We start from the raw sequence: 72,089 nt of genomic DNA on the forward strand, positions 1-72,089 counted from the left end.
AGTCCCACACGATAATGTACTGTAGTCCTTGTTGACAAAAGTGCCAACGGCAAAGCGTCAGGCCATGTAAGGCCAGTGCTTGCTTGCACTTTCGCTAGCTTTAGCTTCAGAGTGCCATTATAGCACTCAACCAGGCCTGCTGACTGGGGATGATTCGCAGCATGAAGGTTCTGTTTGATACCCAATCCCGCACACACTTTCTGCATAATCTGACCCACAAATTCACTTCCGTTGTCACTCCATACAATTCTCGGCATTCCATACCTAGGGAAGAATTCTTTGAGCAAAACCTTGGCTGTAGACAAGGCATTCGGGGGTTACTACTCTATCCATCTGGAAAAGGCACAAACAACCACAAGGACATACTTCAAGTTATTGCATCTTTCCATGTGAATGTAGTCTATTTGTAACACCTCGGACGAATACGTTGGAGGAGCAAAATGACCTGCAGGAGTTGGGGGTTCCCTTTCCAGGATTATGCATCAGACAAATAATGCAATGCTTAACCAAATTCTCTGCACACTTAGGAATCCCACTATTCTGCCATACTGGAGCCAACAACTTGCATATCCCTTTCGCACTAATGTGAGCCAACCCATGAGCCATAGTAACCACCAGAAGCACATACGCATCTGGTAACAACCATCGTTGGCGTTCTGACAACTCAATCAAACATCCTGTAGAATCTAACATTCCCGTACTCTCTCTCCACATACTCAATTCTTTCTCAGTAACTTCTGCCTGAATCATCTTCACACTTTCTATTGTGTCTTCACACATACCACCTTCCGCGATCCAATTAGCAGGGCCTGCAACATACATTCGACTCGTCACATCTCTCGCTGTTTCTTTCGCAACCTTGTCTGCAAACGCATTTCCTCGACCAACATCATCCGTAACTCTCTTGTGTGCGCTACACTTCACAATCGCAACTTGTGTAGGCAAAGTAATTGACTCAAGAAGTTCATTCACCAACTGTCCATGCTGAATCTTAGTACCATGCGAAGTCAAAAATCCTCTCTCTTTCCACAAACGACCAAAACTGTGAGCCACGCCAAATGCATACTGACTATCCGTATAAACACTCACTCTCCTTCCTTTTGACAACACACACGCTCTGGTCAAGGCAATCAATTCCGCTGCTTGCGCTGAATTCTGCACGATGCGTGCTGTTTCAACCACTGTTTCAACCACTGTTCGCAAAGTCGTAACCGCTGCAGTCGTTTCACCATTCGGCAGCCTAAAGCATGATCCATACACCCACAAAGTACCATCAGGATTCACGAGTGGAGTGTCCTTCAGATCCACTCTACCCTTAGTTTCTTCCTCTGTCCGAAGAAAGCAATCATACTGTTCTTGATCATCCATATCAACTGAAATCGGCAACAACATAGCTGGATTCAATGTGTTGCACCTCTTAATGTGCACATGGCTAGCCAAAGGCGTCAATTCGTAACCTGACAAACGTGCACTAGTAAGATGCTGAGTCTTTGACCTATTCAATAAGGTATCCACTGCTTGTGGGACCATCACAATCAACGTATTATCCAATACCAAACCAGCAGACTGTCAGATAGAAACAGCCTCTGCCGCTGTAGCTCTCAGACAACTAGGCAATGCTCTACCTACTGGGTCTAAAGTAGCCGAAAAGTTCGCACATGGGCGCTGCTTGTCTCCAAATTGTTGTGTCAACACTGACAATGCACAACCTTCTCTCTCGCGCACATAAAGCGTAAAAGGCTTACTGTAGTCAGGGGTACCCAACACAGGAGCAGAACATAATGCATCACGCAATTCAATAAAACTCTTCTGACATTCGTCAGACCAAGGAAGAGGGTGTGGCGTATCCTTAAGAGTACGTGCCAACAAAGGTTTCGCCAGCAAAGAAAAATTCGGAATCCATTGTCTACAATGCGACGTAATACCCAAGAAAGCACGCACTTCTCTCTGCGTACGTGGCACGGTCATTTGAGCAATTGCTTGAATACGCTCTGGGGTCAATCGTCTTCCCTCTTTCCACAAGAGATGACCTAAGTAGGTCACTTCTTGGCGGCAATACTGCAACTTCGAAGGTGACACTTTGTGATGAAGGCCAGACAAGTGTCGTTACAAAGAAAGAGTAGCTCCTTTACAAATCTCTTCATCAACAGCAGCAACCAACAGATCATAAACATACTGGATAAGAGTGGCCCCAGAAGGCAAGGAAAAGGTATCAAGCTGAGTTTTCAACGCCTGACTATAGATGGAGGGACTCTCACAATAACCTTGAGGAGCACGTTTGAACAGGAAACTTCGGCCTCCTAAAGAGAAGCCAAAAATACCCCTACTCTCCTCAGCAATCGGAATACTGAAGAAAGCATTTTTTAGATCAGTAACAGAAAACCAGGCAGCTGAGGCAGGGATCATAGTCAATAAAGCAGTAATGTCCGGAACAACAGGAAACTGTGGCACAACAATCTTATTGACCTCTCGAAGGTCGATCACAAACCGATACATAGGTGGCTGGGAAGCGTCAGTACGCTTAGGGACAGGCAGAACAGGACTGTTACACACATTACCTCTCGTTTCTTCAATCACATTTTTCTGGACCAAATCATAGATAATCGCTAAAAGAGCTCTTTCGCCATCACTAGAGATCTTGTACTGGGGAATGCGAGGTAACTTAGCATTCGACTTGAGGGTAACAACGTAGGGTGGAATCTGCAAGAGACCAACATCATTGGGACCTGTAGCCCAAAGTGTATCAAGAAGAGAACGCAATTCAGGTGGAAGCCGATCCTTAGACAAATACATCAGAGAAATCACTTTCTTACCAACTGTAAGATGTACTCCTTCAGGAGAACAATGTAATGTCGCATGCAATCTTTTCAACAAGTCCAAACCCAACAGATTCTCACCACAACCGGTCATTAGAATAAGGGGAGCTTCCAAATCACAAGGACCAATAGAAAGGGGCAAAGGACAAGAAACCGGGTTACGAACTGGGGCACCAGAGAATCCTACCGAAACATTTGTCAAGCCAGACAAAGGTGCGCCAGGGAGTTCAGAGTGCATGATAAAACTCTTCGCTGCACCAGTATCCACAAGAAAAAGTTCTGCCACACCAAGTGTAATCATTTCAACATAAGGCCCACTCTGGTCTACTGGAACTGACACTACTCCCTCCCTTTGTCCTTGGCTGTCCTAGCTGTCATTATAACCAGCACTCTCGTTGTCAACATAATAATCATCAGCATAGTACTGAGCGGACTGAACAGTCGGAACTTTCTGTTGATCAAAATAATTCATAGAGTTCTGAAGGGCAAAGGAACGTTCATTCTGGGGAAACACACCACGTCCCCTACCTCTAGGCGCTTGCTGAAAACCACCATGACCTTTCACACCAGGCATACCATTCGCACGCTGTAACAGAACTGGGCAACTACTCTTGAAATGTCCTTCCTCTTTAATAAGCGCACTGATTAGGGCCTAGCGGGAGTCGCGGAGCAAATAGCTCAGGCTTCTGCAATCATTTCTGAAACTGTGGGGGTTGCAGAAACTGGGAAGGTTGCTGAAACTGACGCTGATTAGGGCGAGGCGGATAAGCCTGTTGAAGAAGAACTTTCGTCTTTAATTCTCTAGTCTTGTTCTCTACTTTATCCTTTTCATCCTTATCTCTATTCTCATAGTACTGTGCAGTAGTCAATATCTGGGCCAAAGAAAAAACAGCCCATGAACTCCCAGAGTCCTTCAACTTAGTAGAAAGTTCAGGAATGCAAATTAAAAACAAACCTATCTACAAACAACCTCTGTCCACCTTCTGTACTCATATCCTGACCACTATGATCAATGAAAGTTTCCTCAAACCTAGTGAAGAAATCAGACACACTCTTGTCTTTCTTTTGTTTGCATGCTGCTAACTTGTCCCAATTCACTCGCAAAGCAGGCATCATTGTCTTCATTAATGTGATTATCCTACCAGGTAATTCCGTGATCAAGGGTTCAGGTTTGGCACCTCCTACCTGTCTACCATCCGCAGCAGTAATATTAACCCACGAGTCGCCTAACTCTTGTGCATGATCCTCGTGATGGATCTTCACCCACAAAGGTTGAGGAACTACATTACCCAGTAACATATCTATGTCAGCTAAATTCATAACACATGCATCAACTGTCTGAGATAACTCCTTGTAATAACCAGCAGGATTTTTACGGGGGCGGCAAAGTCTGCTTAAGAGCCAGGACCTCAGCTCTTTTCCAAGGGACAGGTACCCACACTCGCTGAAAATGAGCCGGTGCAGCCACAATACCATGAGCAGCATCAGCCACAACTGCCTCTTTCCATACAGGGGGAACCTCTCTCATGGGATACTGCTTTACTCTTCTCCTAACAGAAGGATCAGGTCGAACAATGACTGGGAAGGAAGACCAGTCCTAAAAGTAAGGAGCGTCTCTACCGCTCCATCAACATCAGAACCCACTATTGTCCCTTTAGCAAATTCAGTCTGAATTTTAAGCAATCCCATAGGGACTGACTCCAACTCATTATCTTCCCATTCCTCACGGAGAAAGGTACACATGATGTCAAACACATACCTTTGTTTTGGTTCCTCCCACTGTAAAAAGGTATCTAGGACCACTTGTGGACTATACTTAGAGGCATTCAAAACCCATCTACGAGCGAGAAGATCCAACACTGCCCGTTCCTCAGGACCAGGAAGCTGACTACGTCTTTGTTTTCGTTCAGAAGCAGGGGTCATAATTAGCGACCCAAGTAAAGGAGCCAGGAAACTAGTGACATAATCAGCCATTCGCTGACGAGTAGAAGGAGAAGCAAACATAAGAACAGGAGAAAAAGTATTTTGGGGCGAAAGAGGCATAGAGGCAGAAACAGAAGTAGTTGAAGATACAGGGGTGTGAAGCAAAGAAGCTTGAGGCAAAGGAGTGTGAGGCAAAGCCGGTGGCCCTAGAAGGGGCGGTGCCGGAGGATCAAGAACCAACTGTGGAACAACAGGAGGCTGAACAACAACAGGAGGCTGAACAACAGCAGGGGGTTGAACAACTGGCGGTAGCAGATGCGCAGTAGCACCCTGCACATAAGGGGGAGGTAATCTCAGTAAATGAGACATCAAAGGATCCCTTTCAGGGTCTTCAGTCACATTTGAAAGGGGAGGTGGCAAAGCCGGATAACATTTGTCAATGGCCATGCAATGTTGTCTATCTGACACTTCAATCGCATGATCTTCTTCATCTTCCTTAAACTGCCTAGCAGCTTGCATTACCGACATATTCCTTTCCTTCCTATCTCTCTTAGCTTGCTTAATTTCTCGCTGTTTGGCTTCCTTACGCCAAAGGCGGAAAGAGTCAAACATCGCCGGCCGGGCTTTCTTCTTAAATAGCTTAACTTCTAAATTATCTAAAACATCTGTCTGAAAACTACCATTTTGGGGCCATCGCAAAACACCATCTTTCCTGGTGTTGCTGACTCATACTTCATTAAAGGTAATAGGACCCACACCGTGCTTTGAATAGAGCTCATAAGTCGGAGTTCCAACCGGAGGTATCAGACACGAGTCCTCCAATCGGGAATCCCTGTTACAACCAAGACAAAACAATCTTCCAAATTTGCGAAGACCAGGCATCTTAAGCTCACTAGTCTCGCTTCAAACTTCAAGGGGTTATCTCTATCGATACACTCGCAAAGATACGAGCCCCTCGGCTTCGACTATTGCAATGGCCGAATCAAAACCAAGAAACCAAACAAAGTAGTGGGAGCGACCCACTTATACTTAACCAAGATGTCTGTCACACCACCAGAAGACCGTCTAGCGTCTCGCCTTACAAATCGTCACAAAAGGGTCCAAGACAGGGCGACAGTCAGGGCAGCAGTCCTTCGTAGCCGTCAGAAGGGGGAAGCTTCGCAGAAAAGACCTTCGGTCCACGTCGACATGCAGGGGTCGATGAAGTGGCGGCCTTCCTCCAGAATTTCCTCACGAAGCTCCTCACGATCTTCGGGCTTGAACCGGTACCGCTGAAGTCGCTCACATTGGTAGCGTCAGTTGGAGAACCGGGCCTTTAAACCCAGCGGCGTCAGGGCCACGCCTGCAATCTCCGGATTCACCTGCCTTGGTATTAAGCATGGGCAAATTTTGCGAATTCGCGATGCGCGAATTTGCGGATTTGCGAATTCGCGATCTGCAAAATTCGCGAATTTGTGCGAATTTGCGGATTTTTGTTTTTTTGCGTGTTCGCGGGGTTTTTTGCGTGTTCGAGGGGTTTTTTGCGTGTTCGCGGGGCTTTTTGCGTCTTCGCGAGCCGCTTGCATAGCGAAGTTACCCATGCAGTCGTTTATGGGAGAGGGAGAGAGATAGATAGATAGATAGATAGATAGATAGATAGATAGATAGATAGATAGATAGATAGATAGATAGATAGATAGATAGAAAGAGAGAGAAAGAGAGGGAAAGAGAGAGGGAGAGAGAGAACGAGAGAAAGAAAGAGAGGCCGGATCTCTGAAGGGCCAGATTCCTGAGTTGCCCCTACAGAACATACAGCTTTTTATTTTTAGCAAAATGCATATGAAAATTGTGCTGTAAAGGTCTCTTTTAGTTTAACCCCTCCTGACAACTCAAAATGGGTGTATTTGCCATCCTCTCCCTTCTTCCTGTTTTTTATATCTGTAAGTGCTTCCTGATGAGGTTTAATTCCTTGGACTGGTGCCTCGTTGCCTACTTGTAACTATTCTCTGACCCTGCTTCAAGGGTCAGAGCAGGGTCAGAGAATAGTTGCAAGTAGGCAACGAGGTGCCAGGAAGCAATTAGCAGCAGGTGTCCAAGTTGAAGTTAATTTGTTTGCAACCCTTTTGTAAAAGGTTACAAAGAAATTAGGTTCAACTTTTGCACCTGCTGCTGTAACCCTTGCTTGGCTGAAAATTCGTCCCCGCTGATTCGCGGATTTTACCGCATTTCGCGAGATTCGCGGATCGCGAAATAGCGGAAAAATCCGCAAATTCGCCCGCGAAACGGATTTTACGCCCAACCTTACTTGGTATACAGAGACACGGAATACTTCTGGGTGGCGTGAGAGACCAAGTTTATTAGCTGCAGCTGGTTACAGTGGTCCTAGAAGTACAACATGGTGTAAGTTCTCAGGAGACTGCTCACTTTACTAAGGCAAGACGTCTCTTTTTATGCAGAAAAATCACATTATAAATGCACACCCACTGCACAAAATTCTGACCAATCAGTAACATTTTAAAACAAAGTATGACCCAGCAAAAATTCAATTTACAGTAACCCAACCCAAAAGTTAATTATTAGGAATGTCTTAAATACATTTTTCAAAAGCTGAACAAACCCATAATTGAAAGCATGACCCATGTAATTGAAGAAACATAGGAAAGTACAGTTATAGCTGATGAACAAGATAAGGCAGATTGCAAGGAAACTAAAAGTTAACGATGTCCTGAACATTGATTGGCAATTTCAAAACGAGATCGATCAGGGAAATTGGTTTTGCAAGGCCAGTTTCAGGTGAAGAGGTCAGTTTCTATAGTTCACTCCAGTGTCAGAAGGAAACCTAGTTAATGTGTACATGAACCAAGAAGGCCAGGTCACTTTGTTCGTCAGGCTGCCTTCATGAGCCTACGTGAGGGCAACACAATTTGGTGGCACAGTACAAAATGGAACCCATATTTTAAAATGGAGTTGTGCAACCTAGTGTACTTGGAAAATACAGAACCTCACATAGGTTAGGAAACGTGGTCCGAAGCTAATGCCGTCTAGGAGTCAAAAGAGGTATGTCCAGCTGAGAGAATCGACAGATTACAGTTTTATCAATTATCTGTGGTGGTGGTATATGAGCTGGTGATTTGAAATTCAATTTGTTCCTGAGTACAGTCATCCATTCGTGTGTGTGGTGATTTTCTTAACATAGAAATCGGATTTAAGTTTTACCTTCCAGAAAGTTTTTATTAATGAGGTTGGATGGGTTTGCAGTGTTAGAGGTCCACTGCTCACCAATAGTGACTGTCTTGTACCATTCAAAAGTGTAGGAGAGGGGCCCATGTTTCTGGATTCCTTTTGGGCCCATGGCCCTCTGCTACACCACTCAGTACACTGTTAAGCGACTACTTGATCAAGCAATGCATATTAATAAAACAATAAAAGTCAAGGTGTGAATAGGTGCCTTTCTTGCCCTAAAATGAGTCACTAATCTTCTAACTTTTTATTTAGTGATTGATGCTCCAGTTTTGCCATTTCATAGACATATTCATAACAGATGATACCATTCCCAAACGGAACCAATTGAACTACGTTTGTATTATGAACGTTTATGCACCCATTTCAGTAGTTTAAACATGTGACCTAATCTGAGCAGCAAATGCTTAAATCAATTAGCTATATTATTTCACACGTTTCTATGAATAACTGTTGGCAAACCACGGAAGAGCGATAGAAGCAAATTTTACACAGTCCGTTGTATTAATAGTATCTATAGAATGCTTGCCCATCCTTATTTTTGTTGTATCTATATAGATGGTTTAGGGAGGGCAAACTTTGTCACAAGACAGCGGAGTTTTGAAAATGATAGAATAAATCTGAATTATAGTTTTTTTCTGTGGAAAATAGAGATTTCATTATTCGCCTCAGATTTTAAGAAATTTTGCACGTCTCCTGTATATACTTGTGCACTTTGGAGACTCCTTCGAGATTTTGTAATTTGTCCTGAATTTCCTTGCACAGAGAAAGTGTTACCAATGGTAGCTAAAAGAATGGACTGACAACACTGCTTACTGAGTTAGGTATGCGTTTTTAGGTCTTAATTACAAACTGCTGCTAGGTGTCTGTTGCCGAAGTCCTATTGTGAACAATAGCAATATCTACAGTGGGCTTTGAGTCAGCCCATTGCTTACCATAGGTTGGCTTTTTGGTCAGTCTCATTTGTCAGCTTCTTATTTGATGGTTTTTCTTCATCTTCTTGTGTTTCTCCCTCCCTGGGACCAAAGCTTCCTTACCATCCTTTTGATTGGATGACTTGAATATTGCCACATCAAGGAAATACTTTTTTCTTTTTCGTGTAGCACTCCGTGTAACTGCACGTGTTTTTGCTCAATACCTTGGGCCTTATTTATGAAGGCCTTGTGCCGCCTGTGCGTCACTTTTTCCCATGTTAAAAGTGACGCATCTGTGGCGCAAGGCCTTCATAAATAAGGCCCCTTGTGTGCTGCTTCCTGACTGAAATCTTAGCCCCAACACTTGCCCCTGGTGCCCCCACAGCTCTTTCTTCTGCCTCCACTCCCCCCAACCCGTCCCACTGTGTGAAGCCTCTGTTTTTTTACTAAAGGACTCCTCACTTGATCACTTACCCAGTTTCTCTTGCTGCTTTTGGTTTTTCATTTGTGTAAATACCTTCTGTAGCTCCCGCCAGCTGTACTTTGCTGTCAAAGGTGCTCCTTTTAAAAAAAGAAATAGGGGCAGATTTACGTTTCCTGGCGCATCCCTGCAAATCAGCATGGATGCACCAGGAAACTTGTGACGTGCATCTTAATCCTTGCGCCACCATGGATGCGCCGCATTTACATGGCGCGAGGAAATGGAGATGCGTGTCGCTTCTGCTGCTGTAATGTTGGCGCAGTGCTGGAGTTGTGTCGCGGGCGCGACGCAACTCCAGCACTGTGCCAACCCTGCCTATTTCTAACACAGTGCGCCAAGCCTTACGCCTGTTCAAGCAGGCGCAAGGTTTTGACGCATCGGGGTCAGAAAAGTGACTGAGTGAAATCTTGTAGTTTTCGCTCAGCCACTTTTCAAAGGCGTTCCTGCGCCGGAACGCCCCCCCCCACCCTGCGCCAGAACCCCCACATGAAACCTGAAGCAGGTTTCATGTGGCCCAGCGCTTTACAATGTGACGCATCTCCTAGATGCGTCACGTTGTAAATACCCCACAGCATAGCGCTGGCTTTAAGCCGCTGCTGTGTCACAGAAGTGACGCAACAGCGGCACAAAAGTGGCGTATGGAGCTTGTAAATCTGCCCCATAGTGCTTTGCGTTTTTTTTAAACTTTATTTATTTAGCTTTCCAAGATGGGTGTCTTGGAACAGTAAAATAAAACAAAATGTCCCCTGCATCTTTGTGGTTGTGCATAGATGTGTGGCTACGCTGGGGCTGTCATAGCGTTATGACACATGTGTGAATGTGTGATGACATATGCATCACACTTTTTTTTATTTTAATGGTGCTGTTTAGCATCAGCACTACAGCAATAACCATATTTTTGCCAATGCTAAACATCATTGTTAAAAAGCATTGCCAAAGAAAATAGGTCTGACTTGGCCAATGCTTGTTATGTAATTTAGATCAGCTGTATTGCAGTTTAGGCTGAGCAGGAGTCTGGTTCATAATCTTCTTCGTCACCCTTTTAAGGTTTTCTTCAATGCCCTGTGGCTGAACGTAGCAAATGTGTGTGTGTTGCTAGCGAGGTGAGGTGAGCAAAGTCCTCTGCACAGACAGATGATGAGAGGTCTTTGTATGCAGGACAGAGACCTTAAAATTGACAAACCAAGGTGGAGATGAGATGTACTGGGAACTGGGAGTTGTGGAGGTTAGGACACTACAAATGTTTCTTGGCTTGCTTTCTAATTAGGCGATACAAAAGGGGATGATGGACGGAGCGTTTGAGCAAATCAAACACTCACCCCCAGTCAACTGATCTGGGTTTAATCCATCACCATTCTTTAGCTCACTCAGCCACCCAGTTCAGACATGGTCATATGCAAATCAGTCTGACCCTGTGCCTCATGGGAACAGTCCAGCCCGAACTGCCAAGCCATGTCTTCCCTGGACCGGATTGGCTCAAACGCTCCGTCCGTCATCCCCTTTTGTATCGCTTTGCTTTCTAATTATTCAGTGCTGCTGGAAATAAATAGGTAAATTGTGAACAGCTTGTAGTTTGCCAGTGGTGCTGGAATCATTTACTGACTGAAGATGCTGGGCATGTGCATCTGCTCACTTAAAAGTTTGGAGACTCTTAAAAATGCTGGCGTTACTAAATGAGTTTGTAAAAAAAGATCGAATTTTTGCATGTTTATCCCCCAATTTCTGAACTGATGCTGTGGGCATATGGACTTTTTGTACACTGGGGCACAGCCCTTCAGCGCCCTGTGCATGTGCTCAGACCCCTAAAGGCAAGATGAATTGGCTAATCCCTGAATGACATATTTAACTTACATTTAATTGCCTAATATAAGATACTCCGTGTACCCAGGGCCGGTAGGTTACATGTCATGCCAGTAGACTACTGCACCTATTGTGCCATCACTAAAATAACAATGCAAGCTTGAGTGTTCAGTTTTATTACTGCGAATTCAGCCTTGCAAAATAAACCCTTTACCAGCCCTAAACCTTCCTTTTTAATACATATAATTCCCCAACTAATGTAAACCCTGAGAGCGCATAGGACGGGGTACATGTTATTTAAAAAGTAGGACATGTGTGTTTAAGTTTTACATGGCCTGGCAGTGAAAGGCATTTTCACTGTGGCAAGGCTGGCTCTCCCACAGAAAAGCACTGAATCACATTATAACACACTATGGGCCAGATGTAGGTGGCCGTTTGAGGCCATTTACCGAGCGGTAACGGACGATTTTGGCCGTTACCGATCGGTAAATGGGTGACAGGTATGTAGGGGGCATTATTTTACCGAATCGGTAAAATTACCGATTCGGTAAAATAAAAATTCGGTAATTTTACCGATTCTGAGGCACCCAGATGTAGGTGGGACTCTTCAGAGTCCCAGAGGCCTTACTGAATCGGTATTTTACCATCAAATCCAATTTTATGGTAAAATACCGATTCCGGTGTGCATGCACATGTGTGCATGCACACCTATGCCATGTGACAGGCAGACCTGCCCTTAGGGCATGTATGCCTGCCACATGGCACCCAAGCCTGTTTTGGGGGTGCCAGAGGGTGTCAAAGTGACACCCCCTGCACCCTTGTGAAAATCGGTATTTACCGATTCGGTAAATACCGAATCGGTAATGCCCATTCATTCCTATGGGCTTCAGAGCCCATAGGAATGAATGGGCATTACCAAATCGGTAAATACCTAATTCTTCCGAATCGGTATTCCAGCACATCTGGAATACCTACATATCCACCCCTTAGATTTACCGATTTTTAATTACCGAATCGGTAAAATTCGGTAATTAAAAATCGGTAAATCTATTTTACCTACATCTGGCCCTATAATATTTAACTTGAGTTTGAGAATCATTGGAACCATGGTTCAAGGACTCAAATTAATAGGAATTTAAAGTCAAACATTCTGTCATGCTGGATTTTGGCAGAGCAGGGCACTGTGGGGTTGCTTAGAGTCATACCCCCAGGAAATTATGTCAAAGTCAGTAGGGTTTCCATATTAAGTACACAAGCTGGTGCCAGGCATAAAAGTGACACCCCTGTATACCTAGGGCCTCATTTATGAAAAATGACGCATCGCTGCGTGAAAACAGCGATGCGTCACTTTTCATTGCGCCCTCCTTGCGACACCAATGATGCGTCATATTTACAGTATGACGCATCATTGCGCAAGGAGTTACAGATACGTCAGTATTTCTGACGTATCTGTATGGCTTAAAAGTGACGTATTGCAGGAGTGTGCCACAAAAGTGACGCAACTCCAGCATTGTGTCCTTTCACATGGGGCAAGCCACATGTGAAAGGGCCTGCGTCAGTTTTACGTCTGCTGTGAGGCAGGCGTAAGAAATTGATGCATTTGCGTCCTAGAAGTTTCGCAGTGAAATCTTATAGATTTCACTGCGTCACTTCTAGAACCTTTTCTTGCGTCAGAACGCCCCCCTGCATACATTATACCTGGCGCAGGTATAATGTAGCGCACATGTTTATAAAGTGACGCATCTACCTAGATGCGTCACTTTGTAAATATGGTGCAACAAGGCACATTTTTTACGCTGCTGGTGCGTCACAAAAAGAGACGCACCTGCGGTGTAAAAGTGACGCACGGCCTCATAAATGAGGCCCCTACTTCAGAACACTACTGGACCAGAGAAAGGCAGAAGAAGGACTACACCTGCCGAACCCTGACTTCAGAAACAGGACTGCACCTATTGTAGCTTGTGGAGAGAGGCCCTAAGGCATGGGCCTGCTCCCACTTCGACCCAGAACAGAAGAGTGGGGCAAAGGGCTAGTTGGCCAGCCTCCTGTTAAGCTACATAGTTATGAAAAGCTGCAAGAAGCCCACCTTCCTAAAGAGCCCAGCTGGCCTGTTCCAACTGACCTTGCCCTGGGCCCTGCTGGTGGCTTCACAGAAACCGAGTTCTGTCCACCAAGCAGTGTCCCTAAGGTCCTGGGGCCCTTGGACAAGTGTCAGAATGTACCACTCCTCCTTAAACCTAAACTGTGAAACTTTGAAACATTCCCAAGTGATTTTGCCAATAAAGAACCAGAGGCTACCACTGGATTGCCACCTAACTGCAGCTGCTGACATCGAATCACCAGTCGTATTCAACTTGGTGGCTTTCCCAAAAAGTTTCTAAGTCTGAAGGTAGACATCTCTGATGGGAAAAGATGCTGAAACTTTTCAGCCAGCAAGGGACTTTTCCCGGGTACAAAGTTTCAATTTCTCCCACCTGGAGCTCTCCCTCTAAAAGTCAACAGTTTCACCAGGGCTTGGTCCTATGTAACTGTTCTTGTGGAACTCATGCTGGCCACAGCCTGCTACTTGGCCCTCTGAGCATCTCTGACTTCCAAAAAAGTATCTAAGTCACAAGGAAAAACGTTCCACCGGACTAAACCTGGTCCCTGTACCAAACCCATGCTCCTTTGCAGTCGACCTTAACTTTTGACTTCCAGGTCTAGCATGATGCAGAGACCCCGGCTGACGCTTTGCACTGCATCTGATTATTGTCATTTTGGGGTTACTTTTGCTCATTTTTTATAAATCACAGTGGGATTTTGATTGTGTTATGTTGTCTGCGCTTTAACTGATTTGGTACTGGTAAATGCTTTCCACATTTCTCCTAAATTAAGCCTGTCTGCTCTATGCTACAACCACCAAGGGTTGCGTTCAGGTTTAAATTATTGAGGCCGATCTGGACCTAGTCAGGAATAGTGTCATTATTACTTGACGAGGACTGCCATCTTCTTCAGCTAATAATCCACTTTCTCCCAGAGCGATTGCACCAAATGAACACAAAAATTGAAGCAGGGGGCATGAGTTTATGCGAGGGAAGGAGGAGAATGAGAAAGTAGTCCAAGACATCTTTTAAAACATCTGGTTCAATGTTGCAGTATTCTTAAATATCTAGATATGGATATATTATTTTTTTTTTATTCAAAAATAATTATTCAAAAGAGGCCAATAATACATCAGATTTTGTTTAACCAAGAAATGTTTATTGTTTTATCTCTCTCCCTACTTCGAAAATTGCCTTTTTCGTGAAAGGACCTCAACTTTTTGTAAACTTTAAAAGTGGCACTATTTTTAAAACTGGTGCCTTTAACATGCCGCATGTTTGATCCCACAGAAGACCTAATCACAAGAGTGACAAAGGTTAGCAATGACTTCTTTTTGAAGCCACAATATAAAGACATGTCAAGGAAATGTTCAGTGGTTTATTCAAAGTTATTACTTCTGCCCTCTAACTGCATTTGAACAAACAGCGAATGCTGCTGTGAAAAGACAAGTGGGAGTAGGCCGCACTCTTTCCATTCTCTTTCTGAACTGTTTCTAGGTTTAGGGGTGTTGCAGCACCTGCTGCACTCCTCGTCCCTCCACCCTTACAGTTTGCTCATTATTCTCGAAATTACTTTGAGAAATGCCAATATACCTTTTCACTGCAATGGTCACTGGTTAAATACGTGTTCGCAACAGAAATCTGAAAACAGTTCCGCAGCTTTTCACGTTTTCCTGAAGACGAGGACCGATTCTAATTTTGCCCTCAGCGCTGCTCCATCATTCCCATCATCAGGTTTCATGCAGTCCAACGTCATGAGGTATATTTGCCACCAGATGGCAGTCGTGGGCCATGACAAGCTCCTTGTCGCTGCTGCTCTACTAATAGTTCCGACCACGCGCGAAAGCCTCTTTGAAGAGCTCAGATTAAAGAGTTGAAATTGCATAAAACTCTGTCAGCTTTTCCAGCAACGGTGTCTACACACCAGAGGCTTTAATAGTTAGACCGCACATAGCTCTGGTAGAAAAAGCAGGAAAGAAACCCAAACTTAATAGTTTTTTACCGTTTATCAGAATTATTCGACGCCCCCCTCTGTGCTGAGATCAGTGTGCGCGCACGCTGTGCTGAACAGTGGCTGCAGAGACATGAGGCCATATTTATAAAAGGGTTGCGTTGCTTTTGCATCATGTAGCGGGGTGTTTGATTTATTAAGCCATGCAAGGCCACCTTGCGTGGCCCTGAGTGACTTCATAAATCCAGTGGAATGGAATGCAGAGCAAATCATTGGGTTGCATTCCTCTTCCCCAGAGAGTCGTTCCATGAGTGGTGCATGGAAGTTCCCACACAAAGCCCATGGATTTTGAGCCATTCCCAGTTTTACTGTAAGCGGTAGACCTGGGAACGTGCCAAAACTGCTACTCCTCCCCAAATGAAAAGTAACGAGGGAAAATGAGTTTACTTCTTCTTGTTTGTTTCCTCTTTCTATATGTGCTGCATTTTGTAGCACGCACAGACAGAGGAAAATAGTTTTTGTGCAGGCAGGTGCCCCTTCCTGCACAAAAACGATCCTGCTAACGACGCAAGCACCTTGGCAGCATGGTTCCAAGAGTGCCTGCTTTGAGGCAGCACATTGTGTTCCAGCGCGGGGAAAAGGCAGACACGCACCGTGTAATGTTAAATATGGTGCATTCCTGCCCTTTCCCTGTCACGCTGAACAGCGCAGCAAGCTGACCTGCTGCTCTGCGTGACATATTGGTGAATATGCCTCTTCAACAGCGCGTGCGCGGGTGTGCCTCTGCAGGGGTAACAGTACTGATGCTGCACAGGTAAGTAGTAGAATAAGTTCTGATCTACAAAGCCTGACTTGCTGTGTCATGGCACATAGGGTTGTTGAAAGACTTTTTCTGATCTCAGAGAATGTGCATATCCCCTTTACTTCAGATGCAAAGCTCCTGTGCGGACTATCGCAGGGCTCATCACTGTCAATGTACCAGTTCAACGTGTAAGTTGAGCAACTGGCCCCACTTGTGGGCTGCTATGGCCTGCTGGTCTTTATACATGCTGGCAACATGCTGGCAGACCACCCTTCACCTGGGACGACAGGATGGTTCAGGGTGTCGGATGAGCAGCGCAGGAGGATGGTGACCCTCAACGGGATAGGATGGAGTTCATAATCGGAAAGACAGGATAACTGCTGATCCGCCGCCAGCGGACACAGTAAAGAATTTTGAGTTAAAGTTTGACCCCACCCTTAACATGAGAGCGTAGGTAAAGGATAAACATTTGCATGTTCTTCTGAAGCTGCTTAAACCAGTTCTTTTTCTTTTTCTTTGATACCTGAAATGAGGCTAAAATGGCTATGTCTACATTTGTGGGATCTCACCTTGACTAAAGGAACGTTGTAAGACATTGATCAAACAAAATAGGTCATTCAAATAATGACAGCTAGAATTAATTGGGTCTAATAGTAATATCCAACAGGTTTTTTGCCATGTTCAGATCTATTAACCATATTGCTTTTAGAGTACTTTTAGTCCACCCAGAAGAGTGGGGATAGCAAACATTAGAGAACATTTAAAAATGCGCATTATTGACAATAGCTTACCATTCATTATACTCTAAAGCCAACAATAGTGCCCAATGGATCCAGGCTGAATTTGGGCAACATTTCTAAAATACGCTATGCTGCACTGATTACTTATACCAGTTGTTGCTGTGTTCCACAGGCTGGATACGGGCCGGTTGGACTTGGACCTCTCTTTCGGGTCACCCCTAAACTTTTTGGCCTCTGTACTCCGTGCACTTCACCACTGCTAACCAGTGTTAAAGTGCTCGCTCGCTAAAACATGGTAAAACTGGCTACACCTGAATGGCATATTTAATTTACTTAGATGTCTCTAGTAAAGTGATATACTGTATACCAAAGGTCTGTAAAGCAAATGCTACCAGTGGGCTTGCAGTACTTACTGTGCAACCCACTTCATAAAACCTCTTAAAATATGTCAAAGGTCTGTGGTTGCAAACTGAAGGCAGTTTTATACTTCTAATTTGATCTGGCAAAATACACCTTTAGCCAGCCCTAAACCTGCCTTTTTAATAATATAAGGCACTCGTAGGGCAAGCTCTAAATAGCCCATGGGGCAGGGTACAGTGTATTTAAAAAGTTGGACATGTTGAAGGACTGGGTTTTTCTAAGACCCAGCGGTGCCAGGGACAACACCTGAAACCTTCGTGGGTTACCTGTTCCGGCGTACAAATGACAGAGACACGGGACACTTCCTTCGGCGTCAAAGATTCGAGATTTATTTACTGCAGGGAACACAGAAGTCACAAGAAGTACATAGCATGTAGGTTCATGGAGACTGCTTCGAATTGTATCTGTGGATCGCTCCTTTTATACAGTTTTTCGTCATAAGATAACATGGCAAACAAAAGATTACAACCCGGTTCCCACAGTACATTTCATAGGGGGTCGCTTTCATGTATTCAGGGCCCGGAACATAATTACAGTAGCATTTGTCGGTTCCCAACTGTAAAAGTACATCTTCTCACCATAAGTGCATTTCGTTCGGCTGTAAACGAATCAAGGAAGAGTCAGAAACAGGTGCAGAGGAAGACGAAGATAGCGAACAGATCGACGAGAGTGTAAAAGGGGTGGTATCAGGAAACACGATGGCAGGGATCAAAGGAGAGGTGCTTAATGAATGCACAACTGAGACAATAGACCGGCACGGCAAGATGAGCCTCGAGCGGGGCCATCTGCCTTACAGTGTCATCCCCCTCATCATAAAGACACCCTCAAAGGAACACGTGTCTTCCGCAAGAGTTTGGGAATCCCAGGGTCACGAAGCGGACAGTGTCCGTTCGCTGGCTACTTGAGGGCAAGAAACAAAATGGATGCCACATCTAAAATGGAACCCGTGGGTTCAGATGAAGAAACCCACGGAACAAACAAACGGTTTAGGCTAGGACAGCGAAAACGCGTACACCCACTAAACTCGTCATTTGCGGTTCATAGATACCAGACTCGACCATATTCGGGCGAGTCAGAAACACCACTTACAATTGTCACGGAACCTCAGACGCTCCTTTTGCCCTCATGTAGGCAAGCACTAGTCGGAATCAGAATCGATCTCGATATTCATCAGACCATCCAGATGTTGCTGCAACATTATTCTATCCATCAATGTTCCCTTGGTAACAGGCGGCCGTCTTATACACGTCGTAGCACAGAGGCCACATAAGGCAGGACCACACTGCACACAAAGACAACACGTGAACAGAAATGCTACAACAGCCCCAATGATCATCAAAATCTTCCAACCCCACGTCGACATCAGGCCCCAAAACCACCCTAGTAGCGTCCAATCCCCTACGTCCACGTGTATGGACTCGGAGATTTTATGCAACTTTGAGATGGCTTGATAGACAGTAGGAGCGTTGTCAGGAATGAAAATGCAGCAACTCGAATGGATCACCTTACATACTCCACCTCTATCTGCAAGGACAACGTCTAAAACCATACGATTTTGTAACGTCATAAGCCTGTCAGCCTGAAGCTCTGCTGTAATGTTGCCAAGGGCGCTCGCAGTGATATTAGCGGTCGATTCCACCACTCGAGTCAACTGTCTCAGGTTCCTACTATTGATCATAGGTCCCCAAAACGGCAAGAAACCCTTAAAGAAGTCTCCTGCTTCTTGACCGGCAGTGTCCTCTTCGCTAATCACGCCTCTCACAACTCTGGTCTTGTGATAATCCGACCCAACAGTAAAGGACGGCGGCAACAAATTTGCAATATAACATGTACCTGAGAAGTCACGAGGCAGCCATGTATATGCGCGGTCGTAGCAAACAAAGTAAGTACCCTTGGCAGTCAGAAGAACAGGGGAAGAGGCCGACGGCAAAACATACGTTTCGGTACAGGCACTCCTCCCGAGCTGAGCTCGCGGGCTTCGGCCTAGGCCTTTCAGACAGAAATTACCGAGATTGGGTACGATCCAGATCGGAGACGAGCTTTTAAGCTGCCGATCACCCACTGACATGCTATACTCAGCCTCACTCAGATCTCGGTATGCTCGCACCTCTTCCTCTGGGATAAGCGATGCGTCGAAGATATCCCTATCTAAATCGGCAATCGCTCTTGCCAAAGGCTTGTGGTACGGGCCAGGACCATGATCTGCAGTGCGTGGCTCTCGATGGGGGTAAGAATATAGTGCGCTACGAAACATTGTTTGGAATGCTCGAGCTGAACCCTGGGAACTGTAAGGAAGGACCAAGTACGGAATTCCCCTATCGGTGGTATGTGGCATTAACCCACACACCCAACAATTGGTAGTGTTCATTATTAACTGATGCTGATGAAGGAGCTGAACGAAGGAATTGTTCATAAATTCCGCACGTCTAACCTGCTCGTGTTGGGGTAAGATATGAAAGGAATGAGGAGAAACAGTGGAAGTAGGTTTAGGTTCAGAAGAAGGGGTAGATGAAACAGAAGGCAATACTGACTGTATCGCATAATACACTCCACCCACCAATAACGAGGAAACAGTTAGGAATAGAAGGAACACCTGAAACATGAAGCATTTAGTACGTGCAATCCTATGCAATTCGAATCTTTGAGATCGAGTCTTTTCCACCTCCAACAGCTTTGAGAAAGCCATCCTCTAAAAACCGTCCGCAACGTTCTTGACGCACTTCGTTCTGTGTAGCAATAGTCGGTCCCCAGGAGTTCCTAGGAATCGACGGCCTCTAACCTAGTGTCAGGACCTACTAAACAGAAGGAAGTACCCGCACGGCCCTACGGTCAACCTGGATGTAAGGTTCTTTCAATCAAACAATATATACAAAATTTCCTAGCTGTGGAAACAAACGCACATATACGGAAAAGAACTCAGAATTCATACAAAAATCACAGTTGTTCAAAAATGTTCAGAGTGATAATGGGGGTAACGTGAATTTCAAGGGAAAAAGCAAAAATAATTTTCTTTATTAGTCTCTAGTGTTGGAACGGAGAAAATATCTGCTTCTTCCAGGACGAGTCTGCTCTTCAAACAGTTGGTCGGATGATGAAACAGAGTCCTGTCGATCAGACAATAGTTCAGATCTTGAATTCTCCACTGACAAAGGTTGAACAGTATTATCCGGCTGCACCGAGGTATCTCCCACAGGCTGAGCATCACTGAATGGCACAAAGTTCGGCAAAGCCTCGGTTTCAGATGAGGCGATGCCTGTCCTCACCCACGAGTCCGCTGGTAAAGGTATCGGTACCTTTTTGGTGTGGGTGGCGTGCACCCAATGCTTGCGGCCCTCCAAACGAACAGCAGTTCTCGTGGCAAGGAGCACCTGAAAGGGTCCGATGAACCTCGGCTCAAGGTTACGCTTTCGGCCAAAGTTCCTCGTAACCACCCAATCTCCGGGTTGCAGTTGGTGGCCTAGACCCTCCGTCTGCGCCGGCAGTGCTTCAAAGACCTGTTGATGAATTAACCTCAGTTTAGCAGTCAGATCATGAAGGTAATCAATCAGCATTGGATATTCAAGATCAGTGAACGCACTGGGTCTAGGAACCCTGGTTGACAGAAGAGCCAAAGGCAAAGCGTCAGGCCACGAGAGACCAGTCGTAGTCTGAATCTTTGCGATTTTTAGTTTGAGAGTACCATTGTACCCCTCAACCAAACCTGCTGACTGGGGATGATTGGCGCTATGGAATTTTTGTGTAATTCCAAGGCCTTTACACACACTCTTCATCACACTCCCCACAAACTCACTTCCGTTATCAGACCATACAATCCGTGACATTCCATACCGAGGAAAGTATTCCTTCAGTAGGATTTTCGCTGTAGACAAGGCAGTATTGTCTTTGAGAGGATAAGCTTCAATCCATCGGGAGAATGCGCAAACCACAACTAAAACGTATTTTAGGTTATTGCATCGCTCCATATGGATGAAGTCCAACTGAATTACCTCAAAGGGACATGTAGGAGGAGCAAAGTGGCCAGGGGGTGTAGGAGTTCCCTTGCCAGGATTATACATCATACATACCATGCAATTCTTGACCAACCTCTCTGCACACTTAGCGATACCATCATTCTTCCATACAGGGGACAACAACTTGCAAATACCTTTCGCACTAATATGTGACAAACCGTGTGCCATGGTCACAACAGCTAGCACATATGCATCCGGCAACATCCACCTTTTATTCTCCGACAAATCAATCCAACAGCCATTCGCATCCATCCTTCCCGTACTCTCTTTCCACTTGGTCTTTTCAGTCTCGGTGGCCTCATTCTGAATCGCTTTCACACTTTCAATAGTGTCTTCACACATACCAGTTTCTGCAGGCCACCTTACCGAACTCGTCACATACATTCTAGTTGCAAGGTTTCTTGCAGTCTCCTTAGCAATCTCATCAGCAAACGCATTGCCACGACCAACATCATCCGTCATCTTACGATGCGCACTGCATTTAATAATCGCCACCTGCTTAGGCAATGTGAATGCGTCTAAAAGATCGTTCACAAGCTGTCCGTGCTGGATCTTTGTACCATGAGATGTCATAAAACCTCTCTCTCGCCACAATCGTCCAAAACTATGGGCAACACCAAACGCATACTGACTGTCCGTAAACACATTCACCCGTTTCCCTTTCGACAAAACACACGCTCTGGTTAAGGCAATCAGCTCTGCCGCCTGTGCAGAGTTCTGGTTCAATCTTGCAGTTTCCACAACCGTACTCAACGTCACCACAGCATACGCAGTCGTCACATCACCATTCGGCAACTTAAAACACGAACCATCCACATACAAAGTACCATCGGGCTCTTCCAATGGAGTGTTTTTTAGGTCAACACGACCCTTCGTTTCTTCCTCGGTTCGCAAATAACAGTTGTGTGGTGGTACCTCATCTGATTCCATATTTGTTGGCAACAAAGTCGCCGGGTTTAGGACATTGCAGCGCTTTATTTGAATGTGACTTGCCAGGAGCGTCAACTCATAACCAGACAACCTTGCGCTCGTCAAGTGTTGGGTTTTCGTACGAGTGTCAACTGCATGCGGAACCATCACCATAAGCATATTATCCATGACCAATCCTGCAGATTGTCGGATGGACACCGCAGCTGCCGCTGTTGCTCTCAAGCAACTCGGCAATGCTCTAGCTACTGGGTCCAAGGTCGAGGAAAAATATGCACATGGACGTTGCTTACCACCAAATTGTTGCGTCAAAACACTCAACGCACAACCTTCCCTCTCGTGAACGTATAGTGTAAAAGTCAGGAGTACCTAACACAGGGGCCGAACACAACGCATCACGCAGTTCAGAAAAACTTTTCTGACACTCTTCCGTCAATGGCAAAGGAGTTGGAACATCCTTGCACGTAAGAGCTACCAATGGTTTCGCTAGCAATGAAAAATTTGGAATCCATTGCCTGCAGTATGACGTGATACCTAAAAAGGCACGCACATCTCTTTGAGTTGTTGGCACAGTCATTCGAGCGATCGCTGCAATTCTCTCTGGGGTCAACCTTCTTCCCTCCTTTGACAATAAGTGACCTAGATAGGTTACTTCTTGGCAACAATATTGCAGTTTAGAAGGTGACACCTTGTGATGTAAGTCACCAAGATGTTGCAACAAAGACACCGTAGCAGTTTTGCAAATTTCTTGTGTATCCGCAGCCACCAATAAGTCATCGACATATTGGATCAAGGCCGTACCAGCCGGTAACACAAACGCATCAAGTTGGCTCTTCAGGGCTTGGCTGTATATCGATGGACTCTCACAGTAGCCCTGAGGAGCGCGTTTAAACCTAAAGCTGCGGCCACCTAGAGAGAAACCAAAAAGGTCCCTGCTCTCTTCAGCAATCGGAATGCTAAAGAAAGCATTCTTTAGATCGATCACTGAGAACCAGGATGCAGATGCTGGAATCAGAATCAGTAAAGCCGTAATGTCAGGCACCACAGGGAACTGAGGAACCACAATTTTGTTCACCTCCCGTAAATCAATGACAAAACGATAAACAGGAGGCTTAGATGGATCAGTGCGTTTCAAAATGGGTAGCACAGGGCTATTACACACGTTTCCCCGAGTCTCCCCGATAACATCTTTCTCGATCAAATCATAGATGATCGCTAACAATGCTCGTTCACCATCAAGGGAGATATGATACTGGGGAATACGTGGTAATCGCACATTCGATTTCAGTTGAACAACATAAGGGGAGATGTCAAGCAGGCCCACGTCATTGGGACCTGTTGCCCACAAAGATGCAGGAAGAGAACTCAATTCCGGTGGGAGCTTATCAATGGACAAGTGCATAGGAGAGATTACTATTTCACCCAATGTAAGCTTTACTCCCGCAGGAGAACAATACAAAGTCGCATACAAACGTTTCAGCAAATCCAGACCCAAAAGATTTTCACCACAACCGGTGGTCAAAATCAAAGGAGCTTTCAGCTCACGTGGCCCAATTGTAAGGGGCAAAGGGCGAGAAACCGGATTGCTAACAGGGGCGCCGGAGAATCCAACGGAAACATTTGTTAAGCCAGACAAAGGTGCGCCAGGGAGTTTCGAATGCATGATGGAACTTTTCGCTGCACCAGTGTCCAACAGAAAAGGCTCAACTACGCCCGAGGTGTCAACTGCGACGTAAGGCCCTCTCTGATCAACCGGAACTGATACTACTCCCTCTCCTTGTCTATGGCTGTCCTAGTAATTACCGTCATCAGTACCCTGATCAACGTAATAATCGTCCACATTGTACTGTGCGGATCTACCTGACGATGATCCACTCTGATCAAAACAATTATTAGAATCAGAGGAATTATTAGAACGATCATTTTGATTCTGCGTAACACCACGACCTCTACCTCGTGAAGCCTGCTGAGGACCACTACGGCCTCCTCTAGATGAATTTCCACTATTTCGATCACGCAAAACTGGACAATCGAATTTCAAATGACCCTCACCTCTACAATAGGCACACTGATTGTACCCAAGCATAGATCACTGCGAAGAAAAGTCATTTCGCGATTGTGACCTAGCGGGCTGTGACTGCGATCTATTCCGCTGCTGAGAATCATTCTGATTCGAGCGCGGAGGATATGCTTGTTGCAACAAAACTTTCGTTTTGAGCTCTTTCGTCTTTTTATCTGCACAATCTGTTTCTTCTTTTTCTCTATTTTCATAAATAGTGCCGTAGCCAATATCTGGGCAGAAGTAGAAACAGCCCACGCACTCTCTGAATTTTTCAATTTATTGCTTAGGTCAGGCAACAAATTCGACACAAATTTGTCCACAAACAATCTCTGACCTCCCTCAGTGCCCATATCTTGACCACTATGATCGATGAATGCCTCCTCAAATCTCGTAAAGAAATCGGAGACACTCTCGTCCTTCTTTTGCTTGCAAGCAGACAATTTGTCCCAGTTAACTTTCATAGCTGGCATAAGCGTTTTCATAAGGGTAATTATTCTCTGGGGAAGATCGGAAATGAGCTGTTCGGGCTTAGCCCCACCAACCTGTCGGACATCAGCCGCCACAAGAGCAGGCCAATCACCGCCTAGTTCGGCTACATGGTTTTCCTGACGAATTTTCGCCCATACCGGTTGCGGTACGACATTGCCGAAAAACATATCGATGTCGGCAAGATTCATTATCGTAGCATCCACTAACTGAGACAATTCTTTATAGTACCCTGCAGGATTTTTGCGAGGGTCGGGCAAAGTCTGCTTAACCTGCAAGACTTCCGATCGTTTCCATGGAAGGTGTATCCATACTCTCTGGAAGTGCGGCAGAATAGCAGGATTTGCAGCAGGATTACCTGGCATCCACACTGGTGGAACTTCGCGCATGGGATACTGACCAGGCGTTGTCATCCACTCCTCAGTTTCGTCTTTAAACAATGCTCGAGGCATTATAGCAGGACGAAAGGATAGTAGCTGCTCGACAGCACGTCGAACATTGCTACCCACAATTATACCGCTCGAAAACTGAAGCTGAAGGTCAGTTAGAGCAGCCAATACATCATCAGCCGCATCGACTGATATCTCATCGCGTAAGAGCTTGCACATTTCTTCGAACACGAATCTTTGTGTTGGTTCATTGAATTGAGAGAAAGTCTCAATAACTATACGTGGAGGATTCTTAAGGGGGTACCTAATCCAATTTTTCGCCATATTATATAGCGTGTCACGTTCCCTACCACCAGGAAGCTGACTTCGTCTTTGGGGAGCATCAGAACCAGCAGACCCAAGAATCGGTCCAAGAGGAGTGTAGAAGTTGGCAACAATGTTAGGAATACGTCGCCGAATAGACGGGGAAGAAGAGAGAAGTAAAGGGGTAACAACAGAAGGACCAAAAACAGAAGGAACAGTAGGAGTAGCCACAAGAGTAGAAGTAGTGGGAACAGTAGCTTGAGAAGGTATAGACGGTGGAGCAGTAGGGACAGTAGCAGGTAGAGGAATAGGGACAAAAGGATTTGCAGGAACAGGACCAGCGGCAGGCTGATTAACAGCCGCCGGAACAGCAGGTTGAGGAACAGGAGGAACCACGGGAACTGTGGTATCCTGTGCATATGGAGGTGGCGACTTCAATAGATAGGACAACAAAGGGTCCTCTACTGCGTCCTCTCCCTTCTTATCCGTACCCGTCGGTAAAGCGGGGTAACATTTATCCACTTTCATACGTTGCAATCTATCAAAAATTTCCTTTTCCTTCTCTTCTTTATCTCGCTGAAACTGCTCTGCATTTCTCATCGTTGTAACGATACCTTCTCTCTTATTACGTTTAAGCTGTTTGATTTCTTTTTGCTTGGCTTCTTTACGCCATAACCGAAAGGAATCAAACATGGCCGGCCTTGCTTTTCTTTGGAACAATTTAACTTCGAGATTATCTATAATCGGGGTCTCAAAACTACCATGAGGTGGCCAACTGAGGACACCATCATCTTTAGTGTAGCGGACCCAACAATCATTGAACGTGATAGGACCCACACCATGTCGACTATATAATTCATAAATTGGAGTTCCAACTGGAGGTATCGGACATGAGTCCTCCAATCGGGAATCCGCACCACAACTTCTAAAACAACTGAACAAAGTACTACGGCCAGGCATCGCGCACACTGGCCAAGTTTCACAAACTTCAAGGGTTTATTGGATTACAATATCCCCGCAAAATGCAAAAACCCTCGGTTTTTGGCGACTGCAGCCGTCAAATAGAACAACTAAGAACAAAATACGAAAGACCACCAATGCAATGGAACCATGCAACAACTAAGCACCCACAACAACGAAGGATTTTGGGAGCGACCCACAAATACTTAACTCAAAGAACAATGGCATCACCAGGAAGGCCCGTCAGTCGTCTCGCTGTACCAAGGTCTACGCCAGGTGCCAAAACAGGTCTACAGTCAGGGCAGCAGTCCGTCGCAGCCGTCAGGAGGCGGGGATCTTCGCGGGAAAAGTCGTCGGGCCACTTGTTTCGACAACAAGATCGATGAAGCGGGGTGCACCTTCCCTTGGAGATTTCACACGATGTTCCTCACGATCGTCGGGCTTTGGACCGGTACCACTGATGTAGCCCCACGTTGGGCGCCAACTGAAGGACTGGGCTTTTCTAAGACCCAGCGGTGCCAGGGACAACACCTGAAACCTTCGTGGGTTACCTGTTCCGGCGTACAAATGACAGAGACACGTGACACTTCCTTCGGCGTCAAAGATTCGAGATTTATTTACTGCAGGGAACACAGAAGTCACAAGAAGTACATAGCATGTAGGTTCATGGAGACTGCTTCGAATTGTATCTGTGGATCGCTCCTTTTATACAGTTTTTCGTCATATGATAACATGGCAAACAAAAGATTACAACCCGGTTCCCACAGTACATTTCATAGGGGGTCGCTTTCATGTATTCAGGGCCCGGAACATAATTACAGTAGCATTTGTCGGTTCCCAACTGTAAAAGTACATCTTCTCACCATTAGTGCATTCCGTTCGGCTGTAAACGAATCAAGGAAGAGTCAGAAACAGGTGCAGAGGAAGACGAAGATAGCGAACAGATCGACGAGAGTGTAAAAGGGGTGGTATCAGGAAACACGATGGCAGGGATCAAAGGAGACGTGCTTAATGAATGCACAACTGAGACAATAGACCGGCACGGCAAGATGAGCCTCGAGCGGGGCCATCTGCCTTACAGTGTCATCCCCCTCATCATAAAGACACCCTCAAAGGAACACGTGTCTTCCGCAAGAGTTTGGGAATCCCAGGGTCACGAAGCGGACAGTGTCCGTTCGCTGGCTACTTGAGGGCAAGAAACAAAATGGATGCCACATCTAAAATGGAACCCGTGGGTTCAGATGAAGAAACCCACGGAACAAACGAACGGTTTAGGCTAGCACAGCGAAAACGCGTACACCCACTAAACTCGTCATTTGCGGTTCATAGATACCAGACTCGACCATATTTGGGCGAGTCAGAAACACCACTTACAATTGTCACGGAACCTCAGAGTACTTTTAACTTTTGCAAGTCCTGGTACTGAACAACTCTTAACTTCACTACTGTGAGACCTGTAACTCCCATAGGATAAAAATGGGTTACCTTACTACATTTAATAAGTGATAACTTTCAATTGAGAGCAGTTAGGAATGTCTAGATTGGTCCCTAAATAATTGCAATTTAAAACCCTATTTAATGGTAAAGCTGGATTTCAAGTCATTATTCTGAAAATGCCACTTTTAGAAAGTTGCTATAAAGGACTAGGGAACCTGTGAGAACGTGCCATCTTTCCTGCACTGGTATGCCCCCACTTTTTTTCTGAACTGCTGATGTGCTTTGACTGAGTGTGCCCTGCCTCCCTATCAACCAGGTACCCAGGGCATCTGTTCCTTCCCTAAAAGCTGTGTTGAAACTAAAACTCAATTGGCATCTCTGGCTACCTGTCAGCCCCTAGTAAATGGTACCCAGGGCATGGTGACCAGAGAAGACCCCTGAGGACTGCAGCACTTATTGTGCCACCCTCAGGGGGCCTGTACCCTGACACCCACACACTGCTTGGCAGGCTGAGTGTCTAGGTACAGAGCTAAACCAAGAGTCGACATGGCACACAACCCTGTGTGCCATGCCTACAGAAACCACTGCCCTGGCATAATTTAGTCACCCCTCTAGTTGTGTGCCCTATGCCAGAGGAGTGGGCACAGGTGCATGAGCCCTGTGCCCCTACAGTACCTGGTACAGTTCCTTGGCACTGTAAGTGCAGTGATGCCATTAAGAGTATATGGTGCTGGGAGGCTGTTATTACAAACTCCACAGCACCATAATGGCTACACTGAAGACTGACAAGTTTGGTACCAAACTTCTCAGCGCATTAAACCTGCACTGATGCCAGTGTGGGATGTAATGTACAACGCACCCGATGGCATCTTAGAGATGCCCTCTGAAAACCTAACCTACAATCCACGTCTGGGCTGAGTGGTAGCAGAGGCTGCCACACAGCAGACATGTTGCTTGACCCCTGGGTGGAGGGCCCCTCGCTCTCCTGGTCCTGCAACAATGCACATCTTGGGTGAGGTGCTAGGTCTCCTCCCCCAGGATGGGCAGGGGGAAGCTTCAAAGGCATGCCACCTCTGTGAGCTTCTCCAGACCATTTGCTGTACCCAGCTACTGGCCCCCACCAGTTCTGACTCCCCCTCTGGCGGGAAGACTGGCGGGAAAAACTATGCCAGGAAGGGGGGGTGCCAGCCTGTGCCAACCCCACCCCACAGGTGGGGAGACGAGGTGAAGCACGACCCCGGGCTCCGGCTATCTTGAAGATGGGGAGCCCTGCCCAATCCCAGCTACGCTCCTGCCCCCCTCCCACAGGAGAGGAGCAGGCTAGGGGGTATACCTACCCCAGGACAGGGATCTATTGGTCCCTGCCCTTGCCCTACCTGTAATGCCCCTAAATTCAGTATTTAGTGGCTCCCTGGACCTTCCTTCCTCAGATCCCGATACCAAAAGGAGAAAGAAGATCAAGAAGAAGAAGACCCACCGCGCAGGTGCTAACAACAGGACAACAACAACTGACTTGGCCCCAGCCCTACCGGCCTGTCAATCCTGGAACCTGCTCCTGCCTAAATCTCGGCAAGTCCTGCGGAAAGCAACCTTGGGACACCCAGGGGACCTGCCTGCCTTGATCCTCTTAAAGACTGGGACTCCCATCAGCAGAGGCTATGCTGCAAACACCCCCCTGGTGCCAGCCAGGAAGCTCCGGACCAGCCCACTCTGCACCCGCCGAGCCCGGCCCGTGCCCGAGTGATCCAAGACCATGCGGACGTCCCCTCGGTAACTGGGAATGAAGTCCAGTGTCCAAAGACCCTCCTTGACGAACCAGACGACGCCTGCAGACTCAGAACCAGGCCCCCCCAACCGCGACCAGCTGAGGGTAAGCTTTTCCGACACCCAAAGAAACCCCTGCACCCGGCACCCTACAGCCCTCTGTGCCTCTCTTTGGGGACCTACCTGTTCTTCAAGATCCTAACTTACCTTTCGACGTGCTTGTCACCCCTGGAGAGTCTCCGCCCCGAGCCTGCAGCATTTGTTCCCTTTTGACCTTTTCCATTGGATAACAGTGAGCGCCCGACGGCTCCCAAGCACCCTACACCCAGCCGCCCGAGTACCGCTGAATGTGCCACCTTTGTTCTATCCTGCTTCCCCCTTTGCTCTGCTCCCAATTGGAAGTTACAGCTTAATAAATGTAATAGGGTAACTACATTGTTATTCTACGAGAGTTGTAGGCTGCTCCCATCCATAGAAATTAAGAGTTTTTTTACTACCAGGACATGTAAAACTAAAACGCACATGTCCAACCTTTCAAATACACTGCACCATGCCCGCTGGACTGTACAGGTTCTACCCTAGGAGTGACTTATATGTATTAAAAAGGAAGGTTTGGGCCTGGCAAAAGTTTTATTTTGCCTGGTCGAATAACAGTCTAAAACTACACAAGCATGCTGCAATGGTGGGTCTGAGTCATATTTAAAGGGCTACTTAAGTGGGTGGCACAATCAGTGCAGTAGGCCCACTAGTAGTATTTACTTTACAGGCCCTGGGCACACGTAGTGCCACTTTACTAGGGACTAACAAGTAAATTAAATAGGCCAGTTGGGTGTAAGTCAATTATACCATTTTTAAAGGAGAGAGCACAAACACTTTAGCACTTTAGCACTAGTTAGAAGTGGTAAAGTGTGCAGAGTCCTAGGGCCAGCAAAAAAAAAAGTCAGCAAAACAGGAAACCATATCAATGGTGCCAGGTCTAACAATAACTAGTGGTTAATGCACTTGATGGAGGGATCTGTGATTTGTCTAGTCACAGTTTTAACTCATGGTAAAGTAATATAGAGGGTTAATCTTCCCTCTGCAAAGCACAGCCTGTACCATGCAGATGGCAGATTAATATTTTATGTTGATAGATCAGTTGGTTATTGCTTTTGTCAGAAATAGAGATCATTTTGCTACTTTGAGGTCATAAGTTTAAATCCTCACACAGCACATTGAGCTATTAAATGGTATCAAATCGCTGTATGCAAATTGAAAGGCATAGGTTTAGAACCTTGTTGTTTTTTAACCTCAATATTTCCTCATTCCAAGGTTGCTAACAAGGGTTTATTTGGGCAGTGATACAGTTTTATTTGTATGACACCTCCAATCATTGTGTTACTTTGTGTTTATGGGGTGGGTTTACTAACACTTTGCGCCTGGATTGAATAAAAATTGCTACAAATCTCTTTCAAACTGTTGTTTGGGGCTTACTTTCCAGTGCAGATCTTGAAATGCATTGGAAAGTAGCCCTAAAGTAATATAAAGTAACCCTATGCATTATTCTATGTCAAGGAAGCATACCGTGGGTGGTACATGGACGCTCCCATACAAATACCCATGTATTTTGACACTAATGCCTACCTGCTCATTTAGGTAGCATTGGATTTGCATGAGAAAATTACACCTCCTTGAGGCAGGCATTAGAGAAAAGATTTAATTTCTCCAAAACTTTCTGACTTTGCATGTATGCCTGCAAAGTGACATTCAAAGAGGTAATGTATTAAACATTGTCAAAGCATAAAGTTTTGTGCTGGAAGGGTGCCCTTCCAAAATAAACCCTATTCTTAACATTGCTCACACACCCTTGCACTAGTAGATATAGTGCTGTTTTGTGTGCAGTTTTATATTGCGCAAACTCGATCTGAAGGTATTGGAGTGCTTTACATCAGCACGAGTTATATTATCCAAATCACAATCATTTTTTTAGGCATGTAGAGGATTAAGTGAGTTGCCCAGGATCACAGGAGTTTGCGCCGACGGCGAGACTCGAACCTGGTTCCCCAGTTCCAAAGTTGGCAGCTCTGGCCGTAACACCACATACTCTCCTATTTTGCTCTTCCACTTTTCATGTAACACAGTGCAGCAACTTCTGTTACTGTGCATCGTAAAAACGTAGTAAATCTGGCCCTTCATTTATCCAGAGAAGTACTCTCAACATCTAACATCTACCAGTATGCATGACAAGTGGCTCCTACACTCTGTAGTCCTCATTGTACTACGTGACATTTTCTACACATTGATGTACTGATGTGTATTACTCATTGTCTATGTAAACTGTGTTTGAGATGTAAAATGCTTTGACTATCAACATTGGGATGAGTAGCGCTATAAAATAAACTAACGTGAGGGGGCTGAAGAGAGATGCGCCGCACCATTGGAAGGTGCTAGTGAAACTGTGAAGAAAGAGGTCGGGTGGGGGAGACACAGTTTTTCGCACCAGGCAATACCAAGACTGAAGCGGGCCCTGATTCCATTTCTCTCTTACCCCTCACACCCTCTCTTTGAGTCCTCAGTCCTCATTCTCCCAGTCTCCACATCCCTCATCTATTTCCCTCTCCTCTTCCCTGGTGTCTTCCTGCTCCTCCCTGTCACTGCTCCAACTTCCTCTATTTCTACATCATAGCCAGGGTGATGTGCACCTAGGCTAGCACGGAAAATTGCTGCCCTATCCATCAATTAGATATTAAACAACAGCAACAATTGTGGTCAAAGCCCCTTAAACCTGGAGCCCTGGTGCCACTGCGCTATTGCTAGTGACCCTGCCCAGTGTCTTTTATAGCCTTATAGCCCGCCGTAGCTGGCTCTACCGGCTATTCAAGGCCCGCTCCAGCGTTAAAGGGAGCAGGACTTTAATAGCCGGTATCGCCCTGCTACGAAGGGCTATAAGGCTATTAGAACATTCTGCCACTAGAGGGCAGAATGTTCTAAGAAATAAAACAAAGGCCTCTCGAAGCTTGAAGGGAGCGGCCTTTGTAAAACATTGGAATGTTGCTCTGCGGGCCTTTACCGGCCTGTAGAAGCAGGGAGCACTCCATCATCTTCAATGGAGCTCCCAACATTCCAATGTTCTAATCTGCTATCCATCTCTTTTACTTTCCTTACTTTTTACATCTCCATTTCCCCAGTCACTCACCCTCCTTTCGCCTCTCTCCCCTCCTTACCTCTTTGCCTCCGCATCTCCCCATCTTTCACCCGCCTTTCGCCTCTTTCCCTTTCATGCCTCCTTTACCTCTCCCAGCTTCTACTGCTCTGCATGTTTCCTTAGTGTCTCCCGGAGCTCACCTCTTGCTCTCTCCTCTTGCCACATTCTCTCTCTGCCCGCCTCCCTTCTCCTCTATTCTCTCTTCCACCCCTCACATCTTGCCCCAATCTCTATCCTGCCTGTCACCTCTTTCTCTCTGCTTACATCCTTCACTCTGTATCTGCACCAGTCACTCACTCGCCTCTCACATGTTACCATCTCTGTTTTACCCTAATCATTCTCCACTCGAGACCCTCAGCTCTTACCCCGATCTCTCACCTACGCCCACCACTTGACCTAGTCCCTCTCCCCTCTTGCCCTAGTGCCTCTCCCTTCTTCCCCTACTTCCTCTCCCCTCTTGCCCAAGTCCTGCCCCCTCTTGCCCTGGTCCTTCTCCCCTCTTCTCATATCCTGCCTAGTCCCTCTCCCCTCTTGCCCTAGTCAATCTCCCCTCTTGCCCTAGTCCCTCTCCCCTCTTGCCCTGGTCCTTCTCTCCTCTCCCCCTTGCCCTAGTTCCTCTCCCCTCTTGCCCTACTTCCTCTCCCCTCTTGCCCCAGTTCTGCCCCCTCTTGCCCTAGTCCATCTCCCCTCCTGCCCCTCAACTCACATTCTGCCCTAGTCCCTCTCCCCTCTTGCCCCCTTGCTCACATCCTGCTCTTGGCGTCTCCCCGTCTCCTGCCGCCACTTCCTCCCCTCCACGTCTTTCTTCCTCCGGTTTTCGCTCCTCTCCTCTCTTTCCATGCCGCCCTCGTACTCCTGCTCGGATCGCGTTTGTACAACAGCTGTTCAAACAGGAGCTTACCTCTCCATTTCTGATTGCGTTTCTGATTTCAGTATTTCATTTCATGTACTCTCGGTGAGCACACGCGGGATTCATCTCGACGATGTATAATTGAAACCGAATATTTGCAATTAAATTGAATAATGGAATCTATGCGGAATGTCATATCTCCCAGATTTCTCTTGGGAGAAGGCCGAAGGGTTCATCGAGCTCATTGTACTCTGCCTTCCTTCTTCGAACCATACTTTGTTCTGCTTCTCTTTTTCTTCCTGTGCTCCTGTCTCTCATTTTTTCACACTCCCCTCCACTCATTGCGTTCTTTCTTTGTTTTTCTTTTTTGTCTCTCTTCCTCGCTTGCTTTCTTATCCGTTCTTAACCTATCCTTCTTTCTTTCTATGTCTTTTGATCTTTCTTTCCTTATTGCTCCTGTATTTCTTCTTGTTTCTTGCTTTTTCTTTCTCTAAACTTCATTTTCTTTCTTCCTTTGTCTCTGCCTGCCATTTACTTACATCTATCTTTGTTTCTTTTTTATGTTTAACTTATTTCTCATTTTCTCAATCTCTTAAGTTCGCTATCTTTGTTCCTTCTATTTTTTTCTTTCTTTATAGTTCTTCTGCAACGTATTCCTTTCTCTTTCTTTTTATTCCTTTTTCATAATTTACCACAAGCAATGCTTCTCCAAGAACCTCTAAGCATGAAAAACAATTACCATGTTAAGACTTAGGTCGGTGGTTCGTACAATTGATCAGTCATTGTTTTGTGATATTTTAGCAGCTCATGTCACCCACTATGTTTATGCTCATAAAAATGTTCTGTGTCACTCAGAAGCTTTGGGAACAGCATATCTGGTATTTCCAGGGCACAAGTCCTAAAAAAAGAAGTGGGGGGAGGCGGTAACCAGAAGTAACGTCACTGGGGTATTGGTATGCCTTTAAATGAGTCTGCAACCTGCTGCACCCAACACCATGCCTGAGGCCTGGTGCCAAGGTGAAACGCAGGGCAGACCAGCTGAAAAACCGTTACAAACAATTACACATAAACTGATTACCGCTGTTTGGAAGAGGCTGCCGGTTTGTTTCCCTTTACAAAGCCTCACCTGTAATTACGCATTGGCGGATTTCGCGGCTCGGCGCTCTAATTGCCAGGCTGTTGAGCTGCCAGAGAGGTCAAAGAGTGAAGTCCAGCTTTTGTGCAGGGGGGACGGCGTCCACCCGGTAAAATAAGTGGGGGGACGGCGTCCACCCGCGTGGTACCCCGACTCGAGCCCTGGGTATTTCCTAGTGAGTGCATGTGCTATTCGCACATGTGTATGTGTGTGTACATATGTACACAGGCGTGTGTATCTGCAAGCACATTCAACGTCTGGTACTCTGCGGGTGCCATTGAGGTCAGTGACATCAGGGAGAATGCCATGTTGCAAGGTCCCCCTCCCAGCCAGACAAGGTCTGAGCTCCACGAGATGGCTCAGCCCATGCTTACGTTAATGTAAATAAGTGGAAGGAGGCTGCTATTGGACGGGGTAGTGGAGTGACGGTTGGACCATACCATTTGACCATTGCAGAGAGCGAGGTGAATGGAGGCTGCGGGTTCAGAGTACAGTGACAGGACTGCTAGAATGCATAGCCTCAGGCAGAGAGTAGAACCCAGGGAGGTTTCCAAACTAGCTAATATTCTTCTAAATGTAAATGTCCAGGATTTGTAAAGCGCGAACAATTACCCGAGGGTGTCAAGGCGCTGGGGGCCCGGGAAGATTAAGCAAGCTATTGCCCAGAGTCACATGGTGCTGGGCTGATCTGCCGCCGGCGCCGGGGTTCGGACCGTGAACTCCGGTTCCGTAGCAAGCCGCCCTGGCCGCTGAGACACACCTCTTTCTGATCAATGAAACAGGCATACTCAGTAGGCCCACTCTGTACCCTAAACAGAATAAAAGTAGAATATCCTGAGTCTATGTCAATGCCACACATGTGGAGGGCTTGAAGAAGGGCAGAAAGAGGTCTTGATAAATTAAGTCAATGAAAAGCTACAGGTTCCACTCCGAGGCCACCAGGGCTCCCGGATCTTGTACGAAGGGAATTCTAGTTAGGCGAGGGTGTATTGAATGCAGAGGCCTGGCCTGAAAAAGGTTTGCTTGACTTACACTGAGAGCAGCTGCATTTCCTAAGATGTTCTCTGTTAGGGGTTGTCTGTGTAACAAGCTCCCTCTCTATCATGTGCCCTGCGCAGTGGAGCTGCCCTTTGTTGCCACTACAGAATTGTTCTTCTGTGTTCAGGTAGAGTGATGGAAGGGACATGGCGTTAGACAAAAAGTCAGCCAGACAATTAGCCCTATCGAGATGTAGCTTAACACTGTTGTTTGGATGGCATACCAGACACCAACATTTGCCTGCGGCTACCATAATATGAAAAGCCTACAGGCAAAATATATGGCATAACATTGAGTAAAAGAAAACACACTTGACTCCACGTGGTTGAAAGAAAAAAATGTCAAATGTAAGGTATTAAAATGTAATTCATTGAAAACAGCCGGCTTCCTGCCCGAACTCCCATCTTGGATGGACTTTCTGACTCCATCTAAAATACAAAAGACAATGCCTTGCTTCTTTGACAAGTGATGACCATAACCGATAAGTTGTATGGGTGAGCTACCACTATTTTTTTTTTAGCATCAAAGATCTTTACTTTGGCCTGTTGGACATAAAAGCACATGTAAAAATACAGTACATTACATTGAATTAAATAAAACCGATCATTGCACTGTGTGAAGCCCCGAATTACACATAATTGGTGTAAACTTACAGTAATTATACATAAAACACTCAGCTACCCCAAAAACCATCCTCAACGGGCCAGAAACTAATCTATACATATAGGATTCAATAAATGTGTGTGCAATACATGAACAGCATGATGGCCTTTACATTGTTCAGAAGGTAAAGTGCATATGCAATACATAAGCAACAAGAAGGCCATTACAGTAATCCAGCATCACTCAGCTATAAATATAGGATTCAATAAAGTGCGTATGCAGTACATGAGCAGCATAATTCCTTTATGTTGTTCTTACTTTTTGTGGGCGGAGCTGGCATAATGCCTCTACGCGTAGATCCACAGAGTTTGAAAAAACTCTGTGGAGCGCTGCATAGCTCTGCTCCGCTCCCTCCCCGCTCCCTCCCACAAATGCTTTAAAAAATAAAAAGAAGGCACTTACCTGTGTTTCTGCTGCCTCCCGTGCCTGGCCACTCTCCTTCCTGCTCCTCACCGCCTCGCATCCTTCTTCATTGAAAAAAACACTACTTTGTACGTCTTGCGCGTATTGCAACATCCTGTACCTAAGGGTGAACCCAAAAAATCTGAACATCCTGCAGAAGATTCCGAATGCTGCAGCTCGGCTAATTTGGAATATTCCTAGGCGGGCTTCGGTGGGGGATGCCTTGAGGAAATTACACTGGCTCCCCATACAGGCCAGAGTCACCTTTAGCCACAGGATCTTCAACAAGAAAGGTCCTAGCTTTTTGCACCCTCTTCTTACCGCCTATAGACCTGCATTATACCTAAGGTCCTTGGGCACGGCAAAGATGATTGTGCTGAAGGTTCGGAAGGTAAGGGCTGGTGGTAGCTCTTTTGGCTCTTTTGGTAGGCCTGGAATGACCTACCTGTTGATTTAAGGACGTGCCTGTCTGAGACTTTGTTCTGGATAAAACTGAAGACATGGCTCTTCCAGCATCCCTTTGGTGGCCTGAAGTAGTCCTATGTCTTTGATCCTTGGGGGACCTAGGCTGGCTCTCTGGATAGCTGTCAAGGTACTATTGGTGTTCTAGCACGGGGACACTCCGTTGGAGTAACCAGGCGCTCTATAAGCTGTATAATAATAATAATAATGTGCATTTTCAAGACGTACAACGTAGTGTTTTTTAATGAAAAAGGACGCAAGAGGAGCAGGAAGGAGAGCGGCCCGGCACTGGAGGCAGCAGAAACACAGGTAAGTGCCTTTTTTTAAAGTATTTGGGAGAGGGGATGGAGTGGTTAACTCCACTATGCCAAGGAGGTGCAGTTTTGTCTATCTCCGCGTTCGCCATGGAGCGCGGAATAGGCAAATCTCCGCAAACTACTCTGGCGGAGCGGAGTTACCCACCTGGGGTTAGTACTTAGACCGTATTCAATAAAGTGCATATGCAATACATGAGCATCACAAAGGCCATTACAATAATCCAGTACTGGTGTCATAGCGGCCCTCACCTAGCAGCATTCAACGTTGTATAAAATGGAAACATGGAAAAACAACATATACAACACATAGTTAAAAAATTATTGTTTAAAAGGTGATAAAGTGGTTTCATTCAAGTTAAAAGAAAATTGGGCCCGGTTTATAAAATATATAACAATTAACCGGCCAAACCTATGAGTTCATCTTTAAGATAGTCCTACATATACACCACATAGAAAATAAAAAAACGTGATATTGGGAACACAATAGGCATGTGGGTGTCATATTACAATATCCTAAAGACCTCACTGCATTGTGTAGTCCCCATATTTCTACATAGCTGTAGAAACTATAGGACTATCGCCCTCTTGTATCCTTAACAGAAAAATATCACATGATATTCTGTCTCCTCTGCATTATTACAGACTGGGCAACCCAAATTAGATGAACCCACCCATTTGTTTGAGAAAGCACGAATGGGAGCACCCCATATCTAAACTGCAAATATAACTTCTTGGCAAGGGGCGGCTGGATGTCATCCAGAACAGGTTCTACTCTATATTGATCTTTTACTTCTAGAAACCCTAAGGTCGGTGGGCCAGTCATAGACCTCCCCTGTATCTGGACACGTTTATGCTCCCTATAACTCTCCATCAGGTCCTTTCTAGAAGTTACAGGGCAGGCTTCTTCTGTGTTGTTCCACAAGTTACCCCTACACATGGCCACACAGTATTCCTAATGTAAGCCAGCCTTGGTAGTTTGCCCACACCCTGTAGACTCAGTACTTCATTTTCAAAGAAAAGGGAGTTACCCCTATGCAGAGCAAAGATATGGGGTAAATACAATACTACTAAAACAACACAATGTCCCTATCATTTCAATACCACCAAGATAATTCTCTCACCATGGACCAAGTGTCTATGTCAATGTTCTATTAATAGTAAACAGTGTTATAGCCTGGTCTGTAAATGAGAACAGGTTGAGCAATAACTAAAAATTATCACTAGAACATTTATTTGCAATAGACCTTTCATAAAACATACAGTTTGAGCTATTTCTAGCCTTTTTGGACACTATAGCATTCCTCCTGCTCAAGGTTACAATCTATAAAGATTTGTCACATAAATCAGTTAAAACCATTTATTAAAAAGCATTTGTTAAAACAGTCTGTTTTTTAACAAATGTTTTTCAATAAATGATAGGGACGTCTTGTTGTTTTAGTAGACTCAGTACTTCACTCAGCTCATCCCTATATGCTGCCAATTCCAGGGTGCCTAACAGACATCGTCAAAATAAAAGAGGTCTGAAAGCGGCTTTGTCTGCGATTGGTCTGATCCCAAGGTCAATTCGGAGAGGTGTAAGTGGAGAGCTAGGGGGAAGACCCATCAAGTGCCTGGCAAAGGAATTCTCAATCCTCAATAAAGAGTCAGATGGACAATGACCCCAGTTTCAGCACCATACAGGGCGGCACCCCTATATGCTTTATACATTTTGACCACTGGGCCAATTTGTGGGTACAGCTCCTATAAACCTTTGTCAGTCCACCCGTTGTCTGGGCCAACTTTAAACTTGCTTTTTTGATTTGCGCACCCAAGTCCATTTTTTTCAGTGAGCGTAATACCATGGTAGTCAAAAATGGACACCCTCTCCAATGGTCTCCCATCTAGGTGGGGATTTGGCCGGGTACTATTACTTGCATTGAATACCATGTACTCAGTTTTCTGTAGGTTAATCTCCAGACCCCTATTTTTACCAAAAATATAAAAAATGTAAAGGGCCCTCTGGATTCCCATGGGTGATTCTGATAGCAGGAGGGTGTCGTCGGCGAACATCATAGCAGGTATTTTACGATTCATTAGCTTAGGGGCGTCAATATCCTTCCCTGCGATCAATGACTCAAGTAAGCTGTTATTGAAAAGGCAAAAAAAGGTCGGGGCCAGGACGCAGCCTTGGCATACACCTCTTTCTACAAGTAAGGGGGCTGTGAGTTCGCCTTTTATGCCCTATCTAATTAGGGCAAAATTGCCCTCATGTAATCATTTCACCTGGTGTCAGAGGTATGCTGGGACCCCCAAAGCCAATAAGATTGCCCATAGATTTTCCCTCGGTACCAGGTTGAATGCAGATTTTAGGTCCAGAAATATTAAATAGAGACTGCCACCCTCTATGCACACAGATTTCCAGTGTAATAATTGTACCCTAAAAATTTGGTCTATTGTGGAGATCTTTGCTCTATACCCGGCTTATATGGGGCTGAGGACATTGTGCTCGTCCATCCACCTCTGGGAGTCGCCCCTGGAGTACGCAGGCAAATATTTTTTGCCTTACGTCGATAAGAGTGATGGGGCGATAGTTAGCGGGGAGGAGCAGGGATCCCTTTTTAAGGTTGGTATAATTTCGGCCTCCGCCCATGGGTAGGAATGGCCATTCCCTGCAGGATAGCATTAAACAAAGACCACAAGTAGGGGACCCAAATAAGAGGCTCAGAACGAAAGAGGCCCCCGGGGATCTTGTCTACCCTTGGAGCCTTAGATGGTGCTACCTTGCTCAATGCCTTAGGTATATCCTTGAGGGAGATCAGAGGAGCATCTAGAGAAATTGACTCAGGGGTGTATGTGTGTTACCAACAGACCCATCCTCGTCCTCCACCCTTAGGTATAAGGATTCGAAATGTGCCTTCCATACATCCGCACCTATATTTGGTTCTATAGCCAGTTTACCATCTTGGGACCCTGAATTTACGACATTCCCAAAAGACCTCATATAATGAGTATTTAAGGCACTTCTCAGAGTATCCAAATGTATGACACTCCCAGCCTCTTTTTGCCTTATCGATGGTACTTTTGTGGGCTGCCCTTTTTTCTCTAATTAACAGCCTAACCTTAAGTTTAATAGCAGTGATAAGATCTGACTTGGCCACACCCCAGCTACCATTGTCCCATGGGTGATGACATGGTCTTCTAGTCCCCCTTAATCTTTTAATTGGATGGAAAATATTAGCCATAGTAGATAGTGGATGTTGATGATTATCAAAGATTTTAGAGAAAGAAATAGGGATGCCGTTGTTCAAAGTAAATTGGTTCGCGGCCATGAGAAATGGGATGATTGTTTGGTATAGGGAGGCCAACTTTTCTTGAGATTGACAGAATTTCCCCCAGTGAACTCTCCTCCTGCCATTGGTCAGTGTTAGGTTACAGAAAAAGGTAAACCCGGAATCACTGGGACCTGGGTACTAATTAGTATGCAAGAGAGGGGTCCCAGTGTATAAAGATAATTACCTAAACAGGGGAAAAAGGGAAACTCAAAACATAAAACATTTGCAGTAATTTTCAAAAGAGTGAGAACGCCATAGATTCACACCCAATGTTATTTAATCACATTGGTGGGAGTCCAAGTGTACAAATCTCATTTTTGCAGGGAAACAATACAGAAGAAAATTTACATAGGCGGTGCCCAGAGGGGGATGGGTAGTGTGAGGTATACTAGTTAGTAAAGGGTAGGATAGTTGAAAGGTAGTGACATTAAATCACGAGCAGTTCAGGTATACATAATTTTTATATACCAAATAGCCAACGTCTAAACATTAAAGACAGAATGCCATACAACATGTAAAGTCACAGTTATTGATTCACTGTTGAACGGTTATTGGCAGGTATTCAAAAGTCGACATTTCCACCCCTTGACCGTAGGTATCTTTGACCTTACTGCTGGGGTCTTCATCAGGACTAGTGTGGTGTGAAAGGGACGTGGGGCACCTAAGAAAAAAAGAGGGGTATTTATAACCCGGACTTGAAGGGAAATATTAAAATATTAAAAGAAATCCCAGTGAACTGGGCAACGTTATTTGGTTTTACCATGAATGTAGCGGCGGGAAGGGGGTATCTCTCACAGTCCAACTGTTGGGAGAAAAAGGGGCTCCAGGGCTCTTCAGGATTAAGTAGCAGAAAGGAGACGTCACCTAGACAATAAAGGTGACCATTAGCCGAAATGCCGGCACAAAATATATTAGAAAGATTAATTATAATGCCATGCTGCACTTACTTATAGTGCCCCAAAACGCGGTGCACAATGGCAATCTTAGAACAGTATGCCTTCTTATTAGGAAACGTGGATCTTGAATGAACACACAGGTGTTGATTTATAGAAGAACCCGGATTCGTCCGGGACGATAAGCAGATTCAATCTAAAGAGTAGCAGACAACCAACTAAAGAATTACCCCGTAGGTCAACCAAAAATAGAGTGAAAAGCTTATACTAGGCAAAAGGGGGCCCAAGTAGTTTTCGGGGGTCAAAAAATAATGGCAAATGGAGGGTGGGTTGGTTAAGCGCAGGTGGCAAACAGTGTATTCAGAAATGCTAGGCCCGTGGTGGTATGAACAGCTGTACCTACACTGTCAAAGGGCGGCTCACCAGTATGGTGTAAATAAACAGAGTGTGTGTCATGTATTACCGGAGGGGCATTTGACACATTAATATTAAAAGTTACCCATTTAAATCTTCGAGACGTTCACAATCAAAAGTGATGGAGGTACAACATTTCAGTAAACGGCATGGCGATCAAAAGACAAAGATTGTGCTTTGCGGTAATTAATCCCAAATGTCAGCAGGGATAGTGCGCGGTTAAACCTAATGCTAGGACGCCATTGTTTGCCAAAAATGGGAAGAGTATTCATCAGGAGAAACAAGCCGAACACTGGCTTACCTGCTGGATCACGCAGCGGTGTCAATGAGTGCAACCACTGTAGTGCGCTTCACTCGGTTTATTTGGACAAAGTTTACGCTTCTAGCATGCACGCTTGGAGTGAGCGTGACGTGAAAGGCGTTTGTGCGAAAGTGAAGAAAGACTGCTCCCGGAGCCATGGTGACCATATACGCATCACAAAAGATAAAGACCAGTCTCGGGGAAAGGCATCAATTAACAATGCCACAATGCGGAAGACGGGGTCGTCTTTATAAATGTCTGATTTGGAAAAAAATTGATTATGAAATAAGGGGGGGGGGGAGTATTCCCATCAGGGTCAATATTCACGGTACTAATGTTCCCAAGGAAAAATTAAAGAAGTCAAAATGCAATTTGGAAACACATGGCAATGTTTTCTAAATATCATCGAAATGCAATGTTATTGACAGACATAACGTTGAGGCAACTCACAAAACGGTCCCTGTTGGTGAAAAAACTTTTTTTACATTTGCATTAAAGTGACAAAAGACATTGTTTCTAAATTTAAAACAGTCTACCATGTTATGTGAATAATATCTGAAGTAGTCAATAGTACTGATAAAACATAGCTCAACCCCCCCACCAAAAACGGGGGTAAATATCAGATAGTCCATAATATCCGGTCAAGCAATTGGCGAAACGAAAAACAACTAAGCGTTGACAGATACAGTCACAGTTTAGGACACAGATGATAAATTGACAAACATAAATAGGTGCAATATTCCAGAAGTCTTAACTGCGTAGGCCCAGACATGCCAATTGTGCATTGCTAGTATCTTGTTCGTTTAACCCATTCGCGATAGAGTCGAATTTTATCATCCATTTTGACTCCCTTACATTAAGAATTGAGCCTATGTCCCCTTGTAGAAGGTATCCAGCTCAGCATCAGAGGATGCATCTATGGAGACGTTACATAGACAATATCTTGCTGATATGGACGGGCACAGAAAGTAAGCTGGATACCTTCTACAATTGGCTTAATCAATGTGACACTGACAATAAATTTACAAAGCAGTCAGATCCCCACGAAATCTCTTTCCTGGACATCAAGATCTGTCATGAAAACAACAAACTATACACCACCTTGTACGGAAAACCAACTGAAAGGAACTCATTATTGAGGTACAGTAGTCACCACCCAAGGGCACTCTGGGACAATCTCCCAGTAGGCCAGTTTTTGCGCATCAAAAGAAATTGCTCCAAAAAAACTGACAACTCCAAGGAGTCTGACATCCTGAGCGCTAGACTTTTGGCCTGTGGCTACCCGAGAAGAAGGATTAGAAGGGTGCAGAAAAGAGCGTGGTATAGCCCACGAGAAGCTCTTTTGACTCCACAAAACTGACCGGATCCTGCTACACAGAGAGTTATCTGCGTGACCATTTTCTCAACCAAAAGCAATGCCATAAAAAAGTGATCAACCGACACTGGGGCCTGGTGGCGGAAGATATCAATCAACCTGACCCACTGATGCATGCCTTCCGAAAAGCAAAAAGTATAAAAGACCATGTAGTCAACTCCTTTCTAGCTACAGAAAAGAACCCCACTATACAATCAATGTGGAATCTGCCACCAGTCAAAGGCCACCACCTATGTGGACAGTGTAAAGCATGTGCCACCACACTACAGACAAAAAGTTTTACACATAATGAGCAAACACTGGACCTAAAAGGATTCACAAACTGTAATCCCGTTAATGTAATATATGGAATTCTCTGCCACTGTGACCTGCTGTACGTTGGCCAAACTCAACAGAAAGTCAAGGCAAGGATACTCCAACACCAGAGCAGGATACGTTGCCAAGTACAGGTATCCCCACTCATTGATCATTTTGTCAACCGATTACATTCCCCGGACCAAATGAGATGGCTGGTCCTTGAAAAAGCAGAATTGGGCCCGAGAGGAGGGGACATAGGCTCAATTCTTAATGTAAGGGAGTCAAAATGAATGATAAAATTCGACTCTATCGCAAATGGGTTAAACAAACAAGATACTAGCAATGCACAATTGGCATGTCTGTGCCTATGCAGTTAAGACTTCTAGAATATTGCACCTATTTATGTTTGTCAATTTATCATCTGTGTCTTAAACTGTGACTGTATCTGTCAACGCTTAGTTGTTTTTCTATTCGCCAATTGCTTGACCGGATATTATGGACTATCAGATATTTACCCCCTTTTTTGGGGGGGGTTGAGCTATGTTTTATCAGTACTATTGACTAAATCAGATATTCACATAACATGGTAGACTGTTTTAAATCTAGAAACAATGCCTTGTGTCACTTTAATGCAAATGTAAAAAACGTTTTTTCACCAACAGGGACCGTTTTGTGCGTTGCCTCAACGTTATGTCTGTCAATAACATTGTATTTCGATGATATTTAGAAAACATTGCCATGTGTTTCCAAATTGCATTTTGACTCCTTTAATTTTTCCTTGGGAACATTAATACCGTGAATATTGACCCTGATGGGAATACTCACCCCCCTTAAGTCATAATCCATTTTTTTCCAAATCGGACATTTATAAAGACGACCCCGTCTTACGCATTGTGGCATTGTTAATTGATGCCTTTCCCCAAGACTGGTCTTTATCTTTCGTGATGCGTCTATGCTCTCCATGGCGCCGGGAGCAGTCTTTCTTCATTTTCCCACAAACGCCTTCCACGTCACGCTCACTCCAAGCGTGCACGCTAGAAGTGTCAACTTTGTCCTATTAAACCTAGTGAAGCGCACTACAGCGGTTGCACTCATTGACACAGCCGCGTGATCCAGCAGGTAAGCCAACATTCGGCTTGCTTCTTCTGATCAATACTCTTCCCATTTTTGGCACACGATGGCGCCCTAGCATTAGGTTTAACCACGCATTATCCCAGCTGACATTTGGGATTAATTACAGCAGAGCACAATCTTTGTCTTTTGATCGCCATGCCGTTTACTGACGGATGTTTTACCTCCATCACTTTTGATTACATGACACACACCCTGTTTATTTACACCATACGGGTGAGCCGCCCTTTGACAGCGTAGGTACAGCTGTTCATACCACCACTGGCCTAGCATTTCTGAATACACTGTTTGCCACCTGCCTTTAACCAACCCAACCTCCGTTTGTCATTATTTATTGACCCCCGAAAACCACTTAGGCCCCCTTTTGCCTAGTATAAGCTTTTCACTCTATTTTTGGTTGACCTACGGGTTAATTCTTTAGTTGGTTGTCTGCTCCTCTTTAGATTGAATCTGCTTATCGTCCCGGACTAATCCCGGTTCTTCTGTAAATCAACACCCGTGTGTTCATTCAAGATCCACGTTTCCTAATGAGAAGGCATACTGTTCCAAGATTGCCGTTGTGCACCGCGTTTTGGCGCACTGTAAGTAAGTGCAGCATGGCATTATAATTAATCTTTCTGATATATTTTGTGCCGGCATTTCAGCTAATTGTCACCTTTATTGTCTAGGTGACGTCTCCTTTCTGCTACTTAATCCTGAAGAGCCCTAGAGCCCCTTTTTATCCCAACAGTTGGACTGTGAGAGATACCCCCTTCCCGCCGCTACATTAATGGTAAAACCAAATACCGTTGCCCAGTTCACTGGGATTTATTTTAATATTTTAATATTTCCCTTCAAGTCCGGGTTATAAATACCCCTCTTTTTCTTAGGTGCCCCACGTCCCTTTCACACCACACTAGTCCTGATGAAGACCCCAGCAGTAAGGTCAAAGATATCTACGGTCAAGGGGTCGAAACGTCGACTTTTGAATACCTGCCAATAACCGTTCAACAGTGAATCAATAACTGTGACTTTACATGTGTTGTATGGCATTCTGTCTTTAATGTTTAGACGTTGGCTATTTGGTATATAAAAATTCTGTATACCTGAACTGCTCGTGATTTAATGTCACTACCTTTCAACTATCCTACCCTTCACTAACTACCTCACACTACCCATCCCCCTCTGGGCACCACCTATGTGAATTTTCTACTGTATTGTTTCCCTGCAAAAATGAGATTTTTACACTTGGACTCCCACCAATGTGATTAAATAACATTGAGTGTGAATCTATGGCGTTCTCGCTTTTTTGAAAAGTACTGAAAATGTTTTATGTTTTGAGTTTCCCTTTTTTCCTTGTTTAGGTAATTATCTTTATACACTGGGACCCCTCTCTTGCAAACTAATTGGTCAGTGTTAGTCTGGAGTCGAGTGATGTTTGTGTTTCAGATACATTCTTAGCACAGTATGAGATTACCTCTACGATAAAAGCATTATGGTCACTATCATAGCTGTGCAGGATCTTGAAATCTAACACCCTATGCCAAGATTTTGTGTCTACCAGAATATAATCTATAATAGAGGCATGTCCCGGTCTATTAAAAGTTATAATTCCCTGGTGTGTCGGATATTGTGCGGCCATTACACGCTCTTAATGAAAGGTTCAGTGTAAGGGTATTCATCTCCCGCAAAAGTGGAGTCCATGCCCAGGTTGGCGGAATATTGGGCTCCAGAATGGCCCAATTTAGGTCCTCAAAACTGAGGATACCTGTAACCAGGCCATTAAGTGGTTTGAATTGGCAGTTGAACCCCCCCCCCCCCAAAGATCACCCAAAAGTTATCAGGGGTGGTTAGCAGGAAGGTGGTCAGTTGGTCGAGAGTCGTTGACTTGGCCATAACCAACCGGCCGTAAATAGACATTTATCAGGGCAATTCTGACCTTTGTAGGAAAGGTCAGGAAAATACAAAGGATGTCACATGATGATTTCTCTATCTGTTTCATTGCACAGCCCAAATGCACACCAACCCAGGTCCCAAGTCCACCTGAGCACCTTCTCCTACCCCCACAAGTAGTTGTTATGATAAATGACATGTAGCCTAATCTATGCGTGTCCACCCTAGCCCAGGTTTCCTGGAACATACAGATCTCATGTTGTTCTATAAATAACCTCCAACCCGGGTTATCTAATTTGGTGTCTCACGTGATGATACCTCGGCACTCTAATCATGTATCATTCATGGGAGCAAGTGCTACCATATAAATATTTGTCTACAACATGACCTTTGTCATGGAATCATGTATTAACCAAAATTGTGATACATTAATTTTTTGAAAAAAGAACCACCAAGAGAACATCCAAATCTACTGGGTAATTTGCACAATTTAATATTGAGAAAAAGAGTCTTTTGATCTTTGAATTTCCTTCCTATTCAGATAAACATAGTCCATTCCCTTCAAGTTGTTGAAACAGTCTTTAAAGTTTTTCACAATGCGTGTTCTTCCATACATGTATCCAAAAATGAAAATACAACGGGCAGCCGACACGTGTTTCGTTACTCAACAGTAACTTTCTCAAGGCTTTTCTAATATGTGTAAGATCAGTAGTATTTATTCCAGGTCCAGAGTAGTCGGTACAGTCTGAATATGTGACGGAACAGAATGATCAGAAAAACAGCCGAGTCATCATTTACGACTCTTTAAGTAAATGGATTAGGATACCCAATGAATGCGGACTGAGAAGGTATTTAAAACTCCATATACGTAAGAATACGTGTCTTTTGTAAGAACTAGAGTTCAAAACTCAGTCCTCAACAGCCTCCCAAAAAGAGGGGCAATACATACCCATTAAGGTTTTCGAGCGGAGACGCTGTGGAAGCAAGGACAGAATGCTGCCATTTGGATAAGAGCATATCAGAGCTCTTCTCATCCTTTCATCTTCCTTGGACAACTTAACATGGGGCACATCGCAGCCTCCTTGTTTTGAATACTCTACTTCGAGCGGACCAAATTGGATTTTATCTAGTTCGCTACAAAGGATACTACACAGACAGTGTTCCGACATATCATTGTGGACGACTAGAAGCTTCAAAGTAACGCTTTACGCGTGAAAACCTTAATGGGTATTGATTGCCCCTCTTTTTGGGAGGCTGTTGAGGACTGAGTTTTGAACTCTAGTTCTTACAAAAGACACGTATTTCTTACGTATATGGAGTTTTAAATACCTTCTCAGTCCGCATTCATTGGGTATCCTGATCCATTTACTTAAAGAGTCGTAAATGATGACTCGGCTGTTTTTCTGATCATTCTGTTCCGTCACATATTCAGACTGTACTGACTACTAGTATCAACTCTGGATCTGGAATAAATACTACCGGATCTTATACATATTAAGAAAGCCTTGAGAAAGTTACTGTTGAGTAACGAAACACGTGTCGGCTGCCCGTTGTATTTTCATTTTTGGATACATGTATGGAAGAACACGCACTGTAAAATACATGTATGGAAGAACACGCTTTTTGTAAATAACTTTTAAGACTGTTTCAACAACTTGAAGGGAATGGACTATGTTTATCTGAATAGGAAGGAAATTCAAAGATCAAAAGACTCTTTTTCTCAATATAAAATTGTGCAAATTACCCAGTAGATTTGGATGTTCTCTTGGTGGTTCTTTTTTCAAAAAATTAATGTATCACAATTTTGGTTAATACATGATTCCATGACAAAGGTCATGTTGTAGACAAATATTTACATGTTAGCACTTGCTCCCATGAATGATACATGATTAGAGTGCCGAGGTATCATCACGTGAGACAAGTTTTGGTGTCTTAACCCTCTGGGATTTTTGACACTTTCTGACATCTATAGTAGTGGGATGTCATCTTTACCTTTAGTGGCACCACCCAATTAGAAATAGAAAGTATCGCTTGAAACTAAATATTTGATTCAGTAGGGAGTTTACAATCCCACACAAAGAATTGTTAGTGCGACTGTCTATGCCCTAACTACTGTTTTGTTTTGGTTTGTAAAATTATCTAATTTGGTGATGAGTCCTGCAATGTTGCAGGAAAGAAACTGCAGCCTAGCACTTTAAAGCACATGTCTCTTTGGATGGCCTTTTTGGGACGGCTAGCCAGACATGCACATTTGAACGTTTTCTGACCTAGCAGTCTTAGATCGCTAGGTTAGAGAAAGCGCAAGGCACAATTGCTCTTCAGAGCGCTAGTTGAGGCTACTCTATCCAATCCCGCCGCTGCTTTCATGCTGTGAAATCAGTGCCAGGATTGGGTAGTGCAGTTTCATGGATCGGGAGCTTCCATGAGGAGAGAAGATACCCTAGGGAGGAGGACGACACGCGGCAAGATACAAGATAAGTCTATGGGGCAATTGAAGGGAGTGCATAAATGTTGTTACTTGTTAAATGTTATTTTCTGTTAAAGTTGCCCAATGCTTAATTTGAAACATAGTGAGTGCTATTGCTCAGAACACTTCTCAAAAGACAGCAGCCTGTGATATTGAATGTCTCTATGCCGAATACCAAGGCTGCGTAGTCCTGAATTCATCCCAATCCTCTTTAATCCACTACCAGACCCTCCCTGGCCCTTTATCTCACTCTTGCATGCGCCTCTTTCTTCCTTGTTGACAGTTTTTCTGTCTTCTCTTTCTTCTTATTTCCCCATTCTGTGTGTTCCCCTCTGTTGCTCTTGGGGAATGTCTGATAAGGAAAAATAAGTGCTGGTAGGCTCCACCAGCCCCAAACATGAGTGCCGGTGGACACCAACTGCAACCACCGGCTCAGATTAAGCACTGGTGTCACCTCAGAAAGAATTTCTCTGGGCAGTCTCTGTGCTTTTGGTCCAATATTTCTGCTCCCGCACATAGGTTGGTTTCATGCTAATGGTGTTTTATTGCAGCTTTTACTTCTGCTACGTTGGCAAGGAGGCATACAATAGTTAGCTTCTTACAAATGAACATATCTAAAGGGACCTTGGCCCATGACCCGAGCAAAGCTCCCACGCCCCAATGGACAGGACCAGTGCCACACTCGGATCACACTCACACCTCTTCGCCTGTACCTCTGCTCACCGTTTAGTCCAAAACCATTGAAAGTTTTAGTGTGGGGCCTGTCCTCTAACATGAAAGTGCTGGTTGCTAAAAGCTTCATTAAACTATTTGAGGCTGAAAGGATAATTGTAAAACATTGTTCATAGCCACCATGTTATACCGGAAACAACCTTTACAACACAGTCATTACAATGCACTACCTTTACAACGCAGTCATTACAACGCAACATCCTTTACATCGCATGCCATTACAACGCAGCCATTACATCGCATGTCACTACAACGCATGTCATTACAACGCATTATAAGGGAAGAAATGGGGAATAGTAATGTTTACCCCTCCACTATCCAACACTTGCCTTAATGCTGCACTCACTGGAGTGGGAATAGTAATTTTTACCCCCACACTATCCAACACTTACCCTACTGTTGCACTCACTGGAGTGGGGATAGTATTTTTTACCTCTACACTATCCAACACTTACCCTACTGTTGCACTCAAGGGGTGTGGGAATAGTATTTTTTATCCCTACACTATCCAACACTTTCCCTACTGTCACACTCACTGGACTGGGAACAGTAATTTTTACCCCTACACTATCCAACACTTACCCTACTGTTGCACTCACTGGAGTGGGGATAGTATTTTTTACCTCTACACTATCCAACACTTACCCTACTGTTGCCCTAAAAGTAAAATGCGTTGTAATGGAATGCATTGTAATTGTATGCGGTATAATGGAATGCGTTGTAAATGTAGTTTCTAAAAATGCGTTGTGATGGCATGCAATGTAAAATCATGAATTGTAATGGATGTTGCGATGTAAAAACTATTTTTGTAAAGGCATGCGCTGTAAATGTTTGCGTTGTAACGTCATACATTCTGTTATTCTGTTTGTACCAAAAAAACCCTCCAAAGGTTTCTGGCCAGCAATTTCAGCCTATTTTTATTGGATGAAATAACATCTAGCACACCTTTTTGCTCAGTCACTTTTTGCCTCTAGCTTGGAAAGAGAGGGAAGACAGACTGACTCAGTAGGCTGGGAGATCAGGGGGAAAATGTGGGGAGGGGCTTACCCACCCCTCCCACAATTTGCAATCTTCACTCTCCTGCTCATTCCTTGGGTCTAAGGCTAGTCTAAGGCAGAGGTGGGGGAATTGGATCCTGGTGTGGTCTGACAATGGGGTTGCCACTATCATTTAAAGAGAAAAAATCAGGACCATCATTCCCAGCTTTGTGAAAGAGTGACACCTGGCGGAGAAGCTTGCAGCAACCTTCCCTGAACCTCAGGACTGCTCCAACCCTCCAGCTTCGGAAAAGAACTCAAGGACTATCTGTTCGAATGAACAGATCACCACTAAGCAGCTAGCTACCCCAACGGCAAGGCAAGAGACTCTCACAAGTGATTTTACCGTACTTTATAAATCCTGGTTGATTGACACCCCCTTGCAGCACCATTGTTATGAACAATGCTAACAAGCTTTGGTACACGCACACATGCATTTGTAATTTTACATGCCACTTGCTACTACAGCCCTACTGCAGTAGTGGCCGGCACAAATCAGGGGTGGCAGGGTGGGGTGTGAGGGGAGGGGTAAGGGGGATATTAAAAAAAAAATAAAAAATCTTCCCTTATACTGCATATCTCCGTCGTCTCTCCTCGCATCGGGAATGGAACAGAAAGCAGCCAGGCTCCCCTGACCAATAACAATGCTGCAGTGCAGCGTTGTGATTTGCCTGAGGACTGTGGTTTGGCGCTCAGCCAGGGATTGTGGGCCTGGGCATGCTTTCCACACAGGCTGAAATGCAGCCTGCATGGATAACATGCGAAGCTCTCATGACTGTTCAGCCGGCCCAAGAGGGCTGACCAAACAGTCATTGTGCACTTAGGAGGGGGCTACCACTCCTGCCCTGCCCTACTCTGTGAGTAGATCAGTCCTCCATATCAAGCAAAGCTGCTGCAGCAGGACAAAATTAAATTATAATAAAATTACGTTATTATCACTTTATTTTTCCTTTCTTTCACTGCTTCAAAGCAGTGGGGAGACACTCCTCTGCATTAGCGAAAGAGAAGTCCCTGCCCTACTGTTAACTAGAACAACAAATTGTAGATGTTCTATTTAGCCATCTTGGTGGTCATCATTGTCTAGACCTTAAAAAATGAAAAGATGAATTGGAACCAATTGCAATTAGACACTATGATTTTCATATTACCCACTTATTTCAGCAGCAGGAACAATAACCCACTGAGCTAGACGGGTGGCTATATCAGCTGAGAAGAGTGCTCGTTGGTTTAACGCACCATCTGCAAAGGTATGTGAGAATCAATACTGTAATATATCACAGGCGAATAATGTGTCCGCTGAATGGTACTGACTGTAATTTGCAGGTAACAGATTTAAATTCTCACAAGACAGCTTGCGGATTCAAATATTTGTTGCAGAGAGCCTACTGTAACCTGCCGGTCACATGTTTAATTCGCGTCAAATGGCAGGGGCAGCTCCTCCATATATGCTGAGGAGCATCGCCCCACTGCTTTCTCGCAGTGCTAGAAGCAAAAAGATAAATGGTATTGTAAATACCATTTTATGTGCCTGCTTCTTGCACTAAGAAAAAGCAGAAGGGTTTGTTTGGGGGTGGACGGGTAGGCGGGCCTGCTCTTGAGCAGGGGAGGAGTGGCTTGCCCACTGTTGTGGGCGCTGACTGTTTGGTCGACCCTCTGTGCCGACCAAACAAGTCAAGCGCACTCTACATTTTCTCCATTTAGGCTGCATGCCGCCTACACAGAAAAAATGGCCTTCCCATAGATGCCTGTGTGGTCGGCGTCCCAACCAATCACAACGCTGCCATTGCAGCAGTGTGATTGGCTTAGGGGAGGGGAGGGAGGCTGCCAGCGGCTGCTTCCTGTTGCAGAGAAGATGATGCGGGACCGACGTCGCGGGACCAGGACGACGAAGGTAAGTTCACTTTTATTTTATTTTCCCTCCCCTCCCCCCCCGCGAGTGATGCCGGCCGCGACTGCAAGATGGCTCCATTGGTTATGTGCCTGGCAGGACGTTTAGACTGCCATTTTGAATCTTTCCAGAGATTACTCAAACTTTGATTTTTTTTGCGCAACAATGAGCTGTGTATTAATGATCATATTTTAAGCTCGAAGAAACAGTTTTCTTTGCTTTGCTTTACAGCTGGGGTTTATTCGTTTTATTATAATGACTAGATTACACTTAGGTACGTTGTCTATTCAAGTAACAGGACTAATGTGCAGTTCACCTTTCTCACCGCTAGATGGTAGTGAATCCAAGCTGATGTAATTTTCCTTTCATCGAAAATGGTTGATGTTTCTTTTATTTCTGTTCATTCTCGATTGCCATGTGGTTCCCAGTTTGAGGTACACAATTATGCATTGAGGCGCATATAAATGGCATAACGATAACAACACACAAGCAATGATTGCCTGAGTCGCTTTAATGCGCATCGCGGGATGTACTGTTGTTGACTTGTTTGGAGAACGCCAGATTTTTCCTTCTTTGTTGTTGCAGTTTTATATAGCGTGAACCTGGCCGAAGGGCAGTATAGCCAGAGCGCTGAAAATGAGCGCTGGATTACATTACACAAAATCAGATTCAGAAATTGCCATACCAGCCAGAACCAGACTGGAAACTTAAAGGCGCCCTGGCAAATTTTGTAAGACCAGCCCCCTATGGAGTCATCGTGCCTCCGTCGATCAGGTAAACTGACACCATTGACACATTCAGTCAAATGCTGGTTTTCTGGAGTGGTCCGAGAGGTGTCACTCCAGCCTTTGCTTATGCCCTTGGGCTGCGTCCAACGTTTAGGCTGCAACGATGCAACATATGGTAGAGGCAGGGTGGTACTCTACATCCCATCAAACTTTAACTCACAATGAAAACACATTTGGGCTTATTTACAAGCCCCTTGCGCCACTTTTTAACACAGGGAATAAGCCCCATTGAACCTACACCATGACACATAAGGGGATATGTACAAGTGAAGTGGTGGAGTTAGGCGTTAGCTGTCATGGCTTAACGCCTTAGTCCGCCATTTCTGAAACGCAAGGCTGCACCAAATTTACGAGGATATGGTGCAGCCTTGCATTTTCCCCTGCATTGGCGCTGTAGCACCCAAAGCAGGCACACGTGCACTGCACCATAGTGCAAGGGTGTCTATGTGCAGGGGAGGATTGTTTGTGAAGGAAGGTGTCTCTTCCTGTACATAAACAATCCTAAAATGCCATTTTGGCACTTCTATGTGTGCTGGTTCATGCATCACACATGAAAGTCGCAAAATGGCATTTGTTTTACTCATTGTTTATGTACAGGAAAGGGGACTTTCCTGTGCATAAACAATCCATGGCAGTTTGTTTTTTTCTTGTGGGCTGTACAAGGTAACATACATGGAAAAAACAAAAACGAGGAGAAATAATGCATTTCTCCTCGTTTCGCCAACTTAAGACCAGGGGCCTCATTTATGAAAAGTGACGCATCGCTGCGTGAAAACAGCGATGCGTCACTTTTCACTGCGCACTCCTTACGACATTCCTGATGTGTCATATTTAATGTATGACGCATCATGTCGCACGGAGTTACAGATACGTCAGTATTTCTGACGTATCTGTAAGCGCAAAAGTGACGCATTGCTGGAGTGTGTCACAAAAGTGACGCAACTCCAGCAATGCGTCCTTTCAGATGGGGAAAGCCCCATGTGAAAGGGCTTGCGTCAGTCTTACGCCTGCTGTGAGGCAGGCGCAAGATTTTGACGCAACAGCGTCCTAAAAGTGACGCAGTGAAATCTCATAGATTTCACTGCGTCACTATTATGAGGCTTTTTGCGGGGGAACACCCCCTCTGCATACATTATACCTGACGCAGGTATAATGTGGCGCAGGGGTTTAAAAAGTGACGCAACTACCTAGATGCGTCACTTTTTAAATATGGTGCAACAAGGCGCATTTTTTACACCGCTGGTGCGTCACATAAAGTGACGCACCGGCGGCGCAAAACTGACGCAAGGCCTTCATAAATGAGGCCCCAGGTTTTCCCTGGTCTTAATTTTGGTGTTGCCATGTATGTATGCTGCCCTTGTACATAGGAGGCAGCGTCAAAATCAATGGGTTTTGTGGTGGAACGCCCACCGCAACACCCACTGCCCACTCCGTTCACGCTAAGCCTAGCGTGAAAGGGGACTTTTTTACAAGGCAGCATTAAGCCAAGTTAAGTGGCTTATCGCTGCCTTTTAAATAATACCCCTATTGCCACCACAGTCGGAAAAAGTGACATTGTGGTGGTGATAGGGGCTTGTACATATGCCCCTTAGTCTCAAAGCAACTGACGTCCAAATTCCATGTTGATTTAGGACTAGGGTTTCAGGCAAGGTTCTTCAGTAAGTATGGGGCATCCATGGTTCTCTGCTGGTACTAGTCCAAGAATGACAATCTTGCTACTTCTCATCTACCATGGCATCCATTTCTGGGAACCACCTCTTGTCCCACTGCCATGCCTTTTTTTCACCATCCTTTGGTGGCTTTGATGCGCTAACTGCACAACCGTAGCCCGCAGGCATCGGAGCATCATGATGAACCTCCCCCATAATAGAAGTCCTTCGCTGCTGGCACTTAGTTTGTGCCTGACCTTCCAGAGTTGCATCATGGTCGCCTGCAACAATCGTGCGCCCTCCAGAAAGTTCTTCCCCTGCTTCCAGGATTGTTATTCCTTGGCCTTGGATACACTCGTGTCCTACCTGGTCGCCTCAGTGACTTCCTCCATTAACAGTACTCAGGGGCATGCATGATGTACAACCATTCGAAAGAATCCTTCCGCCCCTTCGTCCTTTTTACTCTGGTCATCATCAGGTTGCTTCTAGGGTTGACGAGACAAGTAGTAAGCCAAGTTATTCACCCCAGGGCGATACACAATGGTGAAAGAATAGGGTGCAGCTGCACTGCTGAGGGTTCAATGTGTGTGTGTGGGGGGGGGGGCACATGCCTAGATGTCCCAGCGAAGAGCGGGACCAGAGGCTAGTGGTCTGTGATGATTTAAAACTGCTATCCATACAGGTACAGATGGTAATGTCGGCATGCACATTGGATTGCCAGTGCATCTCGATCTGAGCATGCTGAGTCTCTGCTTGACAGGGCTGTGCAGGCATGTGTGCTGGTGACCAATGAGCCAGTGGTCCTCTCCTGCTGGAGAATGGTCCTAGCCCAACTGGACTGGCATTGAGCTCTGTTTTGCAATGTGGGTCGCAGTATGCCATGGTGGCGTGGGCCAACAGTGAGTCTTTCACCTGGCGGAATGCTTAGTCCATGTGCTCCGTTCATTCCCAGGCAGCATCTGACTTCATTAGCGTTCTCAGACAAAGTGGCCAGGTTTGGGATGAACTGGTCACTGTAGGTCAGCATCCTAAGGAAACTCCAAACCTCAGTGGTTTACCGGGAAGTGGAGGCTTTCCCTATTAAATCAATCAATCAATCAGGGGTTTGTTGAAGCGCGACTACTCACCCGTAAGAGTCTCAAGGTGCTGGGAGGGGGGGGGGGGTACAGGTTCCATTCCATCAAGGAGGGGGTCTGTCGAAGAGCCAGGTCTTGAGGTTTCTTGCAAAGATAGGGTGCGATGTCTGTCTGAGGTGGAGCAGAAGGGTGTTCCATGCTTGGCCGCGAGGAAGGAGAAGGAGCGGCCTCCCGATCTGGTCTTTCTGGTGCGAGGGACCATGGCATAGAAGAGCTGGGCTGGTCGTAGGGTCCTTTGGGATGCTTGGCATTTGAGTCCGCTGTTTAGGTATGCTGGTCCGGTGCCATGGAGGACCTTGTGTGCGAGGGTGAGTATCTTGAAAGTGATTCTCTCCTCGATGGGGAGCCAGTGGAGTGTGCGCAGGTGCTGGGAGATGTGGCAGTGTTTTGGCAGGTTGAGGACTAGTCTTGCTGTGGCGTTCTGGATGTTTTGTAGCTTGCGGGAGAGGTTTTTGTTTATTCCGGCATAAAGTGCGTTGCCGTAGTCGAGTCTGCTGGTGACCAGGGCGTGATTGACGGTCTTTCGGTATTCATGGGGAATCCATTTGAAGGTCTTACAAAGGAGACGGAGGGTGTGGAATCAGGAAGACGAGACAGATTTGATTTGGCGTCCACTTTGAGCTCGAAGTCCAGGATGATTCCCAGGTTGCGTGCGTGGGCCATGGGGGTTGGCGGGGTTTTGAGGGTGGGATGCCACCAGGTGTCGGCCCAGATGTCAGGGTTTGGGCCCATGATGAGTCCTTCTGTTTTGTTGGTGTTTAGTTGTAGGCAGCTGTTTGTCATTGAATTGGCGATGGCTTCCAGGCCTTCTCGAAAGTTGTGTCTGGCGGTGTTGGGCTCGTTGAATAGGGAGAGGATGAGTTGGGTGTCGTCTGCGTATGACATGATGTTGAGTCCATAGGTTCTGACAATATGGGCGCAATGGAGCCATGTAGACGTTGAAAAGCATTGGGCTGAGGGAGGAGCCCTGGGGGACTCCGCAGGGGGTATGTGTAGGGTCCCAGAGGAAAGTGGGGAGTCTGACCCGCTGCGTCCTGCCGGAGAGGAAGTAGTGGATCCAGTCGAGGAACTTGTCCTGGATTCCTGCGTCGTAGAGTCTGCGTTTTAAGGTGCGATGGGAGACTGTGTTGAATGCGGCTGAGAGGTCAAGGAGGATGAGGGCTACTGTCTCTCCTTTGTCCAGTAGGGTGCGGCTGTCATCTGTTGCAGCGACGAGGATGGTTTCCGTGCTGTCGTTTTTTCTGAAGCCAGACTGGGAAGAGTCGAGGATGTTGTGTTCTTCAATTATTGTGGCAAGTTGGCTGTTGATGGATTTCTCAATGACTTTCACTGCGAACGAGAGCAGGGAAATGGTCTGTAGTTTTTGAGGTCGGTGAGGTTCACCGAGGGTTTCTTCAGGAGGGGGTTGACCTCGGTGTGTTTCCAGTGTTCGGGGAAAGAGGCAGTCGCCAGGGAGCGGTTGATGGTGTGGTGGAGCATGGGTGCGATGGTGTCGGCGGCTCTGTTGAAGATGGGGTGGGGGCAGGGGTCCATGGGGGCCCCTGAGTGGATAGACTTCATTGTCTTCAGTGGTGAGGGCTGTCCAGTTGTCAATGGCTGGTTTCTGGGTGTCGGGGTGGTTGGTGAGGGTTCAGTGTGTTGGTTTTCTTCGTCAAAGTTGTTGTTTTCTTCGTCAAAGTTGTCGTAGATGCTCTTGATTTTGTGGTGGGAAAAGATGCTCAGTTTTTAGCAGAGGTCATGTGAGGGAGGAATGTCGGTAGACTCGCTGATGAGTTGGGCCAACTCCTTGATGATGCTGAAGAGTTCCATGTTGTTGTGCATGTGGGTGAGATTCTGTCTTCAATTGCTTTTTTCCTTGTTTCTCTGACGAGTTGATGGTGGGTGTTGGTGGAGACCCTGAAGTTGTTGTGGGCTTCTGTGGATTTGGTGTTCCTCCAGGTCTTTTTGAGGCAGCGGCAAGTGCGTCTGGACTCTCGAAGTTCAGTGGTAAACCATCTGGCTTTCTTGTCGCGGGTATTGTTGTTTTTCCTGAGTGGGGCTAGGGTGTTGGCGCTGTCCGAGATCCATCTATGCAGGGTTCAGGGCTGCGGTGTTGGGGTTGTCTTTTTCTGTGATGGTAGAGGTGGAATTGTTGAGTGAGGAGGTGAGCTGGTTGTTGTTGATTTTGGTCCAGTTTCTTCGTGGGAGCAGGTGCTGGTGTCTGTGGATAGTGGATGTTCTGAAGGATGAAGTGGACACAGCGATGGTCGGTCCACGGGAGTTCGATGGTGTGGCTGAAGGTGATGGAGTTTCCTATAGTGAAGAGGGGGTCGAGGGTGTGTCCTGCTGAGTGCATGGGCTTGGTATTTATCTGGCATAGTCGAGTGTTGTTGAGGTTGTCCAGGAGGGATTTGGTGTTGGGGTCCAGTTGGTTTTCAAGGTGGAAGTTGAGGACTCCCAGCAGGGTGTAGTTGGTGGATTCGATGGCCTACGGGGAGATGTTGTCCGTGATGGAGTTGGTGAAAGGACCAGGGAGTCCAGGGGGTCGGTAGATGAGGGTTCCATGGAGGGTGACAGTGGGGCTGGTCATTATCTTGAAGTGAGTGTGTTCCATCAGTTCTCTGGGCTCGTCGGGAGTGTGCTCAGGCGGAGGCTGTATTTGTAGATGATGGCAATTCCTCCTCCGGGCGGGTGGGGCGTTCCTTCCTGGAGATCTTGTATCCTTGGGGATGGCGATGGCGATGACCGATTCCGAGGTGGTGTTGGTCCAGGTTTTGGTGAAGAACACTACGTCCGGGGTGGTGCTGTCAAGGAGGTCTCAGATTTCAGTGGCGTGTTTGTGGAGGGATCGGACACTGAGGAGGATGCATTGCAGGATCTTTGGTTCAGTTGTGTTCTTTCGGGTGGGTTGCGCTTGGTCCGTGTTCATGGCGGTGCTGCAGGAGTGCCGGCAGCAGTGACAGCTGAAGGGTCCGTGGGTGTAGGCTGATGATGCTAGCTTGTAGTTGTTGTTGCGGCCTGGGCTGAGTGCGTGGCGTGCTACTGGGTCATAGCATTGGCAGGGCAGAGGTCCAGGGTTCTTGGTGCTGGTCACGGTCAGGTTGCGGACAGGCGCAGACTGGCTTGCCGTTGGCGCGCCTTCAGCGTGCCAGCGGTGCACAGCTCCCATTAAGTAGGGGTTGGGGAGGGCTGGACAGCTGGGAGGCGGGAGCGGGAGGGGAGCTGGATTGGGCCAGTCGCGCTGAGGGAGGGGCCACAGGGGCAGCAGCGGCGGGGAAATAAGGGATAAAGGAGATAAAGCAAAGGGGGGAAATAAGCAGAAATAAGGGGAGCAGAGATGCAGAAAAGTGCAGAAAGGTGACAAATAGAAGAAGGCAGAAAAACAAGTGAAACAATTGAAAGAGCAGAGCGAGAGGAAGGAGACAGAGGTCCACTGGACCACCAGGGATGAGGTGCGGGTGGAGGTGGGCCTCGATCACCAACACTCGAGAGTGCAGGGACAGGCCTCACTTAAGCGTGGAGCTGCGAGTGTGGGAGAGCAATTTCACTGACAATGAGTCAGTGGTCCTGCTTGTCTTTCACCGCAGCGGCCACCATTAAGTAGGGGTCGGAGAGGGCTGGACAGCTGGGAGGTGGGAGCAGGAGGGGAGCTGGATTGGGCTTGTCACACTGGGGGGAGGGGCCACGGAGGCAGCAGCAGAGGGGAAATAAGGGATAAAGGAGATAAAGGAAAGGGGGAAAATAAGCATTAATAAGGCTGAAAAGAGCAGAGATGCAGAAAAGTGCACAACGGTGAAAAATAGAAGAGGGCAGTCTCATGTGGTGTTCCTCCAGGGTCTTGGATAAGATCAAGATATCACCACTGATGTTTAGGACACTTACAGACCAGAGAGGATCTCACAGATGGTATTATGGAACACCTCTACTGCAGAGGATTGGCCAAAGTTAAGCCCCAAATTTCTCCTGAGACCCATGTTCTTCAAGAATGTAGTTGTGCGTGGATCCAGCTCCAGCTGGTGATAAGCAGCATTGAGGTCAAGTTTGGAAAACCATTGCGCGCCATTGAGGTCTGCAACAATGCCATCCATGGCCGGTATGAGGCGCCGTTCTGGCTGAATGGCTTTATTGGGGAGACACATGTCCACACAGAATCTAATTGCCCTAGGCTGATTGGGTTTGGGTGCTATCACTTGGGGTGAGACTCATTGCGTGGACCCAGTGACTTTCTCAATCACCCCTTGCTGCTTCAAGTTTTGCAGTTCTTCTTCCACTAACTGTGGGACTCACTGTGGGTCTCACAGTTTCGTCAATGTGTAGCCACACTAAGATGTTTTGAGGCATTCTAGCATTTCAAAAAGCAGGGGAAAATAGTGTCGAATCACCGTGGCCTGTGACTCATGGATCTGCCTGGTGAAAAACACCCGTCCTAGGTCTTGAGCTGTGTGGCAACCCAGGAGGGTAGCAGTGTTCTCCTCTGTCACATTGAAACAAGCTTTTGTCAATCTTCCTTCGCTCACTACCACCACTTCCATCAACCCTACCAGCGGCAGTGGCTCTGTGCCTCCATATGGGCAAATCTTCATTTTGGTATGAGCATGGCACTATTTTGTAGAGCTGGGCAGTGTCCATGATGTTAACTGATGCCCTCATGTTGATTAGAGCCCTAACAAATTTTCTATCTCAACCGTGCATGTGGGCAGTGGGCGCTTTCGGCTGCCTTCCCTGCCACCAAAAGGGATGGTGAACACCTCATTGTCTAAGTCCCTGTCCACCGCTGGGTGGGCTGTTGGGCTGCTCCATGGTAACTGGCCTTTAGGATCTCCCTCGTCAATGGACAACTGTAGCAAAGCTGCTCTCAAGTTGCCCTTCTTCCCAGTTCTTTGGCCTCTCCCCTCAGTCCAGAATCCCATCTCAAAGTAGTTTGGTAATTTGCAGCAAGAGCACGTGTAGATATGTGCTAGGCAGACATCTGGCATGTGGTGTTAGAGGCCACAGTTACCGCACTTGCCCTCTAGTTGTTGTGAAGTATTGGATGATCATGGGGGATCGAACAATCTTGGAATCGTGTCCATATGCTCCTCTTTCACCCGCACAGCGCGAGACGAGTGAGGCCTGGCTGCCCACTTTGACAGAGCCACCTCCATATCTTCTGTGCAACTGTTCGCCAATTCATGTGACTGTGACAACACCAAGATAACGTTCAGAGTGATACCTGGCTGGCAAAGGATAAACTGCTGCAGAACCGGTGACTTGCAGCCTTGAATCAGTTGTGCTTGGATCTCCTCGGGTTGGTCAATGTTGCTGCACGTGCTCGCCTGCTTTCTGAGGTGTTTGTAAAAGACATCGACCATCTCATCCTCAGCTTGTCTGGCCGGCAGCAGCTTGATCCACACACAGTCTGGGTTTAGCTGGGGGATCTAAGTGTCTGTCTAGGGCCGACACAGCAGCATCAAAGTTCAGTTCACCTCCTTTGTTGGGGATATCCTCGGACAGTTCATACAACTCTGCCCCTCCGAAGTGAAGCAGTACCAATCGCTTTCCTGCCCCACCCATTTCACGTGTGGGGATAAAGTAGTCTTTTAGCCTTCTGATCCATGAGCACCATAACGGTGAGGCTGTTGCTCGGTACGCCGGCTCACTGAACTGCAGTAGTGTCGTGACAGAGGAGTGTGTGACAGGATGTTGGCAGGTATGCTGTGCTCCCCTTCAATGCAGAGTCATTTCGTGGCGGGGCAGGCAACCCTCTGGTGCTTAAATTGTCTCAGCCTTGTCCATGCTCTGTGGGCATCTCTTCAGTCCTCCCATGCGGCTCTTTTCACTCTGTATGTGACCACAGGCAAGGACGTGGGCCATGCAAGGCAAGTGCGGTCACTATGTGCACCAGGAAGTGGCAGTGCACGTGGTCAAGGTGAGCAGGCCTTAAGACGCTGGCTCGCCCGATCCGGAGGCCCCAGCAGACCCCGGGGATGTTGCCGACCACAGTGAGGTGTGCACTGGCATCCAGGCAGCTGCTGTCAGCTCAGGGACCTCAACACAAGACTTTTCTCTGCACCCAATGCAACCAAACCGCACGGATGGGGCTGTCGAGGGGACCTTACTGACAGTACCGGCACTGGGATGGGTGATCCCCTTGACAAATGTGGTGTCCTTGTGGCTACAATAATCAGGTAGGCCGCCATAGCTTCCTTATACACACCACTGACATACACGAAGTCAAATGCTGGTTTTCTGGGTTGGCCCGAGTGGTCACTCCAGCCCATGGGCGGAAAATCCGTTACGCTCGCGGATTTTATTTTCTTGGTGATACAATTTTGCGGCGCGCGGCGTTTACTTACCGTCATTCAGCGTTTGCTGAGTTGTTTTTCCTGATATTTTGCGAGTGCTGCGCCATTTTGGATCTTGCTGCGGGATCCCGCGGGAATTTGGCGAGCGCGATTACGTAATCGCGGCTTGCCAACTTGCACAGCGAGAGTTTGTCAACGCGAGTACGCCGTGATCACATATCGCGGTACTTCGCAATTGCGAGCTTGTAGATGCGGCGAGCAGCAACAATCTCGCACGCGCGAAAATACAAAATTTGCAATTCTGCACAAGAAATCCACCAGCAAGCAGCATAAACCTTCTGGAAATTATGATTTTTATCTGAATAACTCCTCAGGTTGACATTTGCCTGCACTTTTTTTGCGAGGAGCCCATTTTGGGGGGGGGGGGAGGAAGGAAGTGCCCCACAGTCTTCAACTTCCTGTTCCTGTCCAGCAGGCTCCTCCCAGTGCTTTGTCCATCTCCTGGTCACTTTTCATTTGGATCTGGGGCTGGAAGGATTACTTTTTGTGGATGCTGCTGGATATTTGGATTTGAGGCCTTTTTGACGTTCTTTGGATCACTTTTGGATTAGAAATTTCACAAGTAAGTTTGTTTGGGGCATAACAGTTGCTGCAACTACAATTTTGGAATTTTCGATTTTTGGGCTGTTTTGGGGCCTTTTGCCCAGGGTTACTCAGTGGTGGGTGCACTGAGTCTTTCTGTGGGGTGTTTTGAATTTAAACATCATGGAGGGGCTGGATGGCTTGGGATTGTGCTGATTTTTCTGTGATTTTCGTTTTTTTGGCCTGTTGTGGCCTTTTCACAAGAGGTAGTGAGTGTTGCATGGGCCTAGTCTTTCTGTGGGTTTTCTTGAATTTAAACATCATGGAGGGGCTGGATGGCTTGGGATTGTGCTGATTTTTCTGTGTTTTTCGATTTTTTGGGGTGTTCATGGGGCAGGGCATGTGGGTGTGGGCCATTTTGAGTGCTGCTACAGGCCCTGGCCATGTGCTGGGAGGGAGGGGCCATTTTGAATGCAGGCAGTGTTCTCAGGCCTGCACCCATTTTGCCTAGCTTTCATCCATTATGCCCAGGGGTAGTGAGTGGTGCATGGGCCTAGTCTTTCTCTGGGTTGTCTTGAATTTAAACATCATGGAGGGGCTGGATGGCTTGGGATTGTGCTGATTTTTCTGTGATTTTCGTTTTTTTGGCCTGTTGTGGACTTTTCACCAGGGGTTGTGAGTGGTGCATGGGCCTAGTCTTTCTGTGGGTTGTCTTGAAATTAAACATCATGGAGGGGCTGGATGGCTTGGGATTGTGCTGAGTTTTCTGTGTTTTTCGATTTTTTGGGGTGTTCATGGGGACAGGCCATGTGGGTGGGGACCATTTTGAGTGCTGGTACAGGCAGGTCATGTGCTGGGGGGCAAGTGGCCATTTTGAATGCAGTCAGTGTTGTTAGGCCTGAAACCATTTTGCCTACTTTTCAACCTTTATGCCCAGGGGTAGTGAGTATTGCATGTGCCTAGTCTTTCTGTTAGGTGTCTTGAATTTAAACATCATGGAGGGCCTGGATGGTTTGTGTTTGTGTTTATTTGTCTGTGGTTTTCGTTTTTTTGGCCTGTTGTTGTGGCCTTTTCACCAGGGGTAGTGAGTGTTGCATGGGCCTAGTCTTTCTGTGGGGTGTCTTGAATTTAAACATCATGGAGGGCCTGTATGGTTTGGAATTGTGCTGATTTTTCTGTGATTTTCGTTGTTTTGGCCTGTTGTTGTGGCCTTTTCACCAGGGGTAGTGAGTGTTGCATGGGCCTAGTCTTTCTGTGGGGTGTCTTGAATTTAAACATCATGGAGGGCCTGGATGGTTTGGGATTGTGCTGATTTTTCTGTGTTTTTCGATTTTTTGTGGTGTTCATGGGGACAGGCCATGTGGGTGGGGGCCATTTTGAGTGCTGGTACAGGCAGGCCATGTGCTGGGAGGCAAGTGGCCATTTTGAATGCAGTCAGTGTTGTTAGGCCTGCAACCATTGTGCCTACCTTTCAACCTTTATGCCCAGGGGTAGTGAGTGTTGCATGTGCCTAGTCTTTCTGTGGGGTGTCTTGAATTTAAACTTCATGGAGGGCATGGGATTGTGCTGATTTTTCTGTGGTTTTTCGATTTTTTGGGGGTGTATAACTGAACTGATGTTCCTCTGTCTTCCATTGCTTTTAGGTGCACACGACTCAAGAGAACCACCAGTGCCAGGAAGAAGTCCTGCAGCGGTGTGTGTGTGCAGCATAACGTCACGCGACGTCACGTCTGGCCACAGACAACTCTGCAACTCGTGCAACTGCAGCCTGCTGTTCTGACCTGCTCTGAAGAAGATGGCCCCAAAAAGAGTTCCTCGTAGCTCCTCTAGCAAGAAAGTTGCCAGGAAGGAGCAGAAGAAGCAAGTTACCAAGGAGGCTGGTGTGCCGCCCGCCACGTTTTTGTGGGAGTAATAAAAAAGTACGCCTGCAGCAGCAGCGGGATCTGCTGGGGACCAAGCTGGGAGCAGCACCCCCGCTCCATTGGGCTCGGCGCGCCACCACCACCACCATGCCAACTTAAGTCCAAGCCCTTGAGTGCTGCAGAGGCAGTCAGTGTACTTCTTCAATCACCATCGACCAGTGATGTTGGCTCATCGCAAGAAAGTAGCAGCAATGTCCCTTAATCAACACAGGTTGTTGTAACTCATCTGACAAGTGTTGAACAACCACAGCCGCAACAACAACCACATGTGCAAGTATAAGCCCAAGTACATGTGGAAGGAGAGGCAGCGCAAGGAGATGCGCAAGCAGAGGTGCATGGAGGGTCACAAGTGCCCACAATAGTTGTTCCTCCCGAAGTAGGGGCACATCAGGAAATCGACAATCAAACCGAGGTATCATTTGAGGAAGCCACTCCTCCTGATGATCATTCATTGTCTTCCACATCCATAGCAAGGAAAAGATCAAGGGGGGTGTCTACATCTTCTTCTTTAAGCCCACCTCCTTCTGATGATCTGGATGAAGATTGGGAACCATCACGGCCATCTGAGAGTGAGGCACACCATGATCTGACAAAGGTACCTAAGCGTAAAAGGAAGGTCGTCAAAAAACTCATAGCTATGGAGTGTGATGAGGCTCAACAAGAAGTGACGGATACTGCTGCTGATGAAGCCTTTCACGACGACGAGCCAGTCATCATAAAGGTTACTGCAGCCCCAGCGGGCATGCAGCAAAGAGACATTTTGACCCTAGCCCAAGAAGCTGCTGAGCGTGATGATGATGTCGACGAGGAGACAATGGAAACACAACAATCATTGGAGTTAACTAGTACACCAACACCTACCGCTTCCATATTTCTTCTTTGCAAGAAGGGACCTCCATCCACCTCGACCTCAATTAGTGGTGGTGAAAGTGCACAACGTACTAAAGTTCGGCAATCCACATCCTCCACTTCATCTGGCATTAGCAGCAAGACCACCGCCACCAGTATCACCGCCTCCTCCGGCCCCCACAGACAATTCAAGTCCCCAGCTTGGGACTTCTTTAGTGTTTGCCCAAAAAGGGAAAACTTCGCCATTTGTAGCATTTGTAAGGTTGCAGTTAGTTGTGGTAAGTTTGGTACCAACTATGGTACCGGAGGCCAGAGAGGTCATCTTGAGAGACAGCACGCTGTCCAATGGTTTGCGTACCTAAAGGAGATCAAGGAAGCCTGAAGTGCAAGTCAAGAAAACGTTGATGTTTCATCTGATGATGACGAGGAGGAAGAAGACGTGTCAAACACTTCTCTTACACCCAGTACCCCTGTCAGCAGCACACCCCATGTGAGCCACACTAAGAGTGTGGGAAAGAGTGAAACACCAATGCTAAAAAGTTCATCAGCGAGCGTAACTGGGTCGAGGATATCATCATCATCCCGTAAATGCTTGGTCCAGGGCAACATTAAAAAAATGTTGTTTACAGAAGCGCAATATGAACGCAACCACCCACTGACACGTCTGTATAACACTAAGCTGGCTAAAATGCTAGCTCTGGACCTTCTCCCTTTTTCTTTTGTAGAAGGGGTTGGTTTTCTAGAATTAGTGGCAGCGCTCTGCCCTAAATGGAAGGTTCCTAGCCGGTTCTATTTTGCCAGAGTTGCGGTTCCAGCACTACATGAAGATGGGCTGGAGGTGAATGGGGCAGCTTTGCAGAAGAGTGCTGTTCACACTAAACATCTGACAACAGACATGTGGACCAGTGGCGCAGGCGCTGATTACATGTGCATCACTGCACACTGGGTCTCTTTTTCAGGTGTTAAAGCAAAGCTAAACGCAGGTGTTGACCCGGACCAAGTTTTTAAAGCTGCTCGGAAACATGCAACACTAGCCATGTTTGGTTTGGAGAAACGTCACACAGCACAAAACATTTTGGATGAGTTTAACACAAAGGTCCTTGACTGGCTGTCCCCAAAAAAACGCCAGATTGGTTATGTTTCCACGGATAATGGCGCCAATGTAGTTAAGGCCATGGAGCTGGGTCAGTATTTCAGAGTGCAGTGTTTGGCGCACTATATAAACCTGGTTGTCAAAAAATTCTTGAGTGATAAAGACAGTCCAGCGTACGAGGTAGTGGAGACCTGCCGAAAAATGTGCAACCATTTCAGCCATACTTTTAAGGCCCGGAAGCATCTGAGGAGCCTGCTACATGAACGTCGAATGCCAGTGAAAGCACTCATCCAGGAGGTGGCAACACGTTGGAACTCAACCTTCTACATGCTTGAGCGTCTGTATGAGCAGTATACGGTACTCGATCAATATTTCTTAACACAGGGTACAGCTCAGAAGGACCTGAGGATGGGTGTGGAGCAATGGGACATAGTTAAAAGCCTGACACGCATGCTTCGTCCTTTTGAGGTCTTCACGCGTGCAGTCAACAAGAAGGACTGTATTTTGGGAAAAGCTATCCCATTGTTGTACATGCTGGAGCACCAACTGAAGGAGGTGTGTTCTGTGTTTCAAAAAGATGAAAAAAACAAAGACCCTTTTGTTTTGGCGGAGAAATTATTAGAGCGCCTACAAGGTGATGAACGTCTTAAAATGACCCACTCAAACCAGCATTACATTTGTGCTACTATTCTGGATCCACGCTACAAAAAGGCGTTGGCAGGCCGAGCATTCTTTCCTTTTGACGATGAACATGTTCCAAAGTACAAACGTTGGCTAGCCTTGTCAGCCAAAAGGTTTGAAAGAGAACGGCAGAAAATTGAAGGAAAAGGCAGTACATCAGCATCAGCAGGCCACCCCCAGTCAAAACAATCCACTTCTGCAACTGTGGCTGTGGCACAAGTGACCTCTCAGCCGTTAAAGACACCGGCAACCGGATCATCTGCACCAGACACAACAGAAATATTGGAGGCTGAAGAGGATTGGCTAGCTCGGCTTGGGTTTGGTTCTCAAAAGGTCACAGCAACAGCTAAGCAAAGTGAAGGAACCTTGGAGGAGGACCTTGAGTCGATGGTGAAGGACTATCTGAATGACTCAACAGAGGTCTATGTTAATGCTGACCCATTGGCGTATTGGCATCTGAAAAAAGAATTGTGGCCACAGCTCTCCAACCTGGCTTTAAACTACTTGTCTTGCCCACTCGCAAGCGTGTCTTCTGAACGTGTTTTCAGCGCTGCTGGTGCCATTGTAACTCACAAACTGAGCCGCCTCTCGCTCAAAAATGTGGAGAGGTTAACAATGATCACGATGAATCAGCACCTCATACCACCAGATTACAGAGTACGAGAAAGCGCGCCGGATGAAGACGAGGTGGACAGCAACGTAGATGAGGGAATTTCTACTCTGTCAGGTGACACTGAGCTCACCCTGCCTGAATTCACAGAGTATGAAGACGAAGCCTTATTCTTATTCCTGGACCTTAACACCAAGCCCTGAAAATGAGACAATGAATCAATAACTTTCTTTTTCGTCCTTATTCACTTGAATTCCTGTGTGTCTGTCTTTCTTTGTTGTGCACAGTTAATATAATTCAAACTTTAATCACCTAATCACAAAAACAAGTCCATCAGCAGAACTGTCTTCACTTGTTTGCTTATTGATTTGAAGGTGCCGCAGTCTGCATTCCTCAGGTTCACAAGTTCAGAAGAACATGCTCCTCTATCCTCCTCCTCCAGACTCCTATTTCCATCAAAGCAGAGGGCTGGATTACGCCCAATGAAGAAAGACTCAGCACTTGTGGGGGTGTTCTACTTCTTTGCGGGTGAGTTGACGGCTCTGGGGCCATTGCTGGGAAGCTCTAATACCGGATAAAAGTGGTTTGGACCAAATCAGAGGCGGAATTTGTTTTGTGTTTTTGCTGACTTGCTTGCCTTTGAGAAGCTCTTTGAGGGGGTTCCGGCTGTTTGTGGGTGAGTTTCGGGTTCTGGGAGCACTGCTGGGACACTCTAATCTTGATTGCATTTGCTTTTCAGGAAATCCGTTGTGGTAAACTGGAGTTATGGCCTAGCTACACAGCGCGTTTGGACCGAAGGCCGAGAAATATTGTAAGTATGAGATTTTGCTTTTGGGCTGTTTGGGGATGTTGTGCTTTTTGGCGGGTGGGTTGGCGGGTCTTGGGGCATTCCTGGGAAGGTCTAATACAGGATAGAAGTGGTTGGGACAAAATCCATAAGGAAAAGCCTTTTGGCACTTTTTGTGACTTAGGGTTCGTTAGGGTTAGCCCTAGCAGCAGGATTGCATGTGTTTTGGGGTGTTCTAGATTTTTGCAACTGAGTTCTGGGGTCTTAGAGCACTCGTGAGAATGTGTAATTTTGGTTGCAAGTCATTTGAAGAAAATCCATAGTGGGAAAGGGGGGATTTGGCATAGTTAAAGAAAGCCTCTGCCACTATTCTTAACTTATGGCTCCTTAGGGTTAGCAGTATTTCTATTGCATGTGTTTGGGGGGGGGGGGGGGTTTCGAGTCTTGGAGTGATGCTGGCTATGGATACTTTTGCTTGCTTGCAAGTGGTTTGAATACAATCCACGGTGGGTAAGGGGGTATTTGGGCCTACTTTTACTTTCGAAGTACGTTTTGTCACCAGTTTTCTGCTAGGCCTCGTTTTTTGAGATCTGATTGGGGGTCTTCTACATTTTTGCAACTGGCTTTAGTAAGAGTCTGGGTGGAAGCACTGCTGGGGAGGTCTAATTTTGTTCTGAAACACAGTTTACAGTACACCTAGCTTGAGGGGAAAGATCCGCTAAATTAATTCGCCCATACTTATTTTTCCATGAAAAGGTGACTCAGACAGAGTACGCACTTTAAAAAATGTTGTACTGTCTATTAGGAAAATCAAAGTGTGACTTTTTGCACTACACAGCGTACATACCTTATATTTATTTATCAGTGCTGTTTTTCGTTCAATAATTACAGGCCGGGTTTCAGTCTGCAATGGGGAAAAAAGGATGGAGTCAGGCTTCACATTAGCGAGCCGCAATTCAGCATCCGCCAGGCAGGCAGTGGACAGGGTGTCTTCTGGTCACCAACATTGATGGACGAAGCGTCAGCTGGAATTGAGGAGTGCCGCTAATAAGAGGAATTGTTTGCTGCATGCAACTTACTTACCAAATTCAACAGGACAACTACAACAATACAGATACAGTATCCATTCTTTTATTCAATGAGTGTGTGTGACTGCATTTCTTGGATCTCTCTCTGCTTCTAAATTGATCCCTACAGCCATTCTATAGGTTTTACTTCGGCTATTTTTTAAACCTAATTTAATGTAGACCTGTACTGTCGACTTCTGGCATTCACGGTTGTCGAAAGTACTACTTACTTTTCTGTAACAATGCATTCAGTAGTGCATGCACTTCCTTTATGTCACGTAAAAGATTTATGGTTAGCTTTGTACCCAAAAATTTCTTTATGTTCAATTATTGTTTGTCCATGCTGTGCTTTTTTTTTTTTCTCTCAACAAAACCTACCCAAAAAGAAACCCCCATTCCTATCCATTTTACAAACCCTAACCCTCTTCCCCCGGGTTGTGTGGTTTTGCTTGATGTGTGACTAAATGACATCAATAATTCCACACACTTGCTGGGGAGGATAAGGTCATAGCAACAGGCTGGTGAAGGAATCCGAGGATATATTCTAGATTTACTCAGCTTCAGTACTATTTCTTGTAGTATTAGCCAATGTCAAAGAAATCCTACGCAAGTACAAGTTATACTATAAATACTTTACCATTTGTTAGGCTACATTGTGGCACTGTTGTAGTCTAGTGTACTGTCACCTGCTATATTCTCTATCGTACCGTTGTAATGCTACAGTAAGGACAAACCAGGTTTCATTTTCTTTTTTTCCATAGCCATGCAACTGCCACTGTGTCACACCACTAGTACCACCACAATGAGGAGGAAATTACAGCCGCCCTGGATTGCAACCTTAATCGCCATTTCCCGTGGAGCCAGCCCTGGGCCTAGCCCTACTTTCAAACAGAAATTACAGGAAAGATAAGCATTTGGTTGGAGGTAGTATAATGGAGTATTAGGAGAGACGAGAGATTGACGGTAGTACTACTAAAGTCCTAGGACTATTCAGGAAAACAAACTTACTGTTAAACCCCCATCCACCAGACTCAAAAGCAGTAAAAAACAGGTATGGTCAGATAAAGTTTCAAAAAGTATATTTTTATAGCCCTAACAAAATAATCTCCCGCAAGACCCTCCCTAACCCAACGATTGTCCTTCAAAAGTCCCCAAAAACCCAACTCCCAATCCCCACCCCCCAAAAGTCTCTAAAAAAGGGCCAAGGGACACTATGGCAGGGTGCTGTTGACTTTAGCAGCCAGGGCATCATGCTCCTTGCGGAGGGTGGCATGTTCGAAGCGGAGGCCCTCCACCAAGTTCTTATAGTTCAGGACCTCCTGCTCCAGAAAGGACAGTCTGAGGGATAAGCGGCGCCGGCATGCCTTGCAAATCCTGTGGGGGACAGCTGCTGTCTTTGCTGCTCGGC

This window comes from Lissotriton vulgaris, chromosome 1_1 (assembly GCF_964263255.1).
Source record: "Lissotriton vulgaris chromosome 1_1, aLisVul1.2, whole genome shotgun sequence".
NCBI classification, from domain to species: domain Eukaryota; kingdom Metazoa; phylum Chordata; class Amphibia; order Caudata; family Salamandridae; genus Lissotriton; species Lissotriton vulgaris.